Source organism: Triticum aestivum, chromosome 5B, assembly GCF_018294505.1.
Source record: "Triticum aestivum cultivar Chinese Spring chromosome 5B, IWGSC CS RefSeq v2.1, whole genome shotgun sequence".
NCBI classification, from domain to species: Eukaryota; Viridiplantae; Streptophyta; class Magnoliopsida; order Poales; family Poaceae; genus Triticum; species Triticum aestivum.
Window position 1 is genome coordinate 690,448,093 of NC_057807.1, and position 72,089 is coordinate 690,520,181.

General features: G+C 46.0%; 1 protein-coding gene, 1 long non-coding RNA gene, 1 other non-coding gene and 1 pseudogene across 3 annotated transcripts; 2 read left to right on the forward strand and 2 right to left on the reverse strand.

Annotated features, from left to right (window-relative positions):
* Positions 1 to 32,190: 32,190 nt before the first annotated feature.
* Positions 32,191 to 33,240, forward strand: LOC123117707 (uncharacterized). The gene is made up of 2 exons (XR_006457485.1): positions 32,191 to 32,360; positions 32,941 to 33,240. It is a non-coding gene; the product is annotated as an uncharacterized lncRNA (long non-coding RNA).
* Positions 33,241 to 34,439: 1,199 nt separating this feature from the next.
* TRNAS-AGA (transfer RNA serine (anticodon AGA)) lies at positions 34,440 to 34,521 on the reverse strand. Its single transcript has one exon. It is a non-coding gene; the product is annotated as a tRNA-Ser (tRNA).
* Positions 34,522 to 35,522: 1,001 nt separating this feature from the next.
* Positions 35,523 to 37,224, reverse strand: LOC123117708 (11-beta-hydroxysteroid dehydrogenase B). Its single transcript, XM_044538403.1, has 4 exons — positions 36,927 to 37,224; positions 36,653 to 36,845; positions 36,363 to 36,580; positions 35,523 to 36,270 (listed from the first exon to the last, which is right to left on the reverse strand). Exons 1-4 carry the CDS (start codon positions 37,110 to 37,112, stop codon positions 35,704 to 35,706), a joined length of 1,164 nt encoding a protein of 387 aa, XP_044394338.1. The 5' UTR covers positions 37,113 to 37,224; the 3' UTR covers positions 35,523 to 35,703.
* A 24,644-nt stretch (positions 37,225 to 61,868) lies between these two features.
* On the forward strand, positions 61,869 to 62,007 carry LOC123118164 (uncharacterized; annotated as a pseudogene).
* The last annotated feature ends 10,082 nt before the right edge of the window (positions 62,008 to 72,089 follow it).

The following is a 72,089-nucleotide window of genomic DNA, read 5'->3' on the forward strand; positions in this document are numbered from 1 at the left end:
GAAACTACACCTAGTAGATCCTGTCCAATTGCGCTTTACCAAGTTGTCCTTTGTTAAGATGACTTGTTTATGTACAAACCACATAAACACTTTAATCTTCAAAGGAACTTTTACTTTTCAAACATGTTTGGAACTAGGAATGACACTAGAGTTAATGACATCGATATACATCGATTTAACCGTAAATTCTCCAGACCTAGTAAGCTTCCAACACAACTGATCGGCCTGATGAGCTAACTGAACCTCCATCAGTCTACTCACCAGATGAAGCCATGCTTCCCACCTATCACCAACAAGCACCCTCCGAAACTGGATATTAAGGGGAATGGACTTCATAATCGTTGCAACTAGCGCATCATGTTGTTGAACAATACGATACAGGGACGGGTACTGGAACGCCAATGGCGTATCACCAAGCCAAGTATCCTCCGAGAAACGGGTATTATTGCCATTCCCGACAATAAACTTTGTTCTATTAAAGAAGACTACCTTAACTCTCATAAGCCCCTTCCAAAACGGCGATTCAGTTGGTCTCACTGTCACCTGTGACAAAGTCTTGGACTACAGATACTTATTACGGAGAATCTGTGCCCATGTTGCGTCAGTCTCAACTGATAACTTATACAACCACTTACTGAGAAGACTTATGTTCTTGACCTCAAGATTCTCAATACCCAGACCCCCTTGGTCCTTTGGTCGACAGATGATATCCCATTTGGCGATTCTGTACTTTCTCTTTAGTTCATCACTCTGCCAAAAAAATCTTGATCGGTAAAAGTCCAGCCTTTTCCTAACCCCAACTGGAACTTCGAAGAAAGACAGTAGGAACATCGACATACTCATGAGCACCGAGTTGATAAGAATCAACCGGCCTCCATAAGACATGAGTTTACCCTTCCAGCAACTAAATTTTTTCTCAAACAGATCCTTGATGCATTTCCACTCTCTGTTTGTTAGCTTACGATGATGAATGGGTATACCTAGGTAAGTAAAAGGTAAAGCCCCTAATTCACATCCAAACAATTGCCTATAAGCCTCTTGTTCCGCCTTGGCTCTACCAAAGCAGAACAACTCGCTTTTATGAAAATTAATCTTTAATCCAGTCAATTGTTCAAATAAGCATAACACCAGCTTCATATTTCTCGCTTTTGCCAAGTCATGCTCCATAAAGATGATTGTATCATCAGCGTACTGCAGAATGGACACCCCCATCAACTAGATGAGGCACCAAGCCACCCACCTGACGGGCCTCCTTTGCCCTTACTATGAGAATTGCCAACATGTCAACCAGAATGTTGAACAAAATAGGAGACATTGGATCACCTTGCCTCAGGCCTCTGTGTGTCTGGAAGTAATGACCTATATCGATTGTCATTCACATTAATTCCAACACTCCCTTTTTGTGTGAAGGATTCTACCTGGCATCGCCAAGCTTCATCAAAACCCTTCATGCGTAAGGCCTGTTGAAGGAAGGGCCATTTGACTTTGTCGTACGCTTTCTCGAAATCCACTTTGAAAATAACCCCATCTAGATTTTTCGTGTGGATCTCATGGAGCGTTTCATGAAGGACCACAAACCCCTCAAGAATGTTCCTGTCCGGCATGAAAGCAGTTTGGGTAGGCTGCACCACAGCATGCGTGATCTGTGTGAGCCTATCAGTCCCGACCTTGGTATAGATTTTGAAACTTACATTAAGAAGACAGATGGGCCTGAATTGCTCAATTCTCACAGCCTCTGTTTTCTTAGGAAGAAGGGTTATCGTTCCAAAATTCAGCTGAAAAAGCTGAAGCTGCCCAGAGAAGAGATCATTGAACAAAGGCAATAGATCCCCCTTAATAATATGCCAGCACTTTTTATAAAACTCCGCTGGAAATCCATCGGGGCCCGGCGCCTTGTTATTTTTCATTTGTGATATGGCCTCAAACGACTCTTTCTCAGAAAAAGGAGCCGCTAGAATATCATTCTCCACCGCTGTGAGTTGAGGAACATCCTCAACCCTGGACTCATCCAGAGAGACACAGTTATCCTCTGGAGGACCAAACAGCTGCTTGTAGTACTCAGTAATGTACAATTTTAGGATTTCCTTGAAGGAAATATGCCCTAGAGGCAATAATAAAGTTATTATTTATTTCCTTATTTCATGATAAATGTTTATTATTCATGCTAGAATTGTATTAACCGGAAACATGATACATGTGTGAATACATAGACAAACATATAGTCACTAGTATGCCTCTACTTGACTAGCTCATTAATCAAAGATGGTTATGTTTCCTAACCATAGACATGTGTTGTCATTTGATTAATGGGATCACATCATTAGGAGAATGATGTGATTGACAAGACCCATTCCGTTAGCCTAGCACTTGATCGTTTAGTATGTTGCTATTGCTTTCTTCATGACTTATACATGTTCCTGTAACTATGAGATTATGCAACTCCCGTTTACCGGAGGAACACTTTGGGTGCTACCAAACGTCACAACGTAACTGGGTGATTGTAAAGGAGTACTACAGGTGTCTCCAAAGGTACATGTTGGGTTGGCGTATTTCGAGATTAGGTTTTGTCACTCTGATTGTCGGAGAGGTATCTCTGGGCCCTCTCGGTAATGCACATCACTATAAGCCTTGCAAGCAATGTAACTAATGAGTTAGTTACGGAATGATGCATTATGTAATGAGTAAAGAGACTTGCCAGTAACGAGATTGAACTAGGTATTGGATACCGACGATCGAATCTCGGGCAAGTAACATACCGATGACAAAGGGAACAACGTCTGTTGTTATGCGGTTTGACCGATAAAGATCTTCGTAGAATATGTGGGAGCCAATATGAGCATCCAGGTTCCGCTATTGGTTATTGACCGAGAATAGTTCTAGGTCATGTCTACATTGTTCTCGAACCCGTAGGGTCCGCACGCTTATGGTTTCGATGACAGTTATATTATGAGTTTATGAGTTTTGATGTACCGAAGGAGTTCGGAGTCCCGGATGAGATCGGGGACATGACGAGGAGTCTCGAAATGGTCGAGACGTAAAGATCGATATATTGGACGACTATATTCGGAGTTCGGAAAGGTTCCGAGTGATTCGGGTATTTTTTCGGAGTACCGGAGAGTTACGGGAATTCGCCGGGGAGTATATGGGCCTTATTGGGCCACACGGGAATAGAGGAGAGAGGCCAAAAGGAAGGAGGCCTGCGCCCCCCTCTGGTCCGAATTGGACAAGGGGGCCGGCCCCCTTTTCCTTCTCCCTCTCCTCCTCTTTTCTTCTCCAACAAGGAAAGGAGGAGTCCTACTCCCGGTGGGAGTAGGACTCCCCCCTTGGCGCACCTCCTCCATAGGCCGGCCGCCTCCCCCCTTGCTCCTATATATATGGGGGCAGGGGGGCACCCCAAAGACACAACAACAATTGATCCTTGAGATCTATTAGCCGTGTGCGGTGCCCCCCTCCACCATAGTCCTCCTCGATAATATTGTAGTGATGCTTAGGCGAAGCCCTGCGACGGTAGAACATCAAGATCGTCACCACGCCGTCATGCTGACGGAAATCTCCCTCGACACTCGGCTGGATCGGAGTTCGAGGGACGTCATCGAGCTGAACGTGTGCTAGAACTCGGAGGTGCCGTAGTTTCGGTGCTTGATCGGTCGGGCCGTGAAGACGTACGACTACATCAACCGCGTTGTTCTAACACTTCCGCTTTCGGTCTACAAGGGTATGTAGATTACACTCTCCCCTCTCATTGCTATGCATCACCATGATCTTGCGTGTGCGTAGGAAATTTTTTGAAATTACTACGTTCCCCAACATTCCTGCCCTAAAATTGTTCCTTCATCTTGCTCAAGCTGAAAGATCCTCTTCTTTCTATGTTTACCATTAGTGATCATGTGAAAGAATTGAGTGTTCACATCCCCCTGGACTACTCGCTGGACCTTGGCCCACAACGCCCACTTCAATTCCTCTTCTCGAAGAAGTTCTTTCAGCCTCATCTCCGCGTCAAGCTTGGCACGAAGCTCTGTGGCGGGCATCACCGAGGTTTCTGCTTTTACATCTAGAGACTGAATAAGGGAAAGGAGCCTTTCCTTTTCGACCTTATAAATCCCGCTGAGATGCTTAGCCCACCCACGCAGGAAACTTCTCAAATGCCTAATCTTATTCTGCCAGCGCTGAAGCACAGTCTTCCCTCCTGAATCCTTAGCCCACTCTCTGGCTACGAGATCAAAGAAACCTTCTCGTTCAAACCAAGCCAGCTCAAAGGAGAACGAGTTTTTGTTACCCAGGTGGGTGGCCTCACCAGAGTCCACAAACAACGGCGTGTGATCAGAAATTCCACTAGACAAAGCCTGAACTGTTACTAACGGAAACTTCTGTTCCCAATCGACACTAGCCAACACTCAATCCAACTTCTCATACGTCGGATTTGGCAGCGCGTTAGCCCAGGTGAATTTTCTACCCGAGAGCTCAATCTCTCGCTGGTCAAGACTTTCAATGATAGTATTAAACATGAACGACCATCTGCCGTCAAAGTTATCATTGTTCTTATCCTCACGCCATCTAATGATATTGAAATCACCCCCCCCCCAGGATAGGAAGCTGCTTGGAGCCGCAAATCCTAACGAGATCAGCCAAGAACTCGGGCTTGAGTTCGGGCTACGTGGCACCATACACCGCAACCAAAGCCCAATTAAATCCGTCATCCTTCGAACGAACCCGAAACTTGACTGCAAAGTCACCCATGACCACACTTCGAACCTCTAGCGCTTCGCATCGAACGCCGTGTAAAATCCCACCCGATCTCCCTCTCGGTGGCAGGCAATGCCAATCAAAATCAATACCTCCCGACAAAGTATTTAGAAATTGTGGCGCAAAATTATCTCTACCGGTCTCTGATAGAGCAATAAAATCTAATTGATGCTCGACAGACGCCTCAGCAAGAAACCTTCTTTTAGCCAAGTCCTTTAGACCTCTGCTATTCCAAAAGATTCCTTTCATAGTTCATCATGGAATTTTTTAGCCGTACGAATCCTAGCAGTCCTGCACACTGCGGATACCGGATACACCTTCCGTTTCCACTTGCGTTTAGGGACAAATTGATTCTGCAACCGGTCCTCACAACCAGTCGCAGGAATTCTAGCCATAACCATCTCGGAAGCATCATCCTCCTCTTCCGCCTGAGGAATGGTAGGAATAAGATCCGCACAAAAATGATTGAGCACCCTGACCCCTAAAGCATCAACCTCAGAATCACTCATGGGCTTAACCGCCGCTATATTACGAATCATGTCTAAGGCCCGCTCAGCCTCTAAAGCCAGAAGATCATTAACAGAATTAGAGATTTCAGTATCATTACTACCAAGTGAAACTCCTAATTGATTTGCATTTTCCATAATCTCATCATTAGAAAAATGTAGAATGGAATTAGAAGTATTGACTGACATACCAGTAGTGACCTCAACATCACAGAGCATGGCCGCCCTCATAGCGCACCGCTGCTGAATGTCGTCCACATCCGGCTGAGTCTGGAGACGGCCACTGACCCATCGCTCCTCAGACATCGGATCCTGAATCCCTCCAAACGCAATAATCTCCTCCCGAGAGAACCTGGTCGGTGTAGGGCCTCCTGCCTCACCCCACGCACAAGGCCGGTTCGCCTGCACGGACTCCCCAGCAGACTCGCCAGGAAGTGGAAAGGCACTCATCACAGCCTCAGACATCTGGCACGCCCCACAGGGCGGAACCGGCGGCGAACAAGGAGAAAGGAGTGCATGGGCCACCTGCCCGAACTCCCCACCCAGCACTGGAGATGCCACCACCATAGGCGCCTCAGGAGAAGAGGGCTTTGAGGCCACCTGCCCCGAGCCCCCTCCCGATGGCACAGTCGCCACCAGCAGAGAGGTAGACGTGACGGGGGAGGAGATGTCCGAGGTGGCCTGCCCCAGACCCCTCCCAACGCAGAGAAGGACTCGGATGCCACATGTCCCGAATGTCCTACCTCGGCAGGAGAAGAGCAACCCGAGGCCGCCTGCCCCGGGACCCCTCCCAACAAACCGGCCACAAACCTCGGTGCCACGTCCTGAGCAGGGACATCGTGCTGAGCACGAGAGGGAGTGGCCACTTGCCGACTCACATCTTCCTCTCCCCAGACCGAGACCGACGAAGCCCCAGGAACCCCAGGAATAGAACACACAGTATCCTCAAAAACCAAAGCCGGCAACGTGAGCTCAAAAGCCTCCTCAGACTCCACCCGATCACTCCACAGTCTCGGAGGTGCAGAAGCAGGTTCGAAGGACCCAAATCTCAGAGTCGTCGTAGGCATCGAGGAAGGTGGAGATGCCCCACCCCCAGTCGTCGCGGACTCGGACCCCGGTCCCTTAGACAGCTGACGTCCAGAGTCATCGACCAGCGGCTCCTTTGCTCCCGCGCTACCATCCCCCTCGTGCATATCCACGTCAGACCCATGAGCCTCTGCAGCCAAAAGGCTCTCATCCTCAAACTCAATAACCAGAGTATAAATCCTGCCTCGATAAGACCACTTAACAACTTCTGGCACAAAGTCGGTGTTCAGAATACTAACCAGAACCCGAGCAATCCCGTGAGCTCTGGTAAACGCCATATCCACCCGCTCAGGCTTCCCCATCAAAATACCCAAGCTGGCCACAACCCGAGCATCCTGCAACGGCTTGGAGGGGACCCCGGAGAAACGCAACCACGCCTGAGTAAGTAGCTTACCCCGAGGCTCCACCTCTTCCACTCATGAAACTCAAGGACGCAATCCGTTCCTGGCACTTTACACATCCCAAAACTCAGCAACCTCTGCAGATCCTCCACCGAAGGAAACTCAACTCTGAACATCTTATCAGCGAGACTGACGAGGTCCCACCGGAAGTCCCCAGGGGCCAGCTCCCGAAGCCTCTGCACGATCTTGAAGGAAATATGCCCTAGAGGCAATAAGAAAGTTATTATTCATTTCCTTATTTCATGATAAATGTTTATTATTCATGCTAGAATTGTATTAACCGGAAACATAATACATGTGTGAATACATAGACAAACATAGTGTCACTAGTATGCCTCTACTTGACTAGCTCGTTAATCAAAGATGGTTAAGTTTCCTAACCATAGACATGAGTTGTCATTTGATTAACGGGATCACATCATTAGGAGAATAATGTGATTGACATGACCCATTCCGTTAGCCTAGCACTTGATCGTTTAGTATGTTGCTATTGCTTTCTTCATGACTTATACATGTTCCTGTAACTATGAGATTATGCAACTCCGTTTACCGGAGGAACACTTTGGGTACTACCAAACGTCACAATGTAACTGGGTGATTATAAAGGAGTACTACAGGTGTCTCCGAAGGTACATGTTGAGTTGGCATATTTCGAGATTAGGTTTTGTCACTCTGATTGTCGGAGAGGTATCTCTGGACCCTCTCGGTAATGCACATCACTATAAGCCTTGCAAGCAATGTGACCAATGAGTTGGTTACGGGATGATGCATTATGTAACGAGTAAAGAGACTTGCCGGTAACGAGATTGAACTAGGTATTGGATACCGACGATCGAATCTCGGGCAAGTAACATACGAATGACAAAGGGAACAACGTATATTGTTATGCGGTTTGACCGATAAAGATCTTCGTAGAATATGTAGGAGCGAATATGAGCATCCAGGTTCCGCTATTGGTTATTGACCAAGAATAGTTCTAGGTCATGTCTACATTGTTCTCGAACCCATAGGGTCCGCACGCTTAAGGTTTCGATGACAGTTATATTATGAGTTTATGAGTTTTGATGTACCGAAGGAGTTCGGAGTCCCGGATGAGATCAGGGACATGACGAGGAGTATCGAAATGGTCGAGACGTAAAGATCGATATATTGGACGACTATATTCGGAGTTCGGAAAGGTTCCGAGTGATTCGGGTATTTTTCGGAGTACCGGAGAGTTACGAGAATTCGCCGGGGAGTATATGGGCCTTATTGGGCTATAAGGGAATAGAGGAGAGAGGCCAAAAGGAAAGAGGCCTGCGCCCCCCCTCTGGTCCGAATTGTACAAGGGGGGCAGCCCCCTTTTCCTTTTCCCTCTCCCCCTCTTTCCACTTCTCCTACTCCAACAAGGAAGGAGGGAGTCCTACTCCCGGTGGGAGTAGGACTCCCCTTGGCGTGCCCCTACTAGGCCGGCCGCCCCCTCCCCCCTTGCTCCTCTATATACGGGGGCAGGGGGGCACCTCTAGGTACAACAACAATTGATCCCTTGGATCTCTTAGCCGTGTGCGGTGCCCCCCTCCACCATAATCCACCTCGATAATATCGTAGCGGTGCTTAGGCGAAGCCCTGCGTCGGTAGTACATCAAGATCGTCACCATGCCGTCGTGCTGATGGAACTCTCCCTCGACACTCGGCTGGATCGGAGTTCGAGGGACGTCATCGAGCTGAACGTGTGCTAGAACTCGGAGGTGCCGTAGTTTCGGTGCTTGATCGGTCGAGCCGTGAAGACGTACGACTACATCAACCGCGTTGTCATGATGCTTCCGCTTACGGTCTACGAGGGTACGTGGACAACACTCTCCCCTCTCGTTGCTATGCCATCACCATGATCTTGCGTGTATGTAGGAATTTTTTTGAAATTACTACGTTCCCCAACAGTGGCATCCGAGCCAGGTTTTATGCGTTGATGTTATATGCACGAGTAGAACACAAGTGAGTTGTGGGCGATATAAGTCATACTGCTTACCAGCATGTCATACTTTGGTTCAACGGCATTGTGAGATGAAGCGGCCCGGACCGACATTACGCTTACGCTTATGCGAGACTGGTTTCACCGCTACGAGCACTCGTTGCTTAAAGGTGACCGGCGGGTGTCTGTCTCTCTCACTTTAGTTGAACCGAGTGTGGCTACGCCCGGTCCTTGCGAAGGTTAAAACAGCACCAACTTGACAGACTATCGTTGTGGTTTTGATGCGTAGGTAAGAACGGTTCTTGCTAAGCCTGTAGCAGCCACGTAAAATTTTGCAACAACAAAGTAGAGGACGTCTAACTTGTTTTTGCAGGGCATGTTGTGATGTGATATGGTCAAGAAGTGATGCTATATTTTATTGTATGAGATGATCATGTTTTGTAACCGAAGTTATCGGCAACTGGCAGGAGCCATATGGTTGTCGCTTTATTGTATGAAATGCAAACGCCCTGTAATTGCTTTACTTTATCACTAAGCGGTAGCGATAGTCGTAGAAGCAATAGATGGCGTAACGACAACGATGCTACGATGGAGATCAAGGTGTCGCACCGGTGACGATGGTGATCACGACGGTGCTTCGAAGATGGAGATCACAAGCACAAGATGATGATGGTCATATCATATCACTTATATTGATTGCATGTGATGTTTATCCTTTATGCATCTTATCTTCCTTTGATTGACGGTAGCATTTTAAGATGATCTCTCACTAATTATCAAGAAGTGTTCTCCCTGAGTATGCACCGTTGCGAAAGTTCTTCGTGCTGAGACACCACGTGATGATTGGGTGTGATAGGCTCTACGTTCAAATCCAACGGGTGCAAAACAGTTGCACACGCGGAATACTCGGGTTAAACTTGATGAGCCTAGCATATACAGATATGGCCTCGGAACACGGAGACCGATAGGTCGAGCGTGAATCATATAGTAGATATGATCAACATAGTGATGTTCACCATTGAAAACTACTCCATCTCACGTGATGATCGGACATGGTTTAGTTGATTTGGATCACGTGATCACTTAGATGACTAGAGAGATGTCTGTCTAAGTGGGAGTTCTTAAGTAATATGATTAATTGAACTTGAATTTATCATGAACTTAGTCCTGGTAGTATTTTGCAAATTATGTTATAGATCAATAGCTCGCGTTGTTACTTCCCTATGTTTTTGCTTCCCTATGTTTTTATATGTGTTCCTAGAGAAAACTATGTTGAAAAATGTTAGTAGCAATGATGAGGACTTGGTCCGTGATCTGAGGTTTATCCTCATTGCTGCACACAAGAATTATGTCCTTGATGCACCGCTAGGTGACAGACCTATTGCAGGAGCAGATGTAGACGTTATGAACGTTTGGCTAGCTCAATATGATGACTACTTGATAGTTTAGTGCACCATGCTTAACGGCTTAGAATCGGGACTTCAAAGATGTTTTGAACGTCATGGACCATATGAGATGTTCCAGGAGTTGAAGTTAATATTTCAAGCAAATACCCGAGTTGAGAGATATGAAGTCTCCAACAAGTTCTATAGCTAAAAGATGGAGGAGAATCGCTCAACTAGTGAGCAAGTTCTCAGATTGTCTGGGTACTACAATCGCTTGAATCAAGTGGGAGTTAATCTTCCAGATAAGATAGTGATTGACAGAATTCTCTAGTCACCATCACCAAGTTAGTAGAACTTCGTGATGAACTATAGTATGCAAGGGATGACGAAAACGATTCCGAGCTCTTCGTGATGTTGAAATTAACGAAGGTAGAAATCAAGAAAGAGCATCAAGTGTTGATGATTGACAAGACCACTAGTTTCAAGAAAAGGGCAAAGGGAAAGAAAGGGAACTTCAAGTAGAATGACAAGCAAGTTGTCAGTCCCGCGAAGAAGCCCAAAGCTGGACCAAAGCCTAAAACTGAGTGATTATACTGCAAAGGAAATGGTCACTAGAAGCGGAAATGCCTTGAATATTTGGTGGATAAGAAGGATGGCAAAGTGAACAAGGGTATATTTGATATACATGTTATTGATGTGTACCTTACTAGTGTTTATAGGAACCCCTGAGTATTTGATACTTGTTCGGTTGCTAAGATTAGTAACTCGAAACAGGAGTTACAGAATAAACAGAAACTAGTTGAGGGTGATGTGACGATGTGTGTTGGAAGTGGTTCCAAGATTGATATGATCATCATCGCACACTCCCTATACTTTCGGGATTAGTGTTGAACCTAAATAAATTTTATTTGGTGTTTGCGTTGAGCATGAATATGATATGATCATGTTTATTGCAATACAGTTATTCATTTAAAGTCAGAGAATAATTGTTGTTCTGTTTACATGAATAAGACCTTCGATGGTCATACACCCAATGAACATAGTTTGTTGGATCTCGATCGTAGTGATACACATATTCATAATATTGATGCCAAAAGATGAAAAGTTAATAATGATAGTGCAACTTATTTGTGGCACTGCCGTTTGGGTCATATCGGTGTAAAGCGCATGAAGAAACTCCATAAAGATGGATTTTCGGAATCACTTGGTTATGAATCATTTGATGCTTGCGAACCGTGCCTTTTGGGCAAGATGACTAAAAACTCCGTTCTCCAGAACAATGGAACAAGCTACTGACTTATTGGAAATAATACATACCGATATATGTGATCCAATGAGTGTTGATGCTCGTGGCAAGTATCGTTATTTTCTGACCTTCACAAAATGATTTGAGCAGATATGGGTATATCTACTTGATGAAATAAGTCTGAAATAATTGAAAGGTTCAAAGAATTTCAGAGTGAAGTGGAAAAATCATCGTAACAAGAAAATAAAGTTTCTACGATCTAATCGCGGAGACGAATATTTGAGTTACGAGTTTGGTCTTCAGTTAAAACTATGTGGAATAGTTTCACAGCTCACTCCACCTAGAACACCACAACGTTATGGTGTGTCCGAACGTCGTAACCGCACTTTATTGGATATGGTGCGATCTATGATGTCTCTTATCGGTTTTACCACTATCGTTTCGGGGTTGTGCATTAGAGACAGCTGCATTCACGTTTAAAAGGGCACCATCTAAATCCGTTGAGACGACACCGTATGAACTATGGTTTAGCAGTAAACCTAAGCTGTCATTTCTTAAAGTTTGGAGTTGCGATGCTTATGTGAAAAAGTTTTCACTTGCTAAGCTCGAACCCAAACCGGAGAAGTGCGTCTTCATAGAATACACCTTCTATCACAGATCCGAAGGTAAGTTATTCATTGCTAATATGGATCCTTTCTAGAGAAGAAGTTTCTCTCGAAAGAAGTGAGTGGGAGGAAAGTAGAACTTGATGAGGTAACTGTACCTGCTCCCTTATTGGAAAGTAGTTCATCACAGAAATCTGTTCCTGTGACTACTACACCAATTAGTGAGGAAGTTAATGATGATGATCATGAAACTTCAGATTAAGTTACTACAGAACCTCGTAGGTCTTCCAGAGTAAGATCCGCACCAGAGTGGTACGGTAATCCTGTTCTGGAAGTTATGTTACTAGACCATGATGAACCTATGAACTATGAGGAAGCGATGATGAGCCCAGATTCCGTGAAATGGCTTGAGGCCATAAAATCTGAGATAGGATCCATGTATGAGAACAAAGTATGGACTTAGATTGACTTGCTCGATGATCAGCAAGCCATGTTAAATAAATGGATCTTCAAGAGGAAGACGGACACTGATAGTACTGTTACTATCTACAAAGCTCGATTTGTCACAAAAAAGGTTTTCGACAAGTTCAAGGTGTTGACTACAATGAGATTTTCTCAACTGTAGCGATGCTTAAGTCTGTCCGAATCATGTTAGCAATCGCCACATTTTATGATATCTGGCAAAAGGATGTCAAAACTGCATTCCTTAATGGATTTATTATAGAAGAGTTGTATATGATGCAACCAGAAGGTTTTGTTAATCCTAAAGGTACTAACAAAATGTGCAAGCTCCAACGATCCATCAATGGATTGGTGCAAGCATCTCAGAGTTGGAATATACGCTTTGGTGAGTTGATCAAAGCATATGGTTTTATACAGATTTTTTGGAAAGGCCTGTATTTACAAGAAAGTGAGTGGGAGCTCTGTAGCATTTCTAATATTATATGTGGATGACATATTGTTAATTGGAAATGATATGGAAATTCTGGATAGCATAAAAGGACTTGAATAAGAGTTTTTCAAAGCAAGACCTCGGTGAAGCTGCTTACACATTGAGCATCAAGATCTATATAGATAGATCAAGACGTTTGATAAGATTTTTCAATGAGTACATACCTTGATAAATTTTTGAAATAGTTCAAAATGGAACAGTCAAAGAAGGAGTTCTTGCCTGTGTTACAAGGTGTGAAGTTGAGTAAGACTCAAGACCCGACCATTGCAGAAAATAGAAAGAGAATGAAAAGTCATTCCCTATGCCTCAGTCATAGGTTCTATAAAGTATGCTATGCTGTGAACCAGACCTATTGTATACCTTGCTTTGTATTTGGCAAAGGAATACAATTTTGATCTAATAAGTAGATCACTGGACATGGGTCAAGAATATCCTTAGTGAGGACTAAGGAGATGTTTCTCGATTATGGAGGTGATAAAAGAGCCCGTCATAAAAGTTACAACGATGCAAGCTTTTACACCAATCCAGATGACTCTAAGTCTCAATCTGGATACATATTGAAAGGGGGAGCAATTAGCTAGAGTAGCTCCGTGCAGAGCATTGTGGACATAGAATATTTGTGAAATACATACGGCTCTGAATATGACAGACCCGTTGACTAAGCTTCTCTCACGAGCAAAACATGATCATACCTTAGTACTCTTTTGGGTGTTAATCACATAGCGATGTGAACTAGATTATTGACTCTAGTAAACCCTTTGGGTGTTGATCACATGATGATGTGAACTATGGGTATTAATCACATGCAGATGTGAATATTAGTGTTAAATCACATGGCGATGTGAACTAGATTATTGACTCTAGTGCAAGTGGGAGACTGAAGGAAATATGCCCTAGAGGCAATAATAAAGTTATTATTTATTTCCTTATTTCATGATAAATGTTTATTATTCATGCTAGAATTGTATTAACCGGAAACATAATACATGTGTGAATACATAGACAAACATAGTGTCACTAGTATGCCTCTACTTGACTAGCTCGTTAATCAAAGATGGTTAAGTTTCCTAACCATAGACATGAGTTGTCATTTGATTAACGGGATCACATCATTAGGAGAATGATGTGATTGACATGACCCATTCCGTTAGCCCAGCACTTGATCATTTAGTATGTTGCTATTGCTTTCTTCATGACTTATACATGTTCCTGTAACTATGAGATTATGCAACTCCCGTTTACCGCAGGAACACTTTGGGTACTACCAAACGTCACAACGTAACTGGGTGATTATAAAGGAGTACTACAGGTGTCTCTGAAGGTACATGTTGAGTTGGCATATTTCGAGATTAGGTTTTGTCACTCCGATTGTCGGAGAGGTATCTCTGGGCCCTCTCGGTAATGCACATCACTATAAGCCTTGCAAGCAATGTGACCAATGAGTTGGTTACGGGATGATGCATTATGTAACGAGTAAAGAGACTTGCCGGTAACGAGATTGAACTAGGTATTGTATACCGACGATCGAATCTCGGGCAAGTAACATACCGATGACAAAGGGAACAACATATGTTGTTATGCGGTTTGACCGATAAAGATCTTCGTAGAATATGTAGGAGCCAATATGAGAATCCATGTTCCGCTATTGGTTATTGACCAAGAATAGTTCTAGGTCATGTCTACATTGTTCTCGAACACGTAGGGTCCGCACGCTTAAGGTTTCGATGACAGTTATATTATGAGTTTATGAGTTTTGATGTACCAAGGAGTTCGGAGTCCCGGATGAGATCTGGGACATGACGAGGAGTCTCGAAATAGTCGAGACGTAAAGATCGATATATTGGACGACTATATTCGGAGTTCGGAAAGGTTCCGAGTGATTCGGGTATTTTTCGGAGTACCGGAGAGTTACGAGAATTCGCCGGGGAGTATATGGGCCTTATTGGGCTATACGGGAATAGAGGAGAGAGGCCAAAAGGAAAGAGGCATGCGCCCCCTTCTGGTCCGAATTGGACAAAGGGGGCAGCTCCCTTTTCCTTTTCCCTCTCCCCCTCTTTCCACTTCTCCTACTCCAACAAGGAAGGAGGGAGTCCTACTCCCGGTGGGAGTAGGACTCCCCTTGGCGCGCCCCTACTAGGCCGGCCGCTCCCTCCCCCCTTGCTCCTTTATATACGGGGGCAGGGAGGCACCTCTAGGCACAACAACAATTGATCCCTTGGATCTCTTAGCCGTGTGCGGTACCCCCCTCCACCATAATCCACCTCGATAATATCGTAGCGGTGCTTAGGCGAAGCCCTGCGTCGGTAGTACATCAAGATCGTCACCACGCCGTCGTGCTGACGGAACTCTCCCTCGACACTCGGCTGGATTGGAGTTCGAGGGACGTCATCGAGCTGAACGTGTGCTAGAACTCAGAGGTGCCGTAGTTTCGGTGCTTGATCGGTCGAGCCGTGAAGACGTACGACTACATCGACCGCGTTGTCATAACGCTTCCGCTTACGGTCTACGAGGGTACGTGGACAACACTCTCCCCTCTCGTTGCTATCCCATCAGCATGATCTTGCGTGTACGTAGGAAATTTTTTGAAATTACTACGTTCGCCAACAGATCTGTGCCTCAGAGACCTCCCCTTTAGTGACCTTGACAATCCCCGTAGTCATGCTCGGGGTCTCATCAGCAACCTCTCGCTCATTCGGAGACTCAAAAAACGTGAGCTCAACACAGTAAACTCCATACATCATTAGCGACGATGCCTGATCTCGCAGAATCGGACAGTCCCTAGAGTCGTGTGCCGGCTTATCACAGGTATCACATAGCAAGGCCACACACTCTGCAATGAAGTGGCCCTTGTCGCCACAACAATAACAAAGCATTTTTTCCTTCTTGCGCGCCCACTTGGACGCCCTATCAGACTCAGCCCTATCCGTCATCTTCACAGACACATCAGCCATAACCTCGTTCTCAGGAACCTGAACAGTAGCAAGAGCCGTCACCACCTCCATAGCGTGACCGGTCAACACTGGCTCCTCAGTAGCCCCGTTATCTGTCGTCTGATCGACAACAACAGGTGGGGGCGGTTGTCGTGGACGGTACCGACCCCCTCGACCGCCCCGACCACCACGATGGCCACGGAAGCCTCCCCGCTGCCGATTGCCCGGACCAGAAGGCCCCTCAATGAAGCCACCTGAAGGACCCAAGAACAGCCTGTCAGCCGAACCGTCGCTTTGCCACGCATAACCACGACCTCCACCCGTGGACGAAGAACCACGGTGTTGGCCAACCCATAGGCATCGTAGCCGTCATCCCCCCATTGTCCCCGGGGCGCAGCCACAGTACCACCAACGTTGGACTACGACGGAGGCGACGGGCGAGCAACGATATGGGGCGGAGGGGCTCTAGGCTGCGGACCTGAAGAAGGCGGCCTTGGGGACGCAGTCCCCCGGCCCGCAGCGGCCACCGCCGCACCGCCGGAAGCCACCGGCCGAAGACCAGGGGCCGTTCGCCTCGCCCGGCCGACGAAAAGACCGGCGCCGACGGCTTCCCAGCGGTCGCCCCGCAAGCAGCACCAGGGCCACCCGACCCACGACCCGCAGCGGCCTTGGGGGGTGCCACGCCCAGCACCCGACACTGGCGCCGGCAGCGCGGCACGGCCAATGCCCTGACCCGGCGGCGGCACCCCAGTGGCACGGCTTGCCCCGGCAGGCGGAGGCAGCCTCTTTCCGGGAGGCGGCGCATCACCAGGACCAGCCATCGCGCCGAGAGGAAGGATGCGGCGAGCCCGACCAGGTCCCGCCGTACGCAGCCGCGGCGCTCGTCGAACCAGAACCCTAGGGCGCAACGACGTAGGAAGCGACGACGATCGGTACGTGCATGTGCCACTTTCCTTAGTATTGATCGAAACCGGATCCGGCTGGGCCTCATACCCATTGGACCCCGGCCCAAAAAAACCAGCCGGCCCAATAATTGTCGGCTCGGCTCGGCCCAGGAGCTGATTCAAATGCTCCTGGCGAGCGTCGCGGATCGGGATCACCATGACCGCCGGCACACCGCCGCGGTCACCTCCGGCGCCGATCTGGAGCTTTTCCGGCGAGCATTCTTACGTCTCTTCACCAAAGTCCAGGAACCCGGCCGAATCATATCAAAAAGAGTTAAATTCGGGAGACATACCTTAGGCAATGGACCCTTCCAGGGCCGGACCGCCGCCGCCGCCATTCGCCGGTGAACTACCCGGCGCAACATCTCCGTAGTCTCCCCCGCATGAAGTCCGACTCTTGCTGGATCATCGACAGGAAGGATCTCGTCGACGGTTGAAGCAACCTCGTCTTCGTCGTATCCAACGCTCAAAAAATCGCAAAGGAAGTCGGAGGGAGTCGCCGATGGAGGAGACGGCGGCGCTGCATCCGCATCCTCGTCTCCCTCGCCGTCATCTGCTTCGGCTAGGGCCCAAAACCGGCCTCCCACCTTCCGGCGATCACCGGATGAGATGGTTGACGTCCCCGCGGGGATCCCGGCGGCCGCGCCGCCAATCGCCCCTCGCATCGTTTTTGCCTGAGCTCTTGTCGAAGCAAAGAAATAAAGGGGTCAGAACATGGTCATATGTGATAATGAAATGCCCTAGAGGAAAATGGACGATAGGCAATACATAGAGGTGTGTGTCGCGTTGGACAAGCCTCGCTGCCTGCAACACTAGAGCATGGGTGGCTCCTCTAGCCCGTATTATCCCATCTCGAAGCAGCCCGTAGCACTTGACTTCTTGCGCGTGGAGGTTGTCTATGAGCCTATCAAGCCTCATTGGTCTAGTTGTTTCCCTAATGGTCTCCAAAGTTTTAAAAGGACAATGAGTTTACAAGGTCAGCAAAATGTGTTCCCATGCAAGAAGTTCAAAGTGACCATTAGTGGTTCATTGAACTCATTACAAAGTGACCATGCAAGCGCAACAAAATCCAACCATGCCATTTTTTATCCATCAATGTGTGTTCCATGAATCAATTGATGGAAACCGACAAATCTCGCTGGACTCCAAGAACACCCCATGGCATCCCGCATAAAACTCCAAATGAATTTGGTCACAATGCATCTGAAGTGAATGTGATCACAATTCTCGTCTTGGCCACACCACATACAGGCCCCATCTCCTGGCCCGTCTCTTTGAGCACCTGGTCCTGCTTGGAATTTTGTTCCTAGCCAATTCTAGGAAGATCTTGATCTTGGCCAGGATCCTCGCTTTCCAAATGTCGTACAGAAAAAAAAAACTCGGTTGAGACAACGCGTCCACTGAGCGAGCAAGATTCAAAATTTCATCAACATAGGAAAATAAATGAAATCGTGGTCGGCAGGATTCGAACCACATACAGGCCCCATCTCCTGGCCCGTCTCTTTGAGCACCTGGTCCTGCTTGGAATTTTGTTCCTAGCCAATTCTAGGAAGATCTTGATCTTGGCCAGGATCCTCGCTTTCCAAATGTCGTACAGAAAAAAAAAACTCGGTTGAGACAACGCGTCCACTGAGCGAGCAAGATTCAAAATTTCATCAACATAGGAAAATAAATGAAATCGTGGTCGGCAGGATTCGAACCACATACAGGCCCCATCTCCTGGCCCGTCTCTTTGAGCACCTGGTCCTGCTTGGAATTTTGTTCCTAGCCAATTCTAGGAAGATCTTGATCTTGGCCAGGATCCTCGCTTTCCAAATGTCGTACAGAAAAAAAAAACTCGGTTGAGACAACGCGTCCACTGAGCGAGCAAGATTCAAAATTTCATCAACATAGGAAAATAAATGAAATCGTGGTCGGCAGGATTCGAACCACATACAGGCCCCATCTCCTGGCCCGTCTCTTTGAGCACCTGGTCCTGCTTGGAATTTTGTAGTTCATTGCGATCTGGTGCAGCAGCCACACAAATTTGTTTGGCGAATTGAGGCACTTTTAGGCATGACATCCCATCTCATCTCGTACACACAGAGTTTCTTACATATTTATTTGTTGAAGCACCATGAGAATCAGTTCATAGATAGCGAGCACAGACAGCATATGCAAATGGCCCTCGAGTTCACCACACACAAACGGCGCCGTGATATCATCTCACTCTAGCTTGAAGATTGGTATGCACCCTTAAGAGAAAAATAAAACAAATAGAATCAAAATCCTTCCTATGCCCATTTATTCCACTTGAGTGAGTTATAGTGTATATATGTGCATGTTTGTCTCTATTTAAATATTATTAAATATCTCAGCAGAAATATGTAAAGCGTACGATTCAAAAATATCACTGCATCGGTTTCTATGATGACAGCAGTGTGCGTGCCGATCTCCACGGATATACCCTTTGCAGGAACATAGTCTACGACACTAGCTAGAGGACCTAACTTGTTGGTTTGCACTCAACCAAGCGTTGACCTCCCATTTTGTACACGCAGGGTTAAATGTTGAGCGAGGGTGTGGCTACCGAGAATAGCTTTTTTGATTTGCATATATATCTTGTACGCTTTTATGTAGAAGATACTCATGAATTAACTTATGCTGACATGAATGGAATACTAAAGTTAAAGGCACATACAATACATGTGCTTTATTCTTAGTAAGTTAATTCCTGCATACATAGCTCATTGTTGAGCTTATGGTTTGGCTGTGTATGGAAAATCCTTTTTTACATTTGCATACCACTTGCAAATTTTCATGAAGAACACCAAGATTCTCATCATGCACCAAACTGCTGACAGTGGTTCAACACCTACCTCAGTAGCCCCCGCGGGCGACCCGAGGGAGAAAACCCTAGCCGCAGCCCCTCGAGTCTCATCCCCCTCTCCCCCTCCTCGCCTCCGTCCATAGCGCCGTCGAGCGAAGCCTGGCCGGCTGGACGGCGGCGGGGCTTCTCCCCATCCTCTCCGTCCTGGCTGGCGCGGGACAGCGGGATCCAGAGGAACGTTGGGCGAACGTGGGCTCCGGCGGCGCGGCGGACGGGTCTCCCAACGGCGTCGTGCGCGACGCGGAGGTGGCAACCTATGTGTCGTGAGGTGGTGGCTGTGTTGGCCTGACCGGTGGTCGTGGGTGCCGCCGGATTCAGATCGGATCCATCTGGATCCTTTCTTCGGACTCCGTCGACCGTCACGGGGTGGTGATGATCGTCACTGGCCATGTCGGATCGTTGGATTCGGCGTCTGGAGATCTACAAGGAGCTCTTCTCGATCCTCCTTTCTAGTGGGTTGAGCCCCATGGCTCTTTCATCTTCGCGGGTTTCGGATCGTGGCTTGCCGGATCCGGAGTACACGGAGGTTTGGTGGCATAGGATGGGGACCAGAGGAAACTTGGTCGGCTTGTTCGGCCCGGCATCGGCGATGTCACTTGACGCCGTTACCCTTCCTGGAGGCGAAGCCGAGGTCCCCCCTATCCACCCCCGAACCCTTCCCGGACGAAAGTCCAAAATTCAGTCTGGATTGGGCGGCGGCGGCGTCCTGCGCGTCGTATCCTCCATGGAGGCGCCGTCTTGGGAGGAACTGCTGTTTGGGGGAGAGATGTTGTGGATGGTGGGCTCTGAGTAGCTCCAGCAGTGGCGATGGTGTGGACGTTGCCAGGTGGTGCGGCGTTGTATCTGCCGCGTCATTGACGATGAGTGGTGGCGGCATGGTGCAGCTGCATATCAACGACGGATGCGGCTGGATGGACGAGTGCAGGGTGGTCGAGCTGTCTGGCGCCATGGTGGCGTCGACGGCAGGCCTGGCAAGGTCTGTGCGTCAGTACCTGCTCTGGAGATGGATCGGCGGAAGAAGGCGGCGACAGCCTCGGTGAGTGCGCCGGACCGGCGTGTGACCCAGTCCTGGTATGTGGCTAGGATGTAGATGTTAGGATTTGGTGCAATGTCTGTTTGGTATTACGTTTGGACATTCGGCACCACTGCATCAAGGGGGTAGGAGTAGCGACAGATGTTGCCTAGATGGTGGCTTCAGGCTTATTGATATACTACTTTGTAAGGATTTTTGTGCTTAATAAATAATATAGTGGCTGTATGCATCGTCCAGATGCAGAGGCCGGGGGTGCTTTCTCCTTTTCTAAAAAAAAACTACCTCAGTAGCCTCGTCGGCGTTAGTGTTGCCGGGAAGCCCCTACGGGCGCCACCCGAACGACATCATCATGGAGGCGTTCCAGCGCCATCGGAGGCATGTTAGCAAGCGGAACGGCGGGTGCATGATTGAACCAAAACGGGCCACATTGTGATGTTCCAGTCCACTTATGAGAAGGTGGAGCTGATCGTGGCGCAGCGTATGCAAGCACACATGTTGTCGCATCACACAGACACGTCGATTGATGCTTGCAGGATGTTTACCTTTGTGTAGATCCGAGACATCGGGATGTTAATTGAGGCCAAAATTTGGGGCAATACCAACATTTTTGGGTAAACATTGTGCCTACACATGCCGGTCAATCAAAGAGACCTAGATGGTGAGGCCCAGCTTTTCTAAACTTTGCTAGCACTCGTTTTTGTGACACTATTTGCATGAATGTCTCCTCTACTAGCGTAAACTCTTTCCACTAGGAGGATAATTTGTTGATAAGTTCTTTTATGAGTGGAATGTATTTATTATCTCTGTCAGATGAAGACTTAATTAAGCAATAGGTTTCTTGTTGGTGTCCTTGTTTATCTTTCTTTTTGTTAACATGCTTTTGTTGTGATGTTGGCTTTTCTTGTCTTTTTGTTAACATGTTACTAAAATTGTTGTGCATCTTGTTTCATGTGGTATTGGTAAAAAAAATTCTTTTTGTTTCATGTGGTATTGGTAAAAAAAATTCTTTTTGTTAACATGCTTCTAAAATTGTTTCACGTTTTTCTTCTTGGAAGAGACAATTAATTGTTGATTGTTCCATTATCGACACTAGCATTTTTGTGTCCTCCTATTATACTTTGCTGGAAATGTACGCTCAATTAGTCATCCACTTGTTTAACCACTCGGTTTTCTCTCCAGAGAAATATGTGTTAGATTCCAATTGCACTTGATATGGAATGGAGTGTCAATAGAATGGATGGAAAAAGGATCCACATGCCTATTATGTCATAGTAGCATGGTACGATACACTACTAAATCTATTGTACAACCTTATAACATAATCAAGTGATGGGAAGTAAAGCACGTATCTTTTTGTTCTGCTAAACGAATTTAGCATATGGTTATGTGGCTACTCCTTCCGTTTCAATTTACAAGTCCTACGCGTATACCTAGGCTGCCAATTTAATCACCCTAATATAAACTACTCCCTCCGTCCAAAAATATAAGAACGTTTTTGATACTATGCTAGTGTCAAAAACGTTCTTATATTTTGGGACGGAGGGAGTATATAACATAAAAATTATATCGTTTGAAAATAGAACATTTGAAGTTTATATTGGTATATTTTTAATATATGACTTATATTAGGTTGGTCAAATTGACGTCCTAAGGGTACGCGCACGCCCTGTAAACTGAGAGAGAGGGAGTAATTAACTCAGTTAATTATTATTGCACTGCTTAATGATACATAATTGTTAATTTATTATGTGATAGTCTTGAAGATAGACTACGTCATCATTGCAAAATTTCATCAAGAAATGATTTTTAGTGGAAGACGTGGGGAAAACAAAATCAATGCTCCAAAATGCGTTTGAAATAATATTTTGGAGCACTGATTTTTTTGGCCACATTTTTCACGAATATCATCTGATGATTAAATTTTGCAAGCTATCAAAACATTTATCGATGTTTCACACACAGGGAAAAAATCAGAATTTTTGACTTTTATAAAAAATTACTGTTCGCCCGAGCTAACTTGGTGTGAGCTCCGGACCAGAACAACCTGTTAGTGTTGTGTCGAATATTGTATATAAGGTAGATTACACTTGGACTCTGAGTTGTAATGTATATAGATAGGATATGGAGTCGTCTCCTAATAGGACACATGTATCCTAGACCTCTTATATAATGAAGGGTAGACACACGATGTAACATATGCCAACATAATAGCATAGACACGCATGGAGAGTTGGCGGCGTGTGTCGAGCCCTAGTGGTCAGTGTGCGGTATTGTGACGGTGTCACATGGAGGAGCACGCGTAGTGAAGCCCCGGGATGTAGCCATATTGGTGTAGCTCTGTGACGCCCGGATAATTAAGCTACAGTAACCTCTCGTAATGATGCCACGTCACCTCGGTTACTAAGAGTAACTCGCGTTGATTAGAAACCGATTCAAATTCAAATTTAATCAAAGCCAAACATCAAAGTTTTCAAACATTAAAAATAAAATGTTCTGATTGTGCCAAATAATGTTTAGATATTTAAGATGAAGGAAACACACTTTTACAGAATACATAAATATTTTAAATTGAATTAAAACATAAAAGATATAAAAAAAGAAAACCTAACAAAACTAAAGAAGAAAAGAGACCAAACCCTCCCCCGGGGCCAACCGGCCCAGCTGGCACCAGGCCAACAACTGGCCGGCCCAGCCCCTGGCCTATACCCCCTGGGGCACCGAACCCTAGCCCCACGACCACCACTCCCCCCCCCACTCGCTCGCTCTCCCCCTCCCCCCGATCCGGATCTGGATCGGAGATGAAACCCCCTCGCCGTCGTTCCCCATCGCGCCCGACACCTTGCCGCGTCGGAGCCCCACCTCGCGGTGGTGCTCGTGCCCGAGGAACCACCGCCTCGCCTCCTCCCCGATGCGCCCCGACGCTGCTTGCCGTCCCCGGCGCCACCTCGTCGACGCCGCATCGCCACCCCCTGGAGGACGACCTCGCCGGACCTCCTCGCCGGCCTGCCTCCTCCTCCCCACCGGCCTGCTTCCTCTCCGCCGTCGTCCCCGTCGTCCTCCCCACGCCCCACTGCCCCGTGCCCTACAGACCCGCGGTGAGGCCCTGGCCTCCTCTCTCCCTCGTCCCGCATCCTCTCGTGGCCACCACGCCCGGGGCACACCCCAACCCGCGGTCGCCGCGCCCCCGTCTGTCCCAGGCCGCTTCTCGCTGCTGTCGTCGCCCCGTTTCCCTTCGCGCGGGCGCTCGCGCTCACAGTGCGTCGACCCTGCCAGTCCATCGCGGCGCCCGCCGCGTTCGCTGGCCGCGCTCGCGGGCCTCTAGCCTCGTCCGGCCGTGCCAGTTGTCGCGCGTGCTCGCCCAGCCGTGACCCAGTGCGCGCCCGCTCACAACACCACACCGTGTCGCCCCGCTCCGGCCACTGTCGCCGGCGCCGGGCCATGCGCCGACCTGCTTCACCCGCTGGCCACAGTGCCCTGTCGGGCGGGCTGGCGCCCGTCGTCCAGTTTCGCTCGGCGCCCAAGAACCGCCACCCGTGACCCGCTAAGGCCTTGGGCCCATGACACGAGGGGCCCACGCCCCAGAATGTTTTAAATAAAAAAGAATTAAAAATAATAAATTAAAATTAAGATATCAATTAATTAATTAATTAACTAAATAATTAACTTAATTAATTCTGTTTAAATTAACTAATTAAGATTATTTAACCTAATAACTAGTTAACCTAATTAAGTACTGTTAATTAGCTAAACAGTCCCTAACAGGTGGGACCCACCTGTCAGGTTGACCAGTCAACCACTGTTGACTACTGATGTCAGCATGACATCATGCTGATGTCATAAATCAATTTCGAATTAAATTAAATAATTAATTAAATTCTAGAAATTATTAAATTCTTTTAAAAATCATATCTTTTAATCCGTAACTCGGATGGAAATACTTTCTACATGAAAGTTGCTCAGAACGACGAGACTAATCCGGATACGCATGCCGTTTGTCCGCCACACATCCCTAGCCTATCGAACTCGCAACTTTCCCCCTTTGGTTTCTCTGTCCGAAAACGCGAAACACCGGGAATACTTTCCCGGATGTTTCCCCCCTTCGCCGGTATCACCTACTACCGCGAGTGGGCACACTTAGCATCACGCTTTGTCATGTCATGCATCATCATGCATTTGTTTGCATCGTATTTATTGTTTCTTCCCCCTCTTCTCTCCGGTAGACTACGAGACTGATGCTGCTACTGGTACCTAGATCGACTACGGTGTTGACGACCCCTCCTTGCCCGAGCAACCAGGCAAGCCCCCCCTGATCATCAGATATCGCCTATTCTCCTCTATACTGCTTGCATTAGAGTAGTGTAGCATGTTACTGCTTTCCGTAAATCCTATTCTGATGCATAGGCTGACATTGTTGCTATCTCTGTTGATACCTTACCTGCAATCCTAAATACTTAGTATAGGATGCTAGTTTATCATTTGTGGCCCTACATTCTTGTCAGTCTGCCTTGCTATACTATTGGCCCGTGATCACTCGGGAGGTGATCACGGGTATATACTATACATATATACATACTACAGATGGTGACTAAAGTCGGGTCGGCTCAAGGAGTACCCGCGAGTGATTCACGGATTGGGGGGTGAAAGGACCTTTGTCCCGACGGCCCTCTGTGTGGATCTTTGTGGCGGAGCGACAGGGCAGGTTGAGACCACCTAGGCGAGAGGTGGGCCTGGCCCTGGTCGGCGTCCGCGGTTATTTCATAATAACACGCTTAACGAGATCTTGGTATTTGATCTGAGTCTGGCCACTGGCCTATACACACTAACCAACTACGCGAGAAAGATATGGGCACTCGACGTCGTGGTATCAGCCGAAGCCTTCGTGACGTCAGCGACTGAGCGGCGCGCGCCAGATTGGACCGCGTAACATGACTTCCTTTGTAATGGAGGTTGCTAGGTCTGCTTCCGGCCGCCCACGCAACGTGCAGGTGTGCAATGGGCGATGGGCCCAGACCCCTGCGCATATAGGATTTAGACCGGCGTGCTGACCCCTCTGTTGTGCCTAGGTGGGGCTGCGACGTGTTGATCTTCCGAGGCCGGGCATGACCTAGGAGAGTGTGTCCGGCCAAATGGAATCGAGCGTGTTGGGTTATGTAGTGCACCCCTGCATGGAAGTTAACCTATTCGAATAGCCGTGTCCATCGGTAAAAGGACGACCCGGAGTTGTACCTTGACCTTATGACAACTAGAACCGGACACTTAGTAAAACACACCCAGACAAGTTCCACAGACAACCCGGTGATCGCTTTTCCACAGGGCGACGAGGGGAGGATCGCCGGGTAGGATTATGCTATGCGATGCTACTTGGAGGACTTCAGTCTACTCTCTTCTACATGCTGCAAGACGGAGGCTGCCAGAAGCGTAGTCTTCGATAAGATTAGCTATCCCCCCCTTTATCTGGCATTCTGCAGTTCAGTCCACCGATATTGCCTCTTTACACATATACCCATGCATATGTAGTGTAGCTCCTTGCTTGCGAGTACTTTGGATGAGTACTCACGGTTGCTTTTCTCCCCCTTTTCCCCCTTCCCTTCTACCTGGTTGTCGCAACCAGATGTCGGAGCCCAGGAGCCAGACGCCACCGTTGACGATGACTTCTACTACACTGGAGGTGCCTACTACTACGTGCAGGCCGCTGACGACGACCAGGAGTAGTTAGGAGGATCCCAGGCAGGAGGTCTGCGCCTCTTTTGATCTGTATCTCAGTTTGTGCTAGCCATCTTATGGCAACTTGTTTACTTATGTCTGTACTCAGATATTGTTGCTTTCGCTGACTCGTCTATGATCGAGCACTTGTATTCGAGCCCTCGAGACCCCTGGCTTGTATTATGATGCGTGTATGACTTATTTATGTTTTAGAGTTGTGTTGTTATATCTTTCCGTGAGTCCCTGATCTTGATCGTACACGTTTGCGTGCATGATTAGTGTACGATTGAATTGGGGGCGTCACAACCTCGTCAACAAATCTTAGTGTCGTGCTCGTGTGATTGCTTGGTCCTTGGATGATTGACTATGCGTCTCGGATTTATTCTAACGCAGCCGCGTCACAACAATTCATAGCTTTTTGTGTTTATGACACTCAGCCCCCACCTCCTCGGGGAACAAATTATACAGGCCAACTATATTATACTTTTCTCACCAAAAAAAACTATATTATACTTTTCTCACCCAGCCGTGTCACACCAATTCATAACATTTTTGTGTTTATGACACTCGGCCTCCACCTCCCCGGGAACAAATTACAGGCCAACTATATTATACTTTTCTCACACCAAAGGAAGCGGGATAGGACTTTCTCGTGAAACCGATCCTACAGTAAGTAAACTCATTATATTATTTGCCCTGACAAGGCTCGACTCTAGCAGGCATTTTTTTTTACCCGCTAGGGGCTAAATTTCCCTAGTCCGGAAACACTCCCTCCTTTTCACTTTATTGGGCCTATCACGTCTCTACTCCTAATGAAGCAGTTGATGAATAGTCTGAGCGGTTTATTTTTGCTGGTTTATTTTTGTCGTTCTTTCACCTTCGTTTTATTTTCGTCATCCTCCCACCTCTGCTTACTCGGTACCCTCTAAGCGAAAAAAAACCCGTCTTGGACTGGCAACGTGCGAACGAGCGAGCGAGCGGGCGAAGCCTCCAGGTGCCCTCGAGCGACACCACACCAGATCCCCTCGCCGTTGCCGTTGCCCTCGCCCTCGCAGCCGCCGCCGATCCCCTCCCCATCTTCCTCCCTCAAACACTAACCCGTCTCTGCACCGCGACTGCCACCGCCCGTCGTGGCCGCCCCCGCCACCTCCCGCCGCGGCCGCCGCCTCAGCTCCAGCCGTGGCCATCGCGCCCAGATCCAGCCGCGGCCGCGGCCCCCACGTCCCACCACGGCCGCTGCCCTGTGCGCCAACGACCCCTTCCCCCGCCGCCGCGCCATAGGTCCACTTCGCCATGAGCTCCAGCGCCGACCATCCCGCCGCTGCTCGTGATCCCCTCTTCCGTTAGCTCCACTTCACCGGAACCGTAAGTCCATATGAGTATGCGTAGCAGGTTCATCAGATCCTCCTGGCATGTTCTTCCTTCTCCAAAAATATTTTCTTTTATGTTTAATTCTTCGTCATATGATCATTTCCTATTACCCCAGTGCCTTTCGCTTGAATTCTTGTTGATGTTGGCTGTAGCTTCAAACGGCTTCGCCTGCGTGCCTACGTAAATTTGTACTGAGCGATGCCATTTTGAAAGAAAAAAAAACTGAATAAACTACAACACGTCAGATGAGAAAAGGCTGATTCTGCCAATACAAGTTGGATGTCTGGCTAGGTGTCTTGTGCAGACTTGACATAGGCTATGTTGGACACTAGCAAGTGTTCCCAATCACATCTTAAAGAAATTCAAGTTCGATGCAGGAAATGTTTGCTCTTTCAAAATCAATGTATTTGTGAGTACCAAGCTGAATAAGGTTTATTATGCATGCTGAATAAGGTACTGAAATGATCTGAATTTCAAACTCTGTTTTCTTTGCTTGCTTGGTAGTACAGTCTGCAGTACATAACACATCTCATTTCTTCTGTTATAGTTACATTTTTCAGAAACTTGAGGTTCTAAGGGCTGCTTTATAAAAGCTTTGTACCAAATTTACTGAATTAGAAATAACAGTTGATAGAGCTGGTATGTTAATCTCATAGCCCTGACATTGAACATTTTCTGCTTTTGTCCTGTATATGCACACTTACCTTCCTGCAACTATATGTACATCCTCTGTAAGGAAATATATGAGCGTTTAGAATACTAAAGTAGTGATCTAAATGCTCTTATTTCTTTACAAAGGGATTATTAACTAGCCAATTGCTTTCATTTAATTATCATTATTCTGGAACATGTGCTCACTTGATATTAAACATTTTAATTAGAATAAGCTATCCAAGGAGGTTTTATTAGGAAAATTTAGTTTATGTGACTTTTTTATTTGAACAAGCATACGCATCTCCATTTGTTCATTTTTAGTTGTATAGTTGGAACATTAGTTTGATGTGAGTTTCAGCTACCTGCTTGTTATTGAAACTGCAAGAACTCGCTAGCTTTTGTCAAAAGAAATGGAATGTGATGGAAGTAAAAGAAGATAAGGTGTTTTTGTTGATCCTTGTGTTTGATTTTAGGGTGTGTGTGTGTGTGTGTGCCTAATCACTGTAAATAGTAAATACTCTATAGTTATGACAGCGAAATCCTTGTGAATATGGACAGATGGAGATGTATGAACGGGCAATTCTTGCAGTTAATTATTGTCAGTTTGCGATTTCAAAATACAATGACCCAGATGGCATCAGAAGATAGCAATTGAATACCGAGACTATTCTGATGAAGATTTTTTTAATATATTTTTATAGTGTCTTGACTTTTGTTAACTACCGCATTTTAGGTTGTATGTGTATAGGAATACATACATGGCAGGAAGGGATTATACAATACCTAGGACCTGAGCAGGAATGTTTGATGAGATGCTTTATAATATTTTAGCACTGTTTTTCGGCAGTCCTTGTGGTAGGAAAGTGATCCATTCTTCAAAAACTCATCTACTACTACTCACCTTGTATAATTTTTTATTCTGCTGCATATTTGGTTTTATCATAAAATGAATGGATTATTCTGACATACAGTGTAACGCCCCCCTATCAAAGATTATTATTTGAGCATTTATTTATTATTATTCTTTTGCCTTTTGCTATTGCTTGCTAAAGGCACATGCATACACGAATCTTTCCTCGTGCCATTGTTTCTTCTGCAAGCACCTAGCAGTGTAATTTCATGAATCAAGTAAGATTCTGCTATTTGGCCCAAAGAATTATCTGATGATACATTTCCCCTTTCCTTGCTATAGTTCCTTTTAGTCAGCTAAATGTCAATATGTTGGATGATGTCGTGGAGAGGGCCACCGAGAGGGGGTTTGCATTGCCAAAGTCGAAGGTGGCCATTGCCTTGACCTGCCTGGACCTCTTGACCTTTAATAACGCTCAAACAGGAAACACATGTTGGAGGAGGAGACCACAAGCTAATTGTAAGCATCAACTATTTGTTAGCTATCAATCTTGTCCTTTGAGCATATATACTTTATTTCTTAAACCATTATGCATGAGCTTTTTAGGATGATTTGGATGAGTGGATCATAGGACGACATGAGCAGGTATTTCCATTTGATCATACACAAAATGATAATGTATACACTAACTTAAGATGATGGCTCTTCTACTCTGCTAAGATAACATGCATGTGCTTGTGTGGAGTGCCTCCAAAATTAATAGCTCAAGTCTCTCAACACGCGGATGGATGATGTTGTGGAGAGGGCCATCGAGAGGGGGTTTGCATTGACAAAGTTGAAGGTGGCCATCGCCTTGACCTGCCTGGACCTCCTGACCTTTCACAACGCTCAAACAGGAAACTCATGCTGGAGGAGGAGACCACAAGCTAATTGTAAGCATCAACTATTTGTTAGCTATCAATCTCGTCCTTTGAGCATATATACTTTATTTCTTAAATCATTATGCATGAGCTTTGTAGGATGATTTGGATGAGTGGATCAGAGGACGACATGAGCAGGTATTTCCATTTGATCATACCCAAAATGATAATGTATACCCTAACTTAAGATGATGGCTCTTCTACTCTGCTAACATAACATGCATGTGTTTGTGTGGAGTGCCTGTAAAATTAATATCTCAAGTCTCTCAACACACAGATGTGGAGAGGGTTCTCCTAGCGGTCATTGAAACCGTGATATGCATTTCCTTGCTCTCGGCTCTGATCAAGTTTGTAGCGTCTGGGAATGTGCATATGAAAATCCACATGTGCGATTTGGTTGTTATATTTTTTCCACACTAGTTTCTAGAGATGTTCAAGTTATCTCATATACTATATCGAATTACAATGGATAAGTTAGTGTACATACTAATTTGAAGATCCTTTTGCTGTCATACACATATTACTGCAGGACCATAGCGGACCATTGCAATGCGGCAAATCAAATTTCAATACTCAACACTCTTCTATGTGGATTAGTAAGTTGTTTATCTACTTTCACTTCTAAATTGCTTGTTAAGACACTTGATTCACTTTGTGCCTGTTACTTTAATCTTGCTAAGTGCATACAGAAAAAATTCTACTTGCCCCTTGTCATGCACAAAATCGAATAAACCTTGCAAATTAGTTTACGCGAATCTGGTCCTGTAGTTAAATATTATTTGGTCTATGAAATAAGATGAAGTTTGTCCCTAGAATATATAATGGACTGAAAACAAAACCCAAGATGTGGCAATTCAAACACCCAAAAGAAATTACTTGCATACCTTGTTGAGATGATCTTTTTAAATTTTTTGCGTTTATCTTTGGTATCTTTAGTATCTTCAGCCACAATACGACCTGCAGGAAGACCACAGGTGGAGTGTGCTTGGACGGCTGCTTGGCCGCCAGCTGCATGCCCTTCTAGGCGGCCAGGCAGAGATTCTTCGCCTCGGCAACCGCCTTGGCCTAGAGCCATTCCAGGTCGTCGTCGCCGAGGATGGACGCCAGCAACGACATCGATCTCTATGATACCGACGAAGTTGGTTGTGGGGCGGGACCATGGCGGGGTGGCGTGAGGCCATGGTGGGGAGAGGACATGGGCACGAGGCTGTGGAGGCTGACGGGAGAGGAAGTCGACAGAGCAACGCCGTGGTGGGGACAAGCGGCTTGTGTGATCGGCTCCTGTGTAGTGAGGGGGATACCTGTACGGTGAGAAGCGGTACGGTGAGGTACCTGTACATATAGGAGTGGCTACCTGTACGTTGAGAGCAGTCCTAAATACGCCTAACAAGTGATCTAGACGTACCACATGGCACATGTGGCCAACTATCCATGGCACATGTGACCAACTATCCAAGTTAAGTTGATGATGAGTATTTGATGAAAGTGATCTAGACATGAGCCCGTGTACATAAGATCTAGATATATGGAAATCTCACAAATTCGGAGAGACCATCTAGCGTACTTCTCAATTTTGGTATTGGTGGTGCCATTGTTATTCGAGATTATTTTGATGTTAATTTTTTGTCTTTTGAATTTAAAATACTTGAATCATGATCTGGGTGCTTCTTCTTGATCTGGTCGGTGAGTGAGGATGTAAGAAACAGGGACATAGATGCACATTGGGGTTAGAATTTAGGGAGATAGAAACCATCTAAAGTCTCTCTGCCCTAAAATAAATCTGAACCCTTATAATGAAACTTGATGCCCGTGCAGATGAATCAGAATATTTAATTATCTTATAACTATGCATATGGTGATGGAGCAGCTATTTGGGCTAATCTCCTGCTGTTCTAGCAAAGTTTGGTTTAGTATTTTGTTTTTCTCTATGAAAGATCAAGTAATCTGATATCGAGCTCCTTCTTTTACAGTAATCGAATTTTGAGTTTGCAATGATTGTTCATGCCTAATTGGCAATATATATTCACAACAAATTATTTTTGTTGTCAGACGAAGGGCATGACGGATGGCATCAGCGGAAAGGTGAGCGCCGGTGGAGATAAGCGAGAAAAGGAGTAGCGCGAGGCGGTAGGCAGCCTTGAAGAGGATGAGTGGGCCCGCTGCTGGGGGATGGTCCTAGGGATTTTTGAATCAACGAGAGCAGTGTCGGCCCAGGTATCTTCTTCCATCTCTGGATCCTAAACTATATATCTCTCTAATCTGCATTGACACGCAGTAGTGCCGGGTACAAGTGTGTGGCTGCTCCAGTGCGATGAACAGTGCGATGAAGTTAGCAGCTCTTTATCCTTTTTCCTCTTATTCATTGTGTATTTCCCCATTTTATACATGTAACAATGATGAATGATGATGAACTTAGACTTGGTGTAAGGAGAGTCATTCTGTTTCCTTGAACAAAACAGCCTTCTATCCTTATATTTATCCTAAAAGCTTTCAGACGATACTCACACCATATGATTCGTTGAAGCATAGAAGTATTTTTTTCACATCTATTACAATCCAATATTTGTTAGTTAATCATATTCTTTATATTCGCAAGTAGTATAAAGTTGCCCCAAAATTGGTAATATGATTTTGGATTATACATTATATGCCGACAAGGAGATTAATGCTGCCCAATAAACTAGCAGTATGAAATAACCCTGCATATATTTGTTGATTTTTAATTTGAGCCTTTCAATCCAACTACAAAAATTATTTGTACAATATTTACTGACTTTTACCTCTTATTTTGCAGGCTATCTAGAATGATTGCATGTATTAATGAAGTAGTCCACGTTAGGTGGATTGGCTCAAAATGGAGAAGCATGATTGTATTAAGCATTTAAGCTCTAAGCAATTTAGAATGTCAATGTCTTGGGGCTCCCTTGCAATATTTCAGAGAACTATATTTTTCCAGACATTTTATATTGCCTCACGATGTTTGGGGGATCTGATTAGGTATTGTTTCTCTATATATCTATCCATCTCTCTATTTTAGTTGCTAATAGAATAATGAACAATTGATAGGACTAATCTTATAGACTTGTTTTCTCCTCAATCCGACTGTGTATTTTCCAAGTTTTGTGCTAAAACGGGAAAAAAACATATGTTTTAAACTTGCGACAACATATTCTCTGTGCAAATTTTAGCCTTGTTGTTCACAATTGATGCTTCCTGTGATTCACACTTATATTTGAGCTTAAAGTCTGAGTGTATACTGAATTAGGCTTTCCCTTCGGTCGGTTTATGTCAGAGTTCACACTACAACACACATTTCCTTTTGAGTCTTATGTGAGTTACTTTTGAACCGATACACCAAATCAGGCGTACACCGCTCAAACAAACTAGAAGAAAATCATCAATGGATTTATCACAATATTATAAAAATACAAATAAATGTATACACAATTTTTTAACAATAAATGTTATCAAAGATTGATATATTTACCTCTCCCAAGATAGTAACATGTTCTAGAAGATGTGTTTTGTTGCAGTAGTACCTAAATGGTGAATTGCATGTTCTAGAATATAGGCTTTTGCATATTGCAATCAAGTTCTTTTTTTAGGGAATTGAGTTTCTGGTTGTAACTTGTTCGAACATTTGTTTAAAGGGAACAAAATACTCCATGTGTTTGTCTTCAATTAATGGATAATAACAATACACTTGCTTTTGTGAGATGATATCTTAAGCATAAATAATAAAGGCATTCAAGTGTTATTATCATTTGTGATGCAGAGCACAATAAAGAGTTCAATGTTTTGTAGCCCCTTCTTTATTTTGTGAATCAGATATGATAAGTCTTTCTATTATATGGTCGATTTTTTATCGAAATACATTGCAAGTGAAGAGGATTTTAAATCATTTTTTTGTGTTATTGGCTATCTTTTCTGTCCATATTAAATTCGATATGCAACCAGTACAAATTTTACAAAGCCCGTGGCAACGCACGGGCTGTTTACTAGTTTTTTTAGTTTTCCTATTACTACTATTCTCATTTCTCTTTTACATTCTGAGGCGCATCAGATTGATGCATGCAAGGATAAAAGAAATATCAGCCAATGCATATAACCATCTGTGCTCGACTAGTGGTCATGCTACGTAGATTAAAGCTTAAGTAATTATATAAAGTACGAGATACATCTCTCTACTAATCATCTACTCTTGATGATGAGATTCCAGATCCAAGCCGTTTAAACCAAACAATTCTTGAAGAGTCAAAATTTCTTCAACAACAAAAAAAGTAAAAATAAAAATGTGGTCGGCAGGATTCGAACCTGCGCGGGCAAAGCCCACATGATTTCTAGTCATGCCCGATAACCACTCCGGCACGACCACTTTGATGTTTTAATAAGCAACGCCATGGTATAGTTAATTGTGGCCACACTCTCATCTAGACACACATGACAACATAAACCTGCAGTGCAATCTACTCTTTTTTTTTTTGAGAACCAGTCCAATCTACTTACATTACACTACACATGCCCACATAGTGATTAGCTCTAAACCAAACATTGCCACGGCCTTTCCCCCTAATGAACCGGAAGAAAATTGTATGGGACGGGGCCTCATAGTCCCCCGCCTGAGGCCCCTCTCCAGATTTTGACACGTCATCCTTTGCACACATCTCAAAGCTGTTTAAAATTCCCTAATCAGCTGATACGTATTTAAGTCTATGGGCAGCAGTATGGATACAATACATTACCAATCAATCGGATCAATACTTTCCATCTAACAAACCAGAGATAGCGATCATCGCGCCCAATCTCCGCCGCTCCAGACGTTGAGGCGCAGTCATCGCAACCTTGTATGGATACAATACATTGTACGGGGAGATGTTTGGCTCTCGGTCGGGGCCAGCGTTGATGTTGGGTTGGACGGCAAACGCTTCTTGCTCTCCGTCGGACCGGCGTTCTTGGGTGGCGAGCGTGGTAGTGGGGAAACCGTCGCAGTTCGCATCGCCGCCGCTTCCACGAGCAGGTCGTCATCACCGGCGATCCTGCAGGGAGTGGTCGTAGCAGCGGGGAGATAATCGGTAGCTTCCTTTCGGAAGGATTGCTGGGATCGATACGTATTGTATCCTTTTTTTTATGCATATTGCTATACCTTTTCCCAGACACGTATCTTGCGATTAGGGAATTTTAAGTAGCTTTGAGATGTGTGCAAAGGGTGACATGTCAAAATCTGGAGAGGGGCCTGACGCGGGAGACTATGAGGCCCTGTCCCATACAATTTTCTTCCGAATGAACCTGCATGATAATTGACATGTACCAACAGCCTCTTTACCGTCTGGTGCAGCGACACAAATTCGTTTGGCAAATCCGCGTAAAGCAAAATCGTTTTGGGAAAATCAGGCACTTTCAGTCTAGGCATGCATAAGGAGTTCTTCTTCTTACATGGAGCATTTATTTGTTGAACCACCATCAGAATCAGTTCACAGATAGGAGTAGAGAGCACAGACAGCTTAAGCAAATGGCCCTCGTTGCCACGTACGCCGACGGCCGGCGCCGTGGTCTCATCTCACTCTAGCTTGTGCAGCTGCGCCGCCGCGGGCCTCCGACCAGCCGCCGCGGCCGGGTACTCGATCAGCGGGCGGACGGGCGGGGCCGGCAGCGCGGCGGCCGGCGCGCCCACAGGGGCAACGACGAGCGCACGGCGCCCGCTGCCGGCCACCGTCGGCGGAGCGGGCGCGGTCGACAGCAGCAGGCGGAAGGTCCAGCCGAGCACGTCGGGCGCGAAGGCGCGGAAGACGTGGAACACGTCGTACCAGCCCGGCCGCCGCACCCGCGCGTCCCCGCGGCACGCGCCGTCCGCCACCGCCCGCGCGTACGCCTCCACCGCCTGCCCTCCCGGCGCCGGCAGCGGCGGCGCCGTGTCCGCCTTGGTCCACTGCTGCGCCTGCGCCTGCGTCTGCGTCTGGTCCGCCACCCCCGCGCCTTCCTCGAGCGCGAACCTGCTGGTGCCGATGCCGGTGCCGGCGCCGGGCTCGCCGCCGACCCAGCCGTGCGTGGCGACCGTGATCCCCACCTCGTCCTTCACCTCGTACCGCAGCGTCTCGTAGAAGTCGATCACCGCCGCCTTCGCCGCCTGCAAGGACAGCCGGCAGAGCGCACAACGATTGATTTATCTGAGAGATCACTGGTGGTACAATTTTTGCGTCGGGAAAGGGGCGGGCTTACGGAGTAGAGGCTCATCCGGGGCATGGGCAGCCAGGTGTCGACGGAGGCGTTGACGACGACGCGGCCGTGGCTCTGGCGCAGGTACGGCAGCGCGGCGTGCGTCGGGTACACGTTCCCCCAGAAGTTGATGTCCATGAGGTGAGGGAACGCCGCCGTGTCGCCGGCCTCCTCGAAGAGGAAGTCGTGGCCCAGGCTCACCGTGTTCACCAGATGATCCACTGCAGACAGTCAGATACTCAGATTTACCACTTTGAGGCAGAGCATGGAAGAGATTGATTGTATGCACTCACGCTGGCCGAAGTAGCCGATGGTGTCGGCGACGAGGCGGCCGCAGTCGTCCTCGCGGACGACGTCGGCGGCGACGACGAGCACGTGGCCGGCGCCCAGGGCGCGCGCGTTCTCGCGGACCGCGAACAGCCGGTGCTCCCTCCGCGCCACCAGCACCAGGTTCGCGCCCCGCCGCGCGTACTCGTATGCCACTTGCTGCGCCGCACACGCCATAAGCAATCCTCGTCAATCGTTCGCCGGAGCTAGCTAGGCAGCGTGACCATGCAGTGCACGTACCTCGCCGATGGCGGAGGAGGCGCCGGTGACGAGGACGACCTTGCCGCGCATGTCCTCCTTCGTGAGCGCCTTCATGGCCCACTCGAGGGCGCGCAGGAAGGAGAGCGTGGGCCAGGCGAAGGCCAGCATCACCATGCTCGCCGGCGGCACCACCAGGTCCATCAGCGCGGTCAGCACCCGCTCCATCGTTTCCGATCCCTCCCCGCTCCGCCGGCTGGTGTCTGCCCTCTCCTCGGGCGGCAAGGTTAAGCAGGGCAGAGCGGCAAGGAGAAGAATCGAGGAAGGCAAGTGAGAGAGTGTCGAGTGGTTTCTACTAGTTCGGTGGGAGGATAAGGACAACGGAGCGTGGGTGGGTGGCAGCGGCGAGGACGCCTGCCGCCATGCACAGGACACGATCGAGCTCGGCGCCAGTTGCCCAGCCACGAGGGTACGCACATACTAGGAGGCAAGGTTTGGCAGCTTCCTCCTTTCCCCAGGCCGCAGGGCTCAAGACATCTGGGGTAGAAGATGTAGATAAAAAATAACCCATTTTTACATATCTCCGAGCCAAAAAAACACATGTCTAACACATAATATAGATATAAAAAAAATACATCACGTGCTCTGTCTAACACATAATGTAGATATGAAAACATTACATCACATGCTTCAAGTGATGTAAAATACAACGCTAATTTGCATCTCCATCTTCTAGTGTTGTAAAACGGTAGACGAGCGCCAACCGACCACAACTTTCCCTCCCCTTCTCCTACCACGCAACCACCTCCACGCCATGCCGCCCGCCCGCCGCCGCGCCGCCCGCCCGTCGGACCACGCTGCACCCCGCCGTCACCAGATCCAGCCTCTCCACTCCCCTCGCTGCCGGTTCCAGCGCCCCGCCTTCACCCTCCCCCTGAAAATCGGCCGCTATTTTGCCGCCCCGCCGCCGCAAGACGCCGCCCGACTGGAGCTCCCCGCCCGGCCCACCGCCGCCCGGTTTCCCTCGCACACCCGCTGCTACGCCACCCCGCTTTTCCATCGCTCGATTTGAGGTTCTCACACCGCTCCGCCACCGCCAATCCATTGCCCGATTCGAGCTCCTACCGCCACATTTGAAGCTAGACGCTCAGGCGTCGCGCCGCTCCTCGTTGCTCAGCCGCCGACGTTCTTCTCGAAGCCCGGTTGCCGCTGTAGCTCGATCCTCAGCAGATTCTTCGGGGTACGAAAGAAGACGAATGCGACCGCTGCTGCTTCAGTCGATTCGACGCCGCTGGTGGTTGCGGCAACTGCCGCCAGACATGGGCTTCCTCCTCCACCACCGCAAGCCCCACCGCCAGCCATGGAGAAAGGCGCGACCACGCCCGCAGCCACCGCCTCCAACGTGTTTGGAAAAATGTCGCAAAGGCCATCTGCCATGTTACATCTTTAAATATGCATCATCTATTGAAGCACTTGTTTACATCACCAAATATACATCATCTATTGAAGTTGAGACTTTTTTGGAAATGTAAGAAGCATACTTTTATGATGTAAATTATATAACACCTACTTTTACATCTTCAAATATACATCTTCTATTAAAGATGCTCTTAGGTAGGTATCGTAATGGTGATGACAAATAAGCTAGGCTTGGTTATTACATCAACAAGTAAACCAGACTTTTTTTAGAATAAACCAGACCTTTTCTAATAAAGATATACAATGGGCATATTAGATCTGATAAATACAAAATGTTTGATAATGGGACTTAGGGCATCTCCTAGGCGGACCTGCAAACTGTCTACATCCGTCCGGACAATCCTCACCAGCCACCAACGGCTACAGTTGCGCCGACGACCGGAAGGGGAAGGGGCCCGCCCGGAAGTGGTGAAGATCCGCTTTTATTCACTTTAATTTCAAGTTTTAGATGTAGTTTCAAGTTGTCCGTCGTTCATGTGAATTTTGGTGGTCGTTTGTACATCCAATCTTTTGGTATTCTAGCCTATGTCTATTTGCTGATCTACGTATCCACGTTGTAAGGTTTAGTATGGATATAGGGATCATATATGAGATACACAGATGTGAACGCCATTATTTGAGGGTGCCGGGTCAGTGTGTTGGAGAACGTAGTAATTTCAAAAAAATTCCTACGCCCACGCAAGATCATGGTGATGCATAGCAACGAGACGGGAGAGTGTTGTCCACGTACCCTCGTAGACCGAAAGCGGAAGCGTTAGCACAACGCAGTTGATGTAGTCGTACGTCTTCATGATCCGACCGATCAAGTACCGAACGCACGACACCTCCGAGTTCAGCACACGTTCAGCTCGATGATGTCCCTCGAACTCCGATCCAGCCGAGCTTTGAGGGATAGTTCCGTCAGCACAACGACGTGGTGACGATGATGATGTTCTATCGACGCAGGGCTTCGCCTAAGCACTGCTACGATATTATCGAGGTGGATTATGGTGGAGGGGGGCACCGCACATGGCTAAGAGATCCAAGGGATCAGTTTTTGTGTCTAGAGGTGTCCCCCTACCCCCGTATATAAAGGAGCAAGGGGGGAGGCGGCCGGCCTAGGACGAGGGCGCGCCAAGGGGGGAGTCCTACTCCCACCGGGAGTAGGACTCCTCCTTTCCTTGTTGGAGTAGGAGAGAAGGAAAGAGCGGGAGAGGAAGAAGGAAAAGGGGGCTGCACCCCTTGTCCAATTCGGACCAGAGGGGGGGGGGGGGGCGCCTCCTTCCTTTTGGCCTCTCTCCTCTATTCCTGTATGGCCCAATAAGGCCTATATACTCCCCGGCGAATTCCCGTAACTCTCCGGTACTCCGATAAATACCCGAATCACTTGGAACCTTTCCGATGTCCGAATATAGTCATCCAATATATTAATCTTTACGTCTCGACCATTTCGAGACTCCTTGTCATGTCCCCAATCTCATCCGGGACTCCGAACTACCTTCGGTATATCAAAACACATAAACTCATAATATAAATCGTCACCGAACGTTAAGGGTGCGGACCCTACGGGTTCGAGAACTATGTAGACATGACCGAGACAAGTCTCCGGTCAATAACCAATAGCGGAACTTGGATGCTCATATTGGCTCCCACATATTCTACGAAGATCTTTTTCGGTCAAACCGCATAACAACATACGTTGTTCCCTTTGTCATCGGTATGTTACTTGCCCGAGATTCGATCGTCGGTATCTCAATACCTAGTTCAATCTCGTTACCGGCAAGTCTCTTTACTTGTTATGTAATGCATCATCCCGCAACTAAGTCATTAGTCACATTGCTTGCAAGGCTGATAGTGATGTACATTACCGAGAGGGCCCAGGATACCTCTCCAACAATCGGAGTGACAAATCCTAATCTCGAAATACGCCAACTCAACAATTACCTTCGGAGACACCTGTAGAGCACCTTTATAATCACCCAGTTAAGTTGTGATGTTTCGTAGCACACAAAGTGTTCCTCTGGTAAACGGGAGTTGCATAATCTCATAGTCATAGGAACATGTATAAGTCATGAAAAAAGCAATAGCAACATACTAAACGATCAAGTGCTAAGCTAACGGAATGGGTCAAGTCAATCACATCATTCTCTAATGATGTGATCCCGTTAATCAAATAACAACTCATGTCTTTGGCTAGGAAACTTAACCATCTTTGATTCAACGAGCTAGTCAAGTAGAGGCATACTAGTGACATTATGTTTGTCTATGTATTCACACATGTACTAAGTTTCCGGTTAATACAATTCTAGCATGAATAATAAATATTTATCATGAAATAAGGAAATAAATAATAACTTTATTATTGCCTCTAGGGCATATTTCCTTCAGTCTCCCACTTGCACTAGAGTCAATAATCTAGTTCACATCACCATGTGATTTAACACCAATATTCACATTTGTATGTGATTAATACCCATAGTTCACATCGTCATGTGATCAACACCCAAAGGGTTTACTAAAGTCAATAATCTAGTTCACATCGCTATGTGATTAACGCCCAAAGAGTGCTAAGGTATGATCATGTTTTGCTCGTGAGAGAATTTTAGTCAATGGGCCTGTCACATTCAGAACAGTATGTATTTTGCAAATATTCTATGTCTACAATGCTATGCACGGAGCTACTCTAGCTAATTGCTCCCACTTTCAATATGATCCACATTGAGACTTAGAGTCATCTGGATCGGTGTAAAAGCTTGCACCGATGTAACTCTTTACGACAGGCTCTTTTATCACCTCCATAATCGAGAAATATTTCCTTAGTCCTCACTAAGAATATTCTTGACCGTTGTTCAGTGATCTACTCTTAGATCAAAATTGTACTCCCTTGCCAAACTCAGAAAAAGGTATACAATAGGTTTGGTACATAGCATAGCATACTTTATAGAACCTATGACTGAGGCATAGGGAATGACTTTTCATTCTCTTTCTATTTTCTGCCATGGTCGGGTTTTGAGTCTTACTCAACTTCACACCTTGCAAGACAGGCAAGAATTCCTTCTTTGACTGTTCCATTTTGAACTACTTCAGAAACTTATCAAGGTATGCACTCATTGAAAAATCTTATCAAGTGTCTTGATTTATCTCTATAGATCTTGATGCTCAATGTGTAAGCAGCTTCACCGAGGTCTTTCATTGAATTTTTTTATTCAAGTATCCTTTTATGTTATCTAGAAATTCTATATCATTTCCAACCAAGAATATGTCGTCCAGACCTTTGTTCAAAGAGATAACTATATTAACTTCCTGGAATATTTGGAAGCAACGCAACAGAGAGATCTTTGATGGAGAGGTGGCCACGCATGCTGAGTGGCTGAGGAAGCTCAAGGAAGATTTTGTGATCCTGGGCTATAGGATCGACCCCCAAAATTTAAGTTTTTTAGAGGGATTTGCAAACTCTTTATCGCTGTGACCCCCTGGTTTACATACGCTAGTTTTACACCTTGTGATTTCTTGTTATAGCCATGTAAAACAATCCTGATCTATAATGTTAACCCATGGTTAACATTTTTTAAATAATAAAAGAAAAGCAACAGTAGGAGGCTCTCCTGCTGTTTTCACTGGTAAAAAAAATATAATATCAGAAATGCTATAGAGCTCCCACTCACTTTCTTTTAAATACAGGCTTCTCCAGAAGTCTGTATAAAACCATATGCTTTGATCACACTATTAAAGCATTTATTCCAACTCCGAGAGGCTTGCACCAGTCCATAAATGGATCGCTGGAGCTTGCACGCTTTGTTAGCACCTTTCGGATCGACAAAACCTTCTGGTTGCATCATATACAACTCTTCTTCCAGAAATCCATTCAGTAATGCAGTTTTGACATCAATTTGCCAAATTTCATAATCATAAAATGCGGCAATTGCTAACATGATTCGGACAGACTTAAGCATCGCTACGGGTGAGGTCTCATCTTAGTCAACCCCTTGAACTTGTTGAAAACCTTCCGCAACAAGTCGAGCTTTGTATATAGTAACACTACTATCAGTGTCCATCTTCCTCTTGAAGATCCATTTATTCTCTATGGCTTGCCGATCATCGGGCAATGTCCACCAAAGTCCACACTTTGTTCTCATACATGGATTCCATCTCAGATTTCATGGCCTCAAGCCATTTTGCGGAATCTGGGCTCATCGTCGCTTTCTCATAGTTCGTAGGTTCGTCATGGTCAAGTAACATGACCTCCAGAATAGGATTACCGTACCACTCTAGTGTGGATCTTACTCTAATTGACCTACGAGGTTCGGTAGTAACTTGTTTTGAAGTTTCATGATCAATATCATTAGCTTCCTCACTAATTGGTGTAGTCGTCACAGGAACTGATTTCAGTGATGAACTATTTTCCAATTCGGGACAAGGTGCTATTACCTCATCAAGTTCTACTTTTCTCCCACTCACTTCTTTTGAGAGAAACTCCTTCTCTAGAAAGGATCCTTCTTAGCAACGAATATTTTGCCTTCAGATCTATGACTAGAAGGTGTACCCAACAGTCTCCTTTGGGTATCCTATGAAGACGCATTTCTCCGATTTGGGTTCGAGCTTATCAGGTTGAAACTTTTTCACATAAGCATCGCAACTCCAAACTTTTAAAAAACGACAGCTTAGGTTTATTGCTAAACCATAGTTCATACGCTGTCGTCTCAACAGATTTAGATGGTGCCCTATTTAACGTGAATGCAGCTATCTCTAATGCATAACCCCAAAATGATATTGGTAAATCGGTAAGAGACATCATTGATCGCACCATATCAAATAAAGTGCGGTTATGATGTTCGGACACACCGTTACGCTGTGGTGTTCCAGGTGGCATGAGTTTGTGAAACTATTCCACATTATTTTAACTGAAGGCCAAACTCGTAACTCAAATATTCATCTCCACGATCAGACCGCAGAAACTTTATTTTCTTGTTACGATGATTTTCCACTTCACTCTGAAATTCTTTGAACCTTTCAACTGTTTCAGACTTATGTTTCATCAAGTAGATATACCCATATATGCTCAAATCATCTGTGAAGGTCAGAAAATAACGATACCCGCCACGAGCCTTAATACTCATTGGTCTGCATACATCGGTATGCATTATTTCCAACACCGGAGAATGGAGTTTTAGTCATCTTGCCCAAAAGGCACGGTTCGCAAGCATCAAATGATTCGTAACCAAGTGATTCCGAAAATCCATCTTTATGGAGTTTCTTCATGCGTTTTACATCGATATGACCCAAACGGCAGTGCCACAAATAAGTTGCACTATCATTATTAACTTTGCATCTTTTGGCATCAATATTATGAATATGTGTATCACTATGATCGAGATCCAATCAAACTATTTTCATTGGGTGTATGACCATTGAAGGTTTTATTCATGTAAACAGAACAAAAAATTATTCTCTGACTTTAAATGAATAATAGTATTGCAATAAACATGATCAAATCATATTCATGCTCAACGCAAATGCCAAATAACATTTATTTAGGTTTAACACTAATCCCGAAAGTATAGGGAGTGTGTGATGATGATCATATCAATCTTGGAACTACTTCCAACGCTCATGTCACTTCCCCTTCAACTAGTCTCTGTTTATTCTGTAACTCCTGTTTCGAGTTACTAATCTTAGTAACTGAACAAGTATCAAATACTCAGGGGCTACTATAAACACTAGTAAGGCACCACATCAATAACCTCTATATCAAATATACCCTTGTTCACTTTGCCATCCTTCTTATCCACCAAATATTCAGGGCATTTCCGCTTCTAGTGACCATTTCCTTTGCAGTGTAAGCACTCAGTTTCAGGCTTTGGTCCATCTTTAGGCTTCTTCGCGGGACTGACAACTTGCTTGTCATTCTACTTTAAGTTCCCTTTCTTTCCCTTTTTTTTGAAACTAGTGGTCTTGTAAATCATCAACACTTGATGCTCTTTTCTTGATTTCTACCTTCGTCGATTTCAACATCACGAAGAGCTCGGGAATCGTTTTCGTCATCCCTTGCATTCTATAGTTCATCACGAAGTTCTAGTAACTTGGTGATGGTGACTAGAGAACTCTGTCGATCACTAGCTTATCTGGAAGATTAACTCCCACTTGATTCAAGCGATTTTAGTACCCATGCAATCTGAGCACGTGCTCACTAGTTGAGCAATTCTCCTCCATCTTTTAGCTATAGAACTTGTTGGAGACTTCATATCTCTCAACTCAGGTATTTGCTTGTAATATTAACTTCAACTCCTGGAACATCTCATATGGTACATGATGTTCAAAACGTCTTTGAAGTCCCGATTCTAAGCCGTTAAGCATGGTGCACTAAACTATCAAGTAGTCATCATTTTGAGCTAGCCAAACGTTCATAACGTCTACATCTGCTCCTACAATAGGTCTGTCACTTAGCAGTGCATCAAGGACATAATTCTTCTGTGCAGCAATGAGGATAAACCTCAGATCACGGATCTAATCCGCATCATTGCTACTAATATCTTTCAACATAGTTTTTGTCTAGGAACATAAAAAATAAACATCGGGAAGCAACAACGCAAGCTTCGGGAGAGTTATTTTTGGAACAAACACGATCTAGAGGACTTGGAGTGGACGTCAATAAAGAAGCGAGGAGGCCACAAGGCAGGAGGCGCGCCCCCACCCTCGTGGGACCCTTGCAGCTCCACCGACCTACTTCTTCCTCCTATATATACCCATATACCCCGAAAACATCCAGGAGCACCATAGATCGGGAGTCCCACCGCCGCAAGCCTCTGTGCCACCAAAAACCAATCGGGACCCTGTTCCGGCACCCTACCGAAGGGGGGATCCCTCACCGGTGGCCATCTTCATCATCCCGGCGCTCTCCATGACGAGGAGGGAGTAGTTCACCCTCGGGGCTAAGGGTATGTACCAGTAGCTATGTGTTTGATCTCTCTCTCTCTCTCTCGTGTTCTTGATTCGACATGATCTTGATGTATTGCGAGCTTTGCTATTATAGTTGGATCTTTTGATGTTTCTCCCCCTCTACTCTCTTGTAATGGATTGAGTTTTCTCTTTGAAGTTATCTTATCGGATTGAGTCTTTAAGGATTTGAGAACACTTGATGTATGTCTTGCATGTGCTTATCTGTGGTGACAATGGGATATTCACGTGATCTACTTGATGCATGTTTTGGTGATCAACTTGCGGGTTCAGTGACCTTGTGCACTACTTATGCATAGGGGTTGGCACATGTTTTTGTCTTGACTCTCCGGTAGAAACTTTGGGGCACTCTTTGAAGTTCTTTATGTTGGTTGAATAGATGAATCTGAGCTTGTGTGATGCATATCGTATAATCATACCCACGGATACTTGAGGTGACATTGGAGTATCTAGGTGACAGGGTTTTGGTTGATTTGTGTCTTAAAGTGTTATTCTAGTACGAACTCTAGGATAGATCGAATGGAAAGAATAGCTTCATGTTATTTTACTACGGACTCTTGAATAGATCGATCGGAAAGAATAACTTTGAGGTGGTTTCGTACCCAACAATAATCTCTTCGTTTGTTCTCCGCTATTAGTGACTTTGGAGTGACTCTTTGTTGCATGTTGAGGGATTGTTATATGATCCAATAATGTTATTATTGTTGAGAGAACTTGCACTAGTGAAAGTATGAACCCTAGGCCTTGTTTCCTACCATTGCAATACCGTTTACGCTCACTTTTATCACTTGCTACCTTGCTGTTTTTATGATTTCAGATTACAAATACCTATATCTACCATCCATATTGCACTTGGATCACCATCTCTTCGCCGAAATAGTGCACCTATACAATTTACCGTTGCATTGGGTGTGTTGGGGACACAAGAGACTGTTTGTTATTTGGCTGCAGGGTTGTTTGATTGAGACCATCTTCATCCTACACCTCCCACGAATTGATAAACCTTAGGTCATCCACTTGAGGGAAATTTGCTACCGTCCTACAAACCTCTGCACTTGAAGGCCCAACAACGTCTACAAGGAGAAGGTTGTGTAGTAGACATCAGTTTTCACCCGCGATGAGATCGGGGTGGGTAGATTGGGCCCTCAGTTGTGCCTTCATGAAGGAAAGCGACACACATGGACGACACTGCCATTGGGCCATCCAGACAGGCCAAGGTTTCCCCTGGACCTAAGGTACACCACCAGGGCTCACCATCACCGGAGTCTGCAGCCGCAAACCACTGAGGTGACGAGAGAGGCAACATGAGGGAGGGGAACCACCAAATCCGACGCCGTGACACCAAACCTCCGGAGGATCACCAGCCACCCGATCCGATCCCCGGCAGCCCACCTGCCCCGCCGCGCCCGGACAAGGAGGCCGGCCTAGGGGCTGCCGCCCTGGATCCAGCACCCTCCGCCCTAGATCAGGCAGAGTATAGCTAGGCTGCCTCCACGGCCGCCCCTAGGAACCGGCCAGCCGCTATGCCGCCACGCTCATGCCGCTGCCATAGATCGGGGCCTCATCCTCGAGATAGGGGATCCAGTGCATCTCTAGCCCAGAGTGAGAGGGTGATGCCTCCGCCGCCACCACAGCACGCGTGGGCTTAGCCTAGCGCCGACCACTGGCGGCGGCGGAGGGGAGAGCGGGAAGGAAGAGGGGGATGGCGGCGGAGGGTTGAGTCCCCTCAGTCGCCCCGCGCGGGGGGTGGGGGTGTGGGCGACGGAGGAGGGAGAAGGAGCATGTGACGGGAATGGGATACACTCGTTGTCTCTAGAGCACTACTAAACTACGTCGAGAAGTCCTCTCATAGATTTCTGAGAGAGAGGGGTTTGTATCACCCCTATCTAATGTGTTGAAGAAAAAGTTATGAATTGATTTATACTAACCTATCTCATGAGTTCTTATTAAGTTTTATGTGGATGAAGTTTTTAAGATCATGAGAGACTGTGAATAAAGGAGACACGAGATCTTAAGCTTGGGACACTAGTAGAAAAAGGACCTAATATGAGACACATTAGTGTCGGTTTGGTTTTGAGCCGGCACTAATGTGTCCATTAGTGCCGGTTCCAACGGCTAGCCGGCCGTTCTCATTAGTACCGGTTCATGGCGAACCTATAGTACCGGTTCGTGCCACGAACCGGTACTAAAGAGGGTGGTGGAAGGGTGTTGTCAGTCTGGGCCCGTCCAGCACCTTTAGTACCGGTTCGTGGCACGAACCGGTACTAAAGGTCGACGTACATAAACCCTTCGTCCCCCCGAGCCACTCTGTTCTTCCCCTTTTCCCTCACTTCCTCTGTTCTTCCCCCTCTCTCCTCGAGCTCCTCACAAATTTTGCCCAAAATTTGTCAAGATTTGAAGGCCCCCATCCATTCAAATGATCACAAAGGTTAGCAACTTTGTCCTTTCAACTCTCATTGCTAGATTAGCTCTTGCAATGCTTTGTATAGTGATTAATTTGGGAGGAATAATTATATTTGCTAGTATTTGATTTATATGCAATTTGAGCACAAAAATAACACTTAGTTTGCATATGTAGGTGTGGTTTACTTAGTGCCTTCTAAATCTCCGTCGTAACCACCGTCGATCGCCCGCACCGTCCCGTCGCCGGCACCACCTTCTGGTGAGGCTCTTGTTCATGAATGTTTTACATTACCAAATTGATGTTTATGTGATTTGGATATATAGTTACTCGTATAATTATCTTACCCGTACGTTGTTTGTTATACATAGTGCCATGGTTTTGATATCCGTCCCCGTCGGCCCTCGTCCTTGTTATGATTCGGATGTGGTATATTCTCTTTTAAAACTAGTTGTTGCATTTCGTGTTTATGACAAATTATGCCCATCAAGTTGACATAGATATTTTTATCTAGGAGGTATGTGAACCGGAAATTCCAACCGACCCTATTGTCGAGAGGTTAAATTTAGTTGAAAGAGAAAACGAGTATTTGAAAGAAAAATTGAAAAGAATTGAGGGGGAGAAGATGGAATTGGAGTTGCATGTTGCCGATGTCGTCGATGATCACAAGATCAAGATGGAGAAAATGAGGTTGAAGATTAGAAAGATTAGAAAATATGCCATTGATAGTGTGGCTTGGTATCATTATGCTGTTGGATCAATTGTTACCTTAATTGCGATCTTCATCGCATTTGTTGTTGCATTTAAATTCTTTAGCTAGAGAGTTATTTGTATGTTGCATTTAATTAAGTGTTGTATATGAACTTTATGTATGAACTTTATGTATGAACTTGTATTAATTTGGTCTATTCGGTGTTGTGTAATGAAGATGAGCCGACAATGGATGTATGATGACAGATGCTCTCCCGAGTTCATTAATGGCGTGCATACTTTTCTGCTTGCCGCTGAGGCAAACAAGCGGGCGGATGGTTTTATGCCTTGTCCATGTGCTGGCTGTAAGAATGGTCACAGTTACTCTACGTCAAGAACCATTCACGTCCACCTATTTGAGTCCGGTTTCATGCCCCACTATAATGTTTGGACCAAGCACGGAGAAATAGGGGTTATGATGGAAGACAATGAAGAAGAAGAGGACGACGACGGCTATCCTGGCCATGGGTTCCCTGAATACGATGATACAACAATGGGGGAAGAAGCTGAGCCGGCAATGCAGAAAGAAGCTGAAGAAGAGGCATCAGATGAGCCCGCTGATGATCTAGGTCGGGCCATTGCCGATGCAAAGAGAAACTGCGCAAGTGATCTGGAGAGGACGAAGTTGCAGCGCATGTTAGAGGATCACAAGAAATTGTTGTACCCGAATTGCGAAGCTGACAAAAAAAAGTTGGGCACCACACTTGAATTGCTGCAATGGAAGGCAGAGAATGGTGTATCTGACAAGGGATTTGGAAAGTTGCTGGTAATGATAAAGAATATGCTTCCAAAGGACAACGAATTGCCCGAGAGTACGTATGAAGCAAAGAAGGCTGTCTGCCCTCTAGGGTTAGAGGTGCAAAAGATACATGCATGCCCTAATGACTGCATCCTCTACCGCGGTGAGTACGAGGATTTGAATGCTTGCCCGGTATGCGGTGCATTGCGTTATAAGATCAGTCGCGATGACCCTGGTGATGTCGAGGGTGAGCGCCCCAGGAAGAAGATTCCTGCCAAGGTGATGTGGTATGCTCCTATAATACCACGGTTGAAACGTTTGTTCCAAAACAAAGAGCATGCGAAGGCGATGCGGTGGCACGCAGAAGACCGTAAGAAAGACGGAAAGTTGAGAGCACCCGCTGACGGTTCGCAGTGGAGAAAAATCGAGAGAAAGTACTGGGAGGAGTTTGCAGGTGACCCAAGGAACGTATGGTTTGGTCTAAGCGCAGATGGCATTAATCCTTTTGGGGAGCAGAGCAGCAACCATAGCACGTGGCCTGTGACTCTATGTTTGTATAACCTTCCTCCTTGGTTGTGCATGAAGCGGAAGTTCATTATGATGCCAGTGCTCATCCAAGGCCCTAAGCAACCCGGCAACGACATTGATGTGTACCTAAGGCCATTAGTTGAAGAACTCTTACAACTGTGGAATGGAACAGGTGTACGTGCGTGGGATGAGCACATGGGGGAAGAATTTGACCTAAAGGCGTTGCTGTTCGTGACCATCAATGATTGGCCTGCTCTCAGTAACCTTTCAGGACAGACAAACAAGGGATACCGCGGATGCACGCACTGTTTGGATGATACCGACAGTATATATTTGAATAGTTGTAAGAAGAATGTGTACCTGGGACATCGTCGATTTCTTCCGAGCAGGCATCCCATAAGAAAGAAAGGCAAGCATTTCAAAGGTGAGGCGGATCACCGGACGAAGCCTCGCCACCGTACTGGTGCTGATGTACATGATATGGTCAAGGATTTGAAGGTAATCTTTGGAAAGGGTCCTGGCGGACAACCTGTTCCGAAGGACGCTGACGGACGCGCACCCATGTGGAAGAAGAAATCTATATTTTGGGACCTGCCATATTGGAAAGACCTAGAGGTCCGCTCCGCAATCGACGTGATGCACGTGACGAAGAATCTTTGCGTGACCCTGCTTGGCTTTTTGGGCGTGTATGGGAAGACAAAAGATACACCAGAGGCACGGGAGGACCAGCAACGTATGCACGGAAAAGACGACATACATCAGGGTCAGGCCAGCTACGCTCTTACCAAAGAAGAGAAGGAAATCTTCTTCGAATGCCTGCTCAGCATGAAGGTACCGTCTGGCTTCTCGTCGAATATAAAGGGAATAATAAATATGGCAGAGAAAAAGTTCCAGAACCTAAAGTCTCATGACTGCCACGTGATTATGACGCAACTCCTTCCGGTTGCATTGAGGGGGCTTCTACCGGAAAACGTTCGATTGGCCATTGTGAAGCTATGTGCATTCCTCAATGCAATCTCTCAGAAGGTAATCGATCCAGAAATCATACCAAGGTTACAGAATGATTTGGTGCAATGTCTTGTCAGTTTCGAGTTGGTGTTCCCACCATCCTTCTTCAACATCATGACGCACGTCCTAGTTCACCTTTGCGAAGAGATTAACGTTTTGGGTCCTGTATTTCTACACAATATGTTCCCCTTTGAAAGGTTCATGGGAGTCTTGAAGAAATATGTTCATAACCGTGCTAGGCCAGAAGGAAGCATCTCGAAGGGCCATGAAAATGAGGAGGTCATTGAGTTTTGTATTGACTTTATTCCTGACCTTAAGCCGATTGGTGTTCCTGAATCGCGGCATAAGGGCAGACTGGAAGGAAAAGGCACGCTAGGAGGGCATCAAATAATATGTATGGACGGGCATTCTCTCACTGAAGCACACTACACAGTTCTACAGAATTCCGCCTTGGTGGCTCCGTATATGGAGGAACACAAGAATTTTCTACAGTCCAAACACCCGGAGAAGTCTGACGACTGGATTACACGCGAACAAACGAGGACTTTCGCCGGTTGGTTGCAGAAACGTGCCCTGAATGATGGCGATATTCAAAATGACCTGTACTCGCTGTCCCAGTTACCATCTTCGAATATAATGACTTTCAAAGGGTACCAGATAAATGGGAATACATTTTACACGATCGCCCAAGATAAGAAGAGCACCAACCAAAACAGTGGTGTCCGCTTTGATGCAACAACCAACACGGGAAAGGAAACATATTATGGTTACATAGAGGACATATGGGAACTTAACTATGGATCAGGTGATTTGAAGGTCCCTTTGTTTCGGTGCAAATGGGTCAATATGACACGAGGCGGGGTAACGGAAGACCCGCAGTACGGAATGACAACAGTGGATCTCAACAATCTTGCGTATGCAGACGAACCATTCGTCCTAGCCAATGATGTGGCGCAGGTTTTTTATGTGAAAGACATGTCTACCAGGCCGAGAAAAAGAAAAGATAAGGAAGCGAATGGATCATACGACGAGCCAAAGCGCCACATAGTTCTTTCAGGAAAAAGAAACATCGTGGGAGTGGATGACAAGACAGACATGTCAGAAGATTATGAAAAGTTTGATGAAATTGCTCCATTCACAGTGAATATTGACCCGAGCATCCAGTTAAATGATGAAGATTTTCCCTGGCTACGGCGCAAAGGGACACACGAGAAGAAAAAGTTTCACACCCAAATATCTGGGATGTGATCGGCTTCACTATCATCACTTTCTTCTGTGTTTCACACCCAGGAGGGAATGTCTGTAATAGTTAGGGTAGTTAATTATGTGTTTTGGCATTTGAAACGCGAAGAAATTTTATGTGCAAACAAATTCTTTTTCATGCATTTACTGATTTTTTTTCCAGCTAAATGACCCTGAAATTGAAAAGCATTTGAAATGAACTCAGAAAAGGTTGAAAGTTGGCATGGTATCATAATTTCATACAAATAGCATGTGCAAAAAAGTAGAGAGGGTTACGGCAAAAACTGGATACACTTCGTGTACAAAATGGACAATCTTTTTCGAAGTATCAGGGTTTCCGACGAAAACTGAAATGTTACAAAGGCATTTCATTTTTAAATAACCTAAGCATTACCAAATTGAATATAATGATAAAACACACTAATATTAAACATAAGAAAAAAGAATCACTGAAAAATCTTTTTCCAAAGTTAAGTTATTCACAAACTAGTGATTCACACAAATTTCAAATAATTCAAAATTTAAACTATTCAAATTTGAAAACTACCGGCACTAACAGATCAAAGTTTGTAAATTTTTGTACCTAAAGCAAAAATATTCACAAAGAAACTCTAAATACAGCAAAAAACAACTCAAAAATAAATAAAACAAATAAAAAAGCAAAAAAATTAAGAAAATAAAAAAGCCCGCCTACTGGGCCAAAGCGGCCTGCATACGACTAGAAACTCAACCTTTTGTTGGGCCAGGATGCAGGCCCGCAAAGGCCCAGTAGGCCCACATGGCAGCAATGAATTGGTAGGCCCAGTAGGCCTGCTTAGGAGAGGAGCTCGAGAGAGCTACCGCACTGGGGCTTATAAACCAGTGCGTTAGCCCTTCGACTAGCGAGGTGGGACTAAACTTGCCGCACCGCACTGCGCCAGCGCACCACCTTTAGTACCGGGTGGTGGCACCAACCGGTACTAAAGGGGGGGGGGCTTTAGTACCGGTTGGAGCCACCACCCGGTACTAAAGGGGGTGCGCTTCCCGCCGCTTGGCCTGGCCACCCGGTACTAAAGGGGGTGGCTCCAACCGGTACTAAAGGTCCATCCTATATACAACACTTGAAAAAAATTCAGTTTCCCTCTCTGTTCTTCCCTCTGTTTCCTCCCTCCGTCGGGCCGCCCTGCCCCGATCGTCGCCGCCCCCGCCCCTTGTCGCCGACCCCGGCCGTCCCCGCCCCTCGTCGCCGCCCCCGTCGACGTTGCCGCCCCCATCGACGTCGCCGCCCCGGCCGTCCCCGTCCCCGTCGTCCCCGTCATCCCCGTCGCCGCGCCCCACCCCGCCCCGTCGCCCTGGCCGCCCACCCCGTCGTCGCCGCCCCGTCCCGTCGCCCCGTCGTCGCCGCCCCGTCCCGTCGCCGCCCCGTCGTCGCCTCGCCGGTGAGCTTGCCACGGCCGCCAATGTCCACACACACACACAGTACTACACACACACACAGACACTACACACATTAGTTTGTTTGTTATAAATTTTTCTGTTTTTTAGTTATAGAAATGTTAGAAATTATTCTGTTTTTTAGTTATATAAATATTAGAAATGTTAGTTTTATAGAAATGTTATAAATGTTTTCTGTTTTTTAGTTATAGAAATATTTATAGAAATGTTAGCAATTTTTCTGTTTTTTAGTTGTATAAATATTAGAATTGTTATGGAAATGTTAGTTATATAATCATGAAATTTTAGAATTAGTTTTAGTTAGATGAATTAGATTAATGTCAAATTGTTAGAAATTGCATATATATAGAATTTTAGTTATCACAATTCAATCATTTAAAAATGTTACTTTTTGCGGGCATATAGTATTTGTTCTCGACGATATGCCCGGCCCGCATCCTCGCCGTCGACCCGTTCGCGACGACGTCATGCTTCAGGGGATCCATGTCCGGGACTGGGCTCCACCGGGCTGGCACTAGGAGGTGCTACCTGGAGGGGCGCGCCGCTTGGTGAGGAACCCGACCTCGGGTCCCGTCGTCGACCCTGGTCTTCTTTGGTGGCGTTCGCGTGGGCCACATTCGGTGCAGAGGTAGCCGGCCCCGCCGGAGGTGGTGCGTCGTCGTGTCAGGGAGGAAGATGAGCACGTCCATCGCTACATGGCTGCTATGGACGACGTCAGGTTCTCCACTACTTGGCGGGTTCTTTGGGCAGATGACCGGAGATATAATCCTGTGATGGTTCCTTCTCTTTGGGTGTGCACCGCCCGCGCCCCAGGAACCGCGAGTGGCGTCCTAGATTCTTCTGTAGTACTCGATCTTTATTAGGTACCTAGCCAGTGATGTATTCGATATATAGTATTCAAGACGATGTATTCGAGATTATATATATTAAGACGATGATGTATTCGAGATTATATATTCGAGAGGATGTATTCGAGATTCAGATTTTACTTATTGATTAATTGCATCCATGCATTGTAATTTGAATACTAAATTGTTTTATATTTCTTCTGTATTATTAGTAAAGTAAAAGCTATGGCGGACAATACCGGCAGAGAGAGAGAAGAGAAATTATTCGACATCATACGCAGCCCTCACAGGCTAGATGATCTGAATGAAGCAGATGACGGCTCCCAATATCTTAACAATACCGGAGAGGGTGATGAAAAGATATTCGATCTCGACGACCAGGCTGATGAAGTCATGAACTATGATTATGATTATGACACAGACAATGTTTGTGATGACACAGACAATGCTGATCTTCAAATAACAAACACTACCGGCGAGGTATATTTATATAAGCATGCATCATGGTGATCATCACATGTTTTTTTATTGAAGATATATTAACGAATCGATCTTTCTTCTTTCAGCCCTCCGGATCGAGCAAATCTGCTTCTACAGACAGCAAGACAAAGCGAGGCCCGGGCAGATTGTTGAAGGATGGTGTAAAGTACCACATCGAATCCATCAAACCTAGTGGCGAACCCCTCACGCCTAAGAACATTGCGAACAAGTGGACTCGTCAGTGCGGAGTTCTTGTGAAGGACAAACTCCCGATCTCCATTCAAGAATGGAAAGAGCCAAAGACTAAACGTCCAGGTGTTACTTGGGTCGATGGCAGAGCCAAAGAAGACCTGGTGAAATCTCTGATGGAACATGTCACCCTACCGGATCATTTCACTAAAGCAGATGTGGACAAAGTCAAGGCCGCTGCTCTTAAGAAGATGGCAATTGCATTCAACACCCACAAGAAAACTGTATGGGCCAACTACCTCGCTAATGAAAGGAAGACTTCAGATTTCAAGGGAACACTGGAGAAGCAAAGAGAACATTGGGACGATTTCGTGACCTTCAAGGATTCAGAAATATCTAAGGAACGGTCGATGAAAAACAAGGCAAATGCCACAAGAAAGACGCAGTTCCATAGGCTGGGTTCAGGTGGCTACGCGGTTGCATTGCCTAAGTGGGATAAGTCTGAGCAAGAGATGGAGGATGCACGGGTCACTCCGGTTACCCGACACTGGCCCCCCAGGTGCAGAACTTGGTTCTATGCGCATGGGGGAGCGTTGGACCCGAAGACAGGCATGGTTTCGAAGAAGTCAAGTCTAAAAGGAGCCGAACAAAAGATAATTGACGCAATAGAAGAAGCTCGAGCGGGGGTGTTCACGCCCAACAGAGAGAACCACGAGCTTACGCGCGCCCTGGGAAATCCTGAACACCCGGGAAGAACACGAGGCATGGGTGTTATTCCCTGGTATGAGGGCTTTTCGGACTGGAATGACGACTACAGGTCCCGTGCAAGAAAGAAGATGGAGGAGGAGAAGAAGAGGAAGCTGGAGGAGGAGCAGAGGAAGCAGGACGCAGAACGCCTTCAAGGCCTAGAAGCAAGGCACGCGGACCTGGCACTCAAATTCCAGCAGCAGCAGCAGCAGCAGATCGACTCACTTAGCTAGGAAAGGGGGTCTCAGCAGCGGCAGCAGCAAGCGGATGATCGTCCAGCATTGGATAGCACCGTCCCATCCATGCCAAGAAGCAGCGTTGGTTCTGCCCCGGGCGACACACTGCTGGATAAATACCCTGTGGATGACATCATAGAGAACACTAACTGCGAGCTACACTCCAAAATGAAGAACATATCCATGAAGGTGGCGGACGGCGTTGCTTTTCCAGTTACCCCCGAAGCAACCTACCATTGCATCCCGATTCCAGAGGGCTATGCTCGTGTCATGGTTGATGATGTGGTGGACCCATATTCGAGGCTAACGCTTGACATTCCTGGAGGTGAAGACGAGCGCACACTCGGAGAGGCCATACATCGTATCATCCTATGGAGAAAGGATTGCATAATCTTTCGAAGTCCACCGACACCGTGTCGTCTGCCGACTCCTCGAAGTCCGCCACCGAGTCAGCAGACTCCCGCTCCTCCAAGTCCACGAACGCGTGAGACAACTCCTCCTCGAAGTCCGCCACCTCCTCCAAGTCCCCGAACGCATGAGCTGACTCCTCCGGTTTCAAGCCCGGCACAACGTCATGCCACTTCTCCGGTTGCAAGTCTGGCACCGTGTCAGGCCACACCTCCTGCTTCAAGTTTGGCACATCGTCAGGCCACTTCTCCTAGTCCAACTCCATGTCAGCCGTCTCCGCTGTCTCAGCAATCGCAGAAGAGACATCCCGCAGCTTTGGTGCGTAGCGGTACGAGTCGAGGTAGTTCAGGAAGTACAGGCGAAGGCAAGCGATATAAACATGGTCCAAGCCTCGCTCCTCTTCCTCAGAGGCCTTACGACATGACTAAGGAGCAAAACACAGCCATAGTGCAAGCCCAAGTGGACGCCCATTTTGGACCAAAACCGGCACCGCCGCCAAAGGAGAAAGTGCCTGAGAAAGTAATTGACCACTTCATTCGTATGGCTACAAAACCATCTCCCAAGCCTGTTGACTCGGACTATGAGCGCCAAATCAGGAAGGCACATCGAGCACGACTACAGAAGGAAGTGAGCTCAAGCTCGAGCCAAAAAGCAGCTGGCAAAAAATGCGGGAAAACTGTTCCCCAGTTGGGAGAACAGGCGGCGCAAGCGATCCCCCCGCTTGTTGTGCCAACAACACATGAGAGGAGTAGTACGCGCGCCAAATATTATTGTGGGCAAACCATTAGCGTTCCCCAGCATGGCGATGTGGTAATAACAGAGGATCATATAATGCAGGCTCAAATGCTCAATATCTCTGTTGGACAACTCCTCGAAATCGAAAACCATTAGCGTTCCCCATGTCTGCGCTTAAAGAATCGGAAATAGCATGGCAATATGTCCGAGGCAAACCTTTGGTCCATCCAGACAAGGTCAAGGACCTCCCAACAAGAATGTATCAATTGCATCAATGGTACATGAACATTATCAAGATTTCCAATCGAGAGTCCCTCATGGTGAATGTCAAGCATGAGCATTATTACCATGAGAAAGCTCTGGCCATTGAGTATCCAGAACTATTTCAGTTATTTAATCAAGACGCACTTGACAAGTCTATCGTCAGTTGCTATTGTCTGTAAGTGATTTCTTTCTGTAATTTAAGTCTCAAGCTAGTTATGTAGTGATAATTTTGATCAATCATTACATGTAATTATCCTCACTATATTATTTTTCTGTGATATTATATGCAGGATGAAGATGTATGAAATGAAAAAAAGCTGGACGCTATGGCGTTGGGTTCATTGACCCAAATACCATTAATCAGGACATATGGCAGATTGAATGTTGTCGAGATGATGTAGAAGAAGCATGCTAGAGTTCTTGAAGCGCCTCAATACCAATAAAGATATACTACTTCCTTACAACTTCCAGTGAGTCACACTGTCTTGTACTACAAATTCTGTTTTTGCTTACTAGCTAGCTAGATGTTAATAATTAAGTGTATACGGTTTATGGTAGTTGATTAATTTTATGCACATGCCGCTTAATTAAGACATGCAAACGTGTGCGTATGCAGTTGGCACTGGGTCTTGTTAGACATTAAAGTTGAGGAAGGAAAAGTTGAATTACTGGACTCACTAACTAAAGAAAATACAGACTACACCATCGTGAAGGGGATAGTCAACAGGTAATTTCAATCATTATTAACTATTAATTAGTTCCTGATATGAACTATTTAATAACCTCTTTATTAATTTTCTTTGCCGGCGGGCAGGGCATGGGCAAAGTTCATCAAGGTGACTCCAGGCACGTGGCCAAAAAAGTTGTTTTGCCATCGACCCAAGGTAAGTAATTAAGTAGTACTAGCTAGCTACCATTTCTTTAATTCTTGTTTCAATATCATTATCTGATTCAATTCTATTCTCGTAAAGGCCCTGAGGCAGGCGAAAGGGAATAATCTGTGTGCATACTACATTTGCGAGAACATTCGCATGATGACGTGCGAAAGGAGCCGATCTGATAGACAGGACTGGGTACGTTTTTGTCAGAACACTATTCACACCATTATCGATATCTAGTCACACAACTAACACACATGTATATTGATCTCCTTCTTAACAGTTCAGATCGTTGCGGGATAAGCTCCTACCATCGGACCGCATACAAGCACTTCAAGAGGAAATAGCCGGATTTTTGCTCGACCAGGTCATAGATCCGAAAGGAGAATACTATTACCCGCTACCGCCCCATGAACCACTTGTCATCGTGCTCCGAAGGCACCAAGGCAACATGTAGTAGAAATTGTATATGTATATACATGTGTATATGTGTGAATAGTTAATGGTGTTGGCTGTGAGACATTCGATGGTATATATACATATATATATATATATATATATATATATATATGCGGTTGTACGTACGAGAAAATCTATTTAATATATATGCATAACGTGTACAATTTGTAGTATCGTGAAATACCAGCAAACAAAAAAGAATTAAATGAAAAATAAAGCCAAATTGAAAACACAAAATTAAAGCAAAAATTAAAAAAAAACACCCAAACATTTAGTAACGGTTGGTGTTACCAACCGGTACTAATGTCCTACACGCACACGGGCCTGGCTCGTGCCACGTGTTTGCACTTTAGCGCCGGTTCGTGACAAACCGGTACTAAGGGGAAGGGGGCTTTAGTCCCCACTCTTTAGTGCCGGTTCGTCAACCGGCACTAAAGGCCGTCACGAACCGGCACTAAAGCCCGGTTCTGCACTAGTGGGATGCCTAAGGCAGTATGTCATGGAGTCTCAAGCATCTGATGACGACGTGCTTTACTCGCTGCCGCCGTCGGCCAATGAGATGTCCGAGAGAGGGTGCCACCTCATTGGTATCGACCTGTGTGACAACAGCGAGCCTCCCACCTTGCCGCCCCAAGCCCCCAACACCTCACCGTTGTGTCGTGGTTCAACGCATCAGTGCTGCTTGGAAAAAATAGGGTTATGTTCCTCTTCTTGCAGTCATAACTCATAACAAAAGTTGGTTCTTCTTCACTTTCAGTGTCCAACAAATCATGTATTTCCTCCTCAAAATCACACCCACGTTCTTCTTCTTCCTCTTCATCTGGTTCCCCATCGTATATATCAGCAACACTATCATCTGTTGTAGGATCTGACATCTTCATGCAACCCTTATCATTAATTATACCAAAATAACAACCCATTCACCAAATCTCTACCAGGAAAAAAAGTGATACTCCATGCCCTCTTTAACACTTATATGATTCTATAAGACGCAGTGGAATAACAATACAGAGGAATAGAGAAAATCGGCTATTTGCCCCTTTTGATATTGGGCTTCGCAAAACTGCCACTCTCAATATTGGTTTCGCAAAAATGCCTCTTCAGGTGGCAGAAAATGGGAAAAGAGAAAGAAAAGCAATGGAAAAGAGAAAATGGCATAGTAATCAAAGTGCACAGGGGCTGGATGGCATTTTTGCGAAGCCAGTCTTGAGAGTGGTAGTTTTGAGAAGCCCAATATTGAAAGTGGCAAATAGCCGATTTTCTCGGACGAACAGACAAGAACCTGGATATTTTCTTCGGTCCGGAGACCCTACCTTTTCTCTACTCCAGCCAGCTTGTGCTGTTACCGCTCCTTCTTCTATTTTCTCGAAGTGCATTGTATTAATAAAGCATGTGTTGCCTAAAAAAGTGGCCACTAACATATGAACCACATGCACAATTTCTTTCATGTTACTGCTGAAAGATTATCCGGAATCGGAACGATGTGCCGTCGCTGACCCGTCTGGCCACCATGTGTCGCTCCTCCTTGTTCTTGGGGAACGCAGGCCGTGTCGGCACATTGTGGGTGATGGCATCACAATGCTCGCATCCCTTGTCCTTGCTCAGAACCACTGTGTGCAGATTGGGGGCTCGCTCCAGCACCGCTCTTATAAATGTGAGCTGCTGCTCTAGCGGCCGAAAGCCGAGGATTTTGAGCTCTGTCAATAGCAAGTTCTTGGAACCGTGGAAGTCCAACTCCCAGTAAGGGTTAGTTCTTTCAGGGTAGATGCTTTCATTACGCACCTCGCATGCATTTTCATATACCTACATTTGTGTAAGCAACCATTAAAGATTTAGTTGTGGCTGTTTCGGATTGAACAACACTACTTGCCTTGTCTGAATGTACCAAAAACATTATTTTGAAATGAAAAAATGCACACAGAATAGCGGTGAAGATGAGTTTGTAAACCGCACAAGAAACAAAGGCTTGAAGCCTCACACAATAATAATTTGAAATGTAAAAGTGTATTCACTAGGAGGCACAAACAGTACTCACCGCAATATGCAACATTTCGACACAAGGAGCTGCCTCGAGAAAGGCTGTAATCCATACAAGGTCAAACTCTATAAAGACCCCTAGTATGAACAGCTTTCTTAACTTGCTGAATGCGGATGTGAGTTCATCTATTTCTGGTTGCAGCCAAATCTGGTCACAAGATAGATGATATCAATAACTTTCATACAACTATATGTACAAACAACATATTTAATAAAAGATTTCAAAGATGCGCATATAGGTTGGCAGTATCATGTGTCGATGTATCCACTGTTACAGAACTCCATTTCAGAAAAACAGCAAGATAACTAACACAATGAAATATTAAATGGCCTTGCTAATCTACGTGTAATTCTCTGTAAAGTACTAAAGGTGTAGCACGGCTAGTGAATTCACGCCTGTCATACAGAGGCACATTTTTAAACCATGTAATATTCAGGTTCAAGGGGCGCACCACTTGGCCGGTTCAGTTGAGATAAGTCTAGGTCTGGTTGGTTAGAGTATATGGTTGTAATCTCCTTATGTATATCTTATCTCTATTTTCCTTGTATCTCAAGATGTAATCTCAACAACCTTGTATGCTTATCAGGGATATGCCCCTGCCTATATTAACACGAAACCGTCGCCTCGAGAGAGGTACGACGTTCTCCGCTGTTTTACATGGTATCAGAGCCACCTCTATCCATTGCATCTAGCAAAACCCATCCATCGCCAGCCATGTCGTCCTGCAGCACCGTCCAGGCCTCCCTTGGGCAGGTTGCAGAAAAACTCACCCGCACCAACTACGTCCTGTGGCGTGCGCAGGTGACACCGCAGCTGAGAGGGGCTGGCCTCTTTGGCTACGCCGACGGCTCCATGCCAGAACCTGTCAAGATCCTCATCACGAAGGACAAAGACGGGAAAGAGGAGCAAACACCGAACCCTCTCCATCCGATCTAGTTCAGAGAAGGGCAGTAGGTACTTGGATACTTGCTCAATACTCTCACCAAAGAAGTCCTCGTGCAGGTTACCTCCATCGCCACGCCGCACGAGCTCTGGGCGGCTCTCGCCCACATGTTCTCATCGCAGTCCCGAGCCCGCGTCAACAACATCCGGGTTGCTCTCTCCACGGCGCAGAAGGGGACGCAATCTGTTGCGGCCTACTTCGCCTAGATGAGAGCACTTGCCGATGAGCTTGCAGCCGCCGGAAAGCCCATCGATGACGATGAGCTTGTCTCCTACATCACCGCCGGCCTCGACATGGAGTACCAACCCCTCGTCTCCGCCAACGACGCGCACACCGACACCATCAGCATCGATGACCTCTACGCTCAGATGAGCAACTTTGATCAGCGCCTCGCTCTCTACAACAACAACTCGGGCGGGGGCTTCAAGTCATCTGCTAACACGGTCTCTCGCGGCGGCGGTCGCGGCAGTGGCGGTTCACGCTACCGTGGACCTCCGCGCGGCAAGGGCAAGCCGCCATCTGGTGGAAACAGCGGCGGCAGCAACTCCTCTCGCGGCGGCGGCGGCGGCGGGCGGCCCTCCAGCAACAACAACAGGGGCCGCCGTGGTGGAAGGCCTCGCGCCAACCCTGATGCGCCACGATGCCAAATCTGCGGCAAGCTAGGCCACACCGCCGGCGACTGCTGGTATCGCTATGAAGATGACGGCGAATCCTCACAAGATGAGAAGGTTGCAGGCGCTCCTGATGGCTCCTACGGCATCGACACGAACTGGTATGTGGACAGTGGTGCAACTGACCACATCACGAGCGAGCTGGAAAAGGTGACAGTTCGTGAGAAGTACCGTGGGCAAGATCAAGTTCACACTGCCAACGGAGAAGGTATGAGCATTAGCCACGTTGGTCATTCAGTGCTTAAAACCCCCCATAGAAATATTTGTCTAAGAAAATTTTTGCATGTCCCTAGTGCCTCCAAAAACCCCCCATAGAAACTTTGTATCGAGGTAGATGCATTCGAGGGCTGTACCCGTTGATTCCGGAGTTTAGGAGATTGAATAAACAAGCCTATGGTGTCACCAAAGTCTCTTCAACACGGTGGCATGATAGATTAGGGCATGCATCCTTTTCTTTAGTTGAACATTTGCTTAAAAAGAATAAGCTCCCGTTTGTTGGTGAGCGAGATCGTGAAACAATTTGTGATTCATGTCAGTGTGCTAAAAGTCATCAATTACCTTATCATGTGTCTACAAGCATCTCCACCAAACCTCTTGAGCTCATTTTTTCCGATGTTTGGGGTCCTGCCCCTAAATCAGTTGGCAGACACACGTATTACGTAAGTTTTATCGATGACTATAGCAAGTACACATGGATCTATCTCATCAAAAAGAAATCTGATGTTTTTCAAGTCATTCACAACTTTCAAGCACTAGTAGAAAGAAAGTTTGATTGCAAAATCCTAGCTCTCCAATCCGATTGGGGAGGGGAGTACCGTAACCTCAACTCCTTTTTTCAGCAAATTGGCATATCACACCACGTGTCATGTCCCCATGCTCACCAGCAAAATGGATCAGCTGAGCGCAAGCACATGCATATAGTTGAAGTTGGCCTTGCCTTACTTGCTGCTGCCTCTATGCCTTTGAAATTCTGGGATGAGGCTTTTCTCACCGCAGTCCACCTCATAAACATGTTGCCAAGTAGGGTCATTAACAATGAATCTCCAGTAGAACGTCTCCTTCATACAAAACCAGATTACACATCTCTACGAGTGTTTGGGTGTGCGTGTTGGCCGAATCTTCGGCCATACAACAACCACAAACTCATGTTCCGGTCAAAACAGTGTGTTTTCTTGGGCTATAGTCCACAACATAAGGGTGTAAAGTGTCTTGACGTATCCACTGGACGTGTCTATATTTCCCGTGATGTTGTGTTTGATGAAACTATTTTCCCTTTTGCACAACTTCATCCAAACGCCGGAGCCCTTCTTCAAAACGAGATTCTTCTTCTCCCTTCACATCTCACCGGTCGTGACAATGGGGATGTTTTGGACACTGATGATCAATTGTTGACTAATCCTCTTACTAATGATGGTCTTGAGTCTTGCGATGCAATAGAAAAAAATTGTGCAGAAAATGGCGACGAAATCAGCCCAAATCATCATTTTATGCTTCCTGGACAAAACAGCAACAGCATCGAAGCGGATCTCCGTCGGGATCCAGGCGCATCCCCCTCGGGATCGCTCCTGCGCCAGTCTGCCGTCCTGTCCCCCGCGGGATCCGCGTCCTCCGCGCCAGGCCGATCTGCCTCGAGCCCCGCGTCGCCACACGCCACCAGCGGGTCGGTGGACCGCCCGGTGGCCTCTCCGCGCCAACCAACCAGCGCCACGCGGCGCCAACTCCAGCCGCCCGCGCCTGGTCCCGCGCCTGGCCCTGCACCTGGTCGGTTTGGCCCCGACACGTGCTGCTAAGCGCGGCGGCCATCCCGGCTAGATATGGGCGCTGACTCCGGTGTGGATCACGCTGTAGTCCCCGTCCCACCGGCGCAATCATTGCACCATCATGCGCCCCCTGCTGGATCGGGATCCTCTGCGGCGACTTCTCCTTCAGCTCCACGTGCGCCAGCCACAGAAGATCCGGTCTGCATGTCCTCGCCCAGCGAGCCTGCAGCCGCTTCTGGCGCTGGATCTTCTGCGGCTCCTTCTTCACCACCTCGCACTAGGCTTCAGAGGGGAGTAACTCAACCCAAAAATTATAGATCTTTAGCAAAGTTTGGACTTGCTTGTGTTTCACATGAACCAGATATCCCATACTCTGTTGCAGAAGCTCTAGGCGATCCAAAGTGGCAGAAGGCTATGGAGGATGAATACATGGCGCTCCACAAAAATAAAAATTGGCACTTAGTTCCAGCGTGTCAAGGCAAAGGTAAAAATGTTATAGATTGCAAATGGGTCTTCAGAATTAAAAAGAAGTCTGATGGCACCATAGATCGTTATAAGGCTAGACTAGTTGCAAAAGGCTTTAAACGAAGATACGGTCTAGAGTATGAGGATACCTTTAGTCCTGTAGTAAAGGCTGCTACTATTCATCTCATTTTGTCTATTGACGTATCCAGAGGATGGAGTCTACGCCAGCTAGATGTTCAGAACGTGTTTGTTCATGGTGTTCTGGAAGAGGAAGTGTTCATGAAACAACCTCCTGGGTTTGAAAACAGACAAAAATCCCTCCACATATGCAAGCTTGACAAGGCTCTATATGGATTAAAACAAGCTCCTAGAGCATGGTATTCTCGGTTGAGTTCAAAGCTTCAAGGACTTGGGTTTGCTCCGTCCAAGTCTGACACCTCATTGTTTATTTTCAACAAGTCAAATACATCTATATTTGTACTTATATATGTTGATGATATTATTGTCACAAGCTCATCTGATGAAGCTATTTCAGCACTGCTCAAGGATTTGAACTCTGAGTTTGCTCTTAAGGATCTAGGAGACTTGCACTACTTCCTTGGCATTGAAGTGAAAAGAAGTGGAGATGAGCTTCACTTGTCTCAAGAGAAGTATGCCATTGATCTTGTAGCAAGAGCAGGATTGCAAGGTTGCAAGGCAGCTCCAACACCTCTATCCAGCTCTGAGAAACTATCCTTAACAGAAGGGAAACTCTTGAATCAAGAGGATAGCACCAGGTACAGAAATATGGTTGGTGCACTGCAATGTTTAACTCTGACTAGGCCTGATATTTCTTTTGCTGTGAACAAAGTATGTCAGTTCCTTCATGCACCCACTACAATACATTTGACAGCTGCAAAACGCATACTTAGATATATCAAGGACACTTCCAGTGTTGGACTCACCTTCACCAAGTCACCATCAACACTTGTAAGTGCCTTTTCTGACTCTGATTGGGCAGGTTGTCTTGATGATAGACGCTCAACAGGTGGTTTTGCAGTGTTCTTTGGTCCAAATTTAATCTCATGGTGTGCTAAGAAACAAGCTACTGTGTCTAGATCCAGCACAGAAGCAGAATACAAAGCACTAGCAAATGCTACTGCTGAAATTATTTGGGTTCAGTCATTACTGAAAGAGCTTGGAATACATAGTAAACAGGCTCCATGCTTATGGTGTGACAATCTGGGTGCCACCTATCTTTCTGCTAACCCAATATTTCTGCAAGAACAAAACATATCGAAATAGATTTTCACTTTGTCAGAGAAAGAGTTGCAGCAAAAAAGCTGGATATTCGGTTCATTCGGTCTCAAGATCAAGTTGCAGATGGCTTCACTAAAGCTTTACCTACCAGAGGTTTTGAAGAATTTAAGCGTAATCTCAACTTATTCAAGTTGTGATTATGGGAGGGTTTTAAACCACGTAATATTCAGGTTCAAGGGGCGCACCACTTGGCCGGTTCAGTTGAGATAAGTCTAGGTCTGGTTGGTTAGAGTATATGGTTGTAATCTCCTCATGTATATCTTATCTCTACTTTCCTTGTATCTCAAGATGTAATCTCAACAACCTTGTATGCTTATCAGGGATATGCCCCTGCCTATATTAACACGAAACTGTCGCCTCGAGAGAGGTACGACGTTCTCCGCTGTTTTACACACATCGATGATATAAATATAACTAGAATAAATTTGACAACACAGTGAAAAAAACTGAACTAGTAGTACTTACATTTTCTCCTTGGAAATCCAATGTCAGAGTACGTATGTCTGCGGCTCCATATAGAAGATCACTTAATTTAAAAGCATGCTGGTTAACCCCAATGCAATTTGAGAGGACTAATTCCCGAAGGGACGGGACATAACATAACCAAAAGACAAACTTAATGGAGGTCCCCAATAATCCCAATCGAGCTTCTCTAGCTCCGGAAGGCAGACAAACTTAATTATCCCAAAAGAACATATGTCGAACTCCAAAACCCTCAGTTTTGAATTCGGCGCATCTATCTTCCACGGAATGCCAAGACCAGCAACACAATCAAACATGGTAGTAAGATGCTTTAGTTGCTTGCAGCAGTCAAACAGGATATGGTGCATGTCTAATTGCTCAAAACACGTATTGCTTAGAGAGAGTGTTGTGAGGCAGCCAAGCACACTAGGATAGGCGTTGAAAAATATATACATGCGTTTGGCATGGTTTATCATAGAGCTGTTTTACGGTGATTGGGTTAGTACTCGGAGTACTTAGTAGTACTTACATGTCTGATCACGTCTGATTTTTATTAGCCGTCAGATCTTGCGGGGAATTTTAATTGATTAAATTTAATATGTTAATTGCGATAAGGGCATAATGGTCCAGGGGGAAATATCTTTTCTTGAACCGATCACCTGAGGACCAGATCCATGTCTACTCGATCCGGTTCAGAATCCTCCTCCGATCTATTCGTCACCGCTCGCTGCTCCTGACCTTCTCCGTCCTCGACCAGCCCGGCGAGAGGAATAAATTCATCGTCCTCGTCCTCCACCCAACCAACCCCAGCCCCCCACGCCGTCACCGAAGAAGAAGAAGGCCGGATCTGCGCCGGCTGAATCGGCGGCGACCGCGGCGGGCGATCCCATCTCTTCGCGCGTACCATCCTTAAGGTATGAATTCGGCTTGGCGTTCTGCTCGTTCTCTTGGCCGTTGCGCCCCTCCACCGTGCATGCAGTACAACCTCAACCCCACAAGATCCGGGTACTGACTAGAACAACGAATGGAAAGCTTCATCGTGGCATAGTTTCTCTTGAGCTAATCGCATCATGTTTTTTTAAGTAAGATGTTGATGTTTGAGATGAGATATACTAAAGGAAGATGAGATACTGGTTCCATAGTTCACTTAATTTAGTTTATTAAAGTCATCATCACTTTAGGTTTGCATAGCGCATGAAATATAGTTTAAAGGAAGATGAGATACTACTTGTTGGACGTTGATGATTGGTTTCCCTCACATGTCAAACCAGCAAAGTCTTTTCCATGCACTTGTCTTTGCCTATGAGCTATTTTACACCTGCAACATTGATAAACAGAAAGACGTTGATGATTGGTTTCCCTCACATGTCATATGCAGGAAGACATGGCGTATGCAAGTGATGAGAGTATGTTCGAGTATGTAAATGTTGTCAGCAAGATGTTTGATAGTGAGGCTGAAGGCTATGAATTCTACAACAAATATGCTGTTGAAAAAGGTTTTAGTGTGAGGAAAAGCTACGTTGAGTGGGATGGATCCAACAAATACATAATTTTAAGGAAAATTGTGTGTAGTCGTCAAGGGTTTCGCGAAGATAAGCACATGAAAAGAAAGATGGAAGATAGAAAGAGGAGGCCACGAAGTTTAACTCGTGTTGGGTGTAATGCTAAATTGGTCATTACGAGACAGGAGGAAACCGGTCGGTGGTTTGTCAAGGATTTCATCGATGAGCACAGCCATCCTCTAGCCCCACGGGATCTTTCTTGTCTGCTGCGTTCGCACAGACGAATTAGTGATGAGCAGAAAGCGGACATTGCGGACATGGAAAAATGTGGGATCCGTAAATACCGTATTATGGATATTTTGTGCTTTCAATACGGTGGATTTGATAAGGTTGGATGCATAAAGAGGGACGTTTACAATTTCTGCCATGCTAATAAGCAGGAGACAATCAGTGCCTGTGATGCTAAAACGGTGATCATGCACATGATGGCGAGGCGAGTGCAAGATGTGGATTTTTTCTTCAAGTACTTGGTAGACGAGCATGGCCATCTGAAGGGACTGTTCTGGGATGATAGCCAATCGCGACTTGACTACGAGGCTTTCGGAGACGTCATTGTTTTTGATAGCACATACATAACCAACAAATACAATCTGCCATTCGTGCCTTTTGTCGGGTTGAATCACCACCGCGGCACTGTTATATTTGGCTGTGGTATAATTTCTCATGAAACAAGCCAGGCATATGAGTGGATGTTGCGGACCTTTTCTGATTGCATGGCACAGAAGCATACGATATCTGTGATCACAGATGGGGACCTTGCAATGCAGAGAGCAATAAGGGTGGTCTGGCCAGACTCAAACCATAGACTATGTATATGGCACATTCAGCAGAACATTGTACGCCATCTGCATGATGAGGACGTAAAGGAGGAATTCAGATCTTTCATTTATGACACTTCTTCCATTGAAGAGCATGAGATAAAATGGATACAATTCTTACAACGGAATAAAGTAACCAGTGAGGAGTCTTGGCTGCATCAGATGTATCAGATGAGAAAGTTGTGGTGTGCTCCATATCTTGAGGGGCGTTGTTTCCTAGGATTGAGCAGCAATCAAAGGAGTGAGAGCTTGAACTCTGTGCTACATACGCATCTTGAGGGTAAGATGTCGTTGTTTGAAATGCTAGAGCACTATGAGCGTTGCCTTGTGTCGCGACGGATTAACGAAGCTCTCCATGACGTCGAAGCCTTGCAGTCCGTTCCATTTACAGAGGAAAATGCTTCGCCGCTTGAGAAACACGCCGCAACAGTTTTCACACCTAGGGTCTTTAAGATGGTCTTATGGAGCATAGATGCTGTCAGCAAATGTCAGATTAGAGAGATACTAGATGGATCAGAAGATTCCACTTATGTTGTGTCCAAGCAGGAAAGAATGGATAAAAAGTTTGGAGTGCGCATTGAAGAGCAAGGAGGTCTTTTGCACAGGGTGAGTTGTTCTTGCCGTAAGCTAGAATGCGCAGGCACACCATGTTCCCACATTTTTTACATATTGGGGATTTTAAAACAAACAATTCTGCCCGGTTGTTGCGTTCCCATTAGGTGGACTATGAATGCAAAATGTGCATACGCACCTACCAGAAAAAACCAGATGTATGACTATTCGCTAAGCCTGCAGAGGTACCGCGAGTTGCGGAATTGTAGTCACGCCGCAAGTTTCCAGGCATGCCACTCTGATGAGGACTATCACCGTCTAAAGATGCTTTTGCAAGCACAACATCATGGCAAGCAATCAAGTTTTGAACTAGCTGACAGCAAGGAGTCAACTAATGCTCAGCATAACAGCATTAGGTTTGGCCCGTTGATGCCGCACTCCCAGAAAGTTGATAAGGTTCTGGATCCCGTGCATGTGCCAGGACGAGGTGCACCGAAGAAAAGGCTGCAGGCAAAGACAAAGAAGTCAAGATCACAGAATATTTGTGGCTATTGCAAGAAACCAGGTCACAACCGACGTAAATGCGCTAAATTGCTAGAGGTACGAAATATGTTCATATTTTTTTGCATGTGTTTTACTCATAATTGATGTCCATGTGATTTATTCTATTCTTCTGTGTAGGATCTCGAGGCTGAACCGCGATATCTACATACAGCATGAACCGACGATGAGCCAAAGAAAGTCGTGTGCCATTCAGCTTTGTGTGACGTGGTCTTTACATTCTATTTCATCGTGACAGTAATTTAGTGAAGTGCGGTTGTACTGCCATGTTACTGTATTAGTTCGACATCTTTCGTTTCCACTTTCTGTGTGTATCATGTGATGTCCAACTTTAAGAATGATGATGTATTTCGACAAATTGGGCACTATGATTCTTCACCCTTACTATGGTTGTCATGCATATTCATAATCATCATGCATATTCTTCATTTACAGAGCAATAATGACTGACTTATTTTTTAAATAAGCGGGGCCCACTCGGGTGTGCTTGGAAATCTTTGAAAAACCTCCATGCACGTTCATCTTCGCTGCATGCAAATCGGGCGGCAGCCATTGTGCCAGTAGCTGTCAAGGCCTTGAAGAATCACTATTCACATGCAGGTCCCCGACTCTTGCATGCAGGTCCCCGACTCTTGCATGCAGGTCCCCTTGAGGCATAGACCGATGTTTTCAGCAGTCAGTCTAGAGGGCATTATAAATTCAAAAAAATACAAAAACTTGGAAACCTAGTTTTGTTTGTGGAAGAGATCATGTGTGCCAAAACTGAGGTGATTTGGAGGTGGTCGAAAAAATGCCCGCATTCCCGGAGGGACCATTTGGTCTAACTTAAGCCATTTTTTGAAAAAACGTGAATTTTTCCACCACCTCCAAATCACCCAAATTTTCTTGTACATGGTCACCCACATGTGCAAAACATGTGTATGCAAGAAAATTTTGAAAAAAATTATTTTACAATGCCCCCTTGAGGCATAGACCGATGTTTTCAGCAGTCAGTCTAGAGGGCATTATAATTCAAAAAAAATATAAAAAATACAAAAACTTGGAAACCTAGTTTTGTTTGTGGAAGAGATCATGTGTGCCTAAACTGAGGTGATTTGGAGGTGGTCGAAAAAATGCCCGCATTCCCGGAGGGACCATTTGGTCTAGCTTAAGCCATTTTTTGAAAAAACGTGAATTTTCCACCACCTCCAAATCACCCACTTGTACATGGTCAACCACATGTGCAAAACATGTGTATGCAAGAAAATTTTGAAAAAAAAATATTTTACAATGCCCCCTTGAGGCATAGACCGATGTTTTCAGCAGTCAGTCTAGAGGGCATTATAAATTCAAATTTTTTTAAAAAAATACAAAAACTTGGAAACCTAGTTTTGTTTGTGGAAGAGATCATGTCTGCCAAAACTGAGGTGATTTGGAGGTGGTTGGAAAAATGCACATTTCTGATATTTTCACAGGTTACAAAATATATTATTGGACAGAATATAGACAGCACCACACAGCAACAGCACATTCATCCAATACAATAGAAGATATCTCTCCGAATACAATTCATCATATTAGTCTCCGAATTCAAAAGACCGAACAAAGATAGAACATTACAAGTCTCGAGACTGCGAGTAGCGAGTTTGTCTTCATATTACAAGTCGATATCGATCATCTAAACTACCATCACATAGAAGAGAGTTGCGGTCATCACGATGAGCATCATCGCGATGAAACTGGTCTTCATCCGGTTCCTCCAACGCTCCCTCCTCTCTCCCGCTAGATAGCGGGCGTATCTAGATTCCGCCTCCACCCTAGTGGTGTACCCTTTGTAACTATTACCGCTGAAACGGTGAACCTGTCTCCGACACTCCTCCCAGTCGTCGTAGACTCCGGGAACCTTACCCTTGTACACGACATACGACGGCATCTCTATGCACAAGCCAAACAACAGACAATACATAAGCAATAAATAAGTATGCAACAAAAGGATCGGAAGAGAAAAGCAAGAAATTAATAGCACAATTCATGGTCCTAGTAATAAATAGCATCATTACATCTAAGTTTAACGACTGTCCAAACCAAAGAGACATACAATTCATTAAAGTTTAATTACAACATGAGCCAATCAATGTTTCAGAACTACACATAGCATCACTACTTTCGACTCGACTCATGGGACCGGAGCGTGGATAAAGCCGCCGTCTGTCCTGATGGTCATGAAATCACGGGCGTTGTCAGCCTACATTTGTAGCGTTGTGTCTATCTCACTGCACAGAACACGGAATGTTATAAGAAATAAAGAACGATCGATGGATGCATTTTTTGCTGTTT

What these genes read in the sequence shown, in the direction of transcription:
- LOC123117708 (XM_044538403.1), bottom strand. Translation starts at nt 37,112, where the DNA reads ATGGAGCGGGTGCTGACCGCGCTGATGGACCTGGTGGTGCCGCCGGCG. An exon ending in CCTCCTCCGCCATCGGCGAG is followed by an intron (nt 36,846 to 36,926) that starts GTACGTGCACTG and finishes TGTGCGGCGCAG; the next exon opens with CAAGTGGCATACGAGTACGC. An exon ending in CCCGGATGAGCCTCTACTCC is followed by an intron (nt 36,271 to 36,362) that starts GTAAGCCCGCCC and finishes CTGTCCTTGCAG; the next exon opens with GCGGCGAAGGCGGCGGTGAT.